The 72089-nt window shown below is 37.1% G+C and overlaps 1 protein-coding gene across 1 annotated transcript; it reads right to left on the bottom strand.

The window, feature by feature from the left end:
* Positions 1-16733: 16733 nt before the first annotated feature.
* LOC145672835 (uncharacterized) lies at positions 16734-53254 on the bottom strand. The gene is made up of 3 exons (XM_081741983.1): positions 53090-53254; positions 27513-27638; positions 16734-17886 (listed from the first exon to the last, which is right to left on the bottom strand). The coding sequence occupies exons 1-3, from the start codon at positions 53178-53180 to the stop codon at positions 17669-17671; spliced, it is 435 nt and encodes a 144-aa protein (XP_081598109.1). The 5' UTR covers positions 53181-53254; the 3' UTR covers positions 16734-17668.
* Between the last annotated feature and the right edge of the window lie 18835 nt (positions 53255-72089).

Below are 72089 nucleotides of genomic sequence, written 5' to 3'. Positions count from 1 at the left end.
GAGTTTGTATATTTAAGATCAGAAATGTATACTTTTAGGGTACAAGACATACAGAATGGCCACAAAGTTCCGTTTCCCCTTAAGGTCGGTTTAAAGGGACAAGTTTTGCCGATAGATGTCACTACAGTCTTCGTATCCTTTTTTTTTTTTTTTTTACCTTTCACGAAAATTCACGATTTCACTTACAAATTCCAAACTACAGACTTTAAATTTTTAGAGAAGGAACTTAATAACCTATCGAAGACAACAATCAGTGCCGATTTTTTATTTAGAATTTTCTTCATTGTTGAAACAGTATATTGTTAAAGATGTGGATATCCAATTTCAACAATTAAGCCATTTCAACAACGAAGAAAATTCTAAATAAAAAATCGGCACGGACTGTTGTTGCCTTCGATAGGTTATTAAGACCCTTCTCTAAAAATTTGAAATCTGTAGTTTGAAATTTGTAAGTGAAATCGTGCATTTTCGTGAAAGATAAAAAATACATGAGAGAGATACGAAGACTGTAGTGATATCTATAGGCAAAACTTGTCCCTTTAAACCTACCTTAATAAATGTAAATGTAAGTTTTCCCGTTACCCCTTTATAAATCCTAATGTAAGGTTTTTCATTGTTTCAGATTGTGTGAACGATGGCTGATACTTCCAGTTATACTATTGAAGAAGATGCTACTGCAGTTTATTGGGAAGATGTGAGAAACCACACAGATAAGACACTGGCAGAAGACTTTCGGACAATGTTTTAACGAGATCCTTCCCAGAAATAAACACTTTTACGATAGGAATAGAAACTATTCGCCTCAGGAAGTGTAAAGGATAAGGAAAGAAGTGGCAGACCGTCCATACAAGCAGAAACATGTTGTTTCGTCACGGCGTTCGTGGAGAGATCGCCGCAGAAGTCTGCGAGTTAGCGATCTGCGAAACTGGATATACCCCAGACTACTATGCAAAAGCACATGAAACAAGATTTAGGTCTGCATCCATATCGACCTATCCCCGTGTAAAAACAATCGGACGCAGACATAGAGCAAAGAATGGAGGCATGTGCAGCACTTCTTCAGACATTTGACACAATACCAAAATGCAGCAAAGTGTACTTTACCAATGAGTATGAATTTATAAGAGAAGATTTCATTATATATAAGAAAAATATATTGAACATATATATTTTTTTGCGCACGTTATTTGGTCTTTTGGTCGAAGAACAATCCACACTCTTATGAAGAATTGGAACATAATCCCTGCATGTGATGATATGGGCAGGTGTGGACAGCGGAGGCGTATTTCAGCCGTTCTTTTTCGAAGATCTTGTAAATCACCAGTGATACCTGGACATGTTGCAAAACTGGTTTGTTCCTCTCTTGAAAGAGCACAAAATCAAGGAGACATGTTGGTTTCAGCATAACGGGGCATCTTTCTACTATGCCCTCGCTGTACGCAAACATCTGTACGGAACTGTTTCCTGGGCGTTGGATTGGTCGTGGTAGTCCGGATTTGTGCGCACAACTTCGCTGGCCACTACGAAGATCAGACCTCACCACCTGTGATAATGTGCTATGGGGGTTGATAAAGGACAAAACCGTTACGATACCACTGTCGAACTGACAGAAGCTGTAAAACAAGTTTCACTCGGGTTACACCTGCAATGCTTCGCAAAATGTCGCACAGAAGCTGGCGGAGTATTATACTTTATAATGAAAATGGCGGTAGGCAAACTGATTCTTTGGACACTTAATGTTTCCTATTTCATTAAAACTTCTCGAAAGCATTGCTGTTCATGTCATTCCGTTCTTTCCGTGTAGTTCTTTACGTACGTTTAGTGGTTTATGTTACTTATTTTCAGAGGTAACGGCAATTTGTGACCACCATGTAGAAGAGAAGAAGGCTAAAAGAATAACTGAAAGCATAATATCTGAAGAGTTTGACGATTATGAGAAAAGCTTATTCAAGAATATAAAATCATATAAAGATCCAAACCTCATAGAAGCTAGAAACATGATGTGTGTAATATAAAGATTAATAAGCTAGCATTGGACTCAAATAATGATAGAAAATATATCTTGCGAGATGGTGAACATACTAGTTTGAGGGTATTACGAAATAGAAAAATAGATTATGTTTAGCAGTTTAAGATGTAATCGTTATGATGTATAGATCATAAAGAGTTATGTGAGTTTATTGTAATCATAAAAGTTAATTAATCACTACAAAACTCCCGATTCGTAAAGAAAAAAACAAAGTGATTCCCTAGCATTAAAGAGTTCTTTTTTATTTGTAAATTTTACAAAGATAAAAACACACTAAGAATTAAAGTTGTCCCAAGTATTCTTTCTAAAACAAATTGTAAAATGTTTACAATTTTGACATTCAGTAGCTTGACTTGGTTCATTATCTTTCCAACATGGGTCCACAAATTGAATAATTTGAGAATAAATTTAGAATTTTTCATGACCTTTACACTTAACATAATAGGCATTACTTGAATCAACTTTATGGGAGCAGCCGCGGCTCAGTATAGAGCATTAACCTCTGGTGAATGGTGTTCTTGGGTCGATCCCACTAAGTGAGCTTTGTGGTGGACAAACATTGTGTGCGTGGGTTTTCTCGGGGTTCTCCTGTTTCTTCCCACTTTCTTCATTCCACCATTTAATTCACTTCTCATTGTGACCGTCTCCTTTAGCATAGCCGGTATATCTGCGGGATATAAAACTTAAATAAATTTTAGAATCTACTTTCTTAATAGGCATAATGATTTGCATTTGTATAAATAAAATAGGTTTTAACTTATATTTGTGGTTTAATGGTTAGTAGCATAAAAGAAGCTATGCGCTTTGAAATGTTGGTATGACCTATGCAGTATGTCATATGTAGTATATATTTATGTAATATTTATATCTAAAATCACTTGGCGCAAAAACATATCTGCAAAACTTATATTTTGCCTTTACTGTCATGAACCTAGTTCTATGACTTTTGTTGTTAAGATTCTCAATTTAGATAGTTAAATGAGTGTAATGTAATTGTTGTGGTATACGTCTTGGAGAATTAGTAGGATTCCCCAACACGCATTCAATTGTCTAAGCTTATTTCTGATTTATATTCTAAGTATAGTTGTATGTTGTGTTTTACTTTTAAAAGTTTTGTGTACTGTTCTACTTACTTGTGCTAACAGAAACTGAATCTTTTAGGCGTACGTAACTTCCATCTTTCTAGCAGCCGTATATTGTTCAGCAATACGGAAATAGAATGGTTTCTTATGTAATTATTTCTGTAGACATTCTAAAGTGTGTTCTTCTACTAATTCTAGAAGTTTTTCACTTCAGTTGAATTTCACTTCTGAATTTCAAAACTGTTTGATCATTCGTGTTTTATTCCTTATAATCGATTGGTGTTGATGTTAATTACGTGTGCGTATATATTTTTTTTTCAGTTTCCTTGGTTTTTCTTTCTTTTTAAGCTTAATGTCCCACAACTATGTTCAGAGGTTAACAGCCTGAAGTAGCTAAAAATAATTTTAAAAATTGCCATTTTTCTTTTCCTTTTTATTCATAAGTGAAAGAAGATAATGAAATGCAACTGACCACAATCATAGATAGTGTTATTCTACAACAGAAAGTATGAACCTGAAGAATGTTTAGTGTTGCCATCTATAGAAATTACAGTGTTGCAAGAATAACATTTCCCCTAAAATCTAAGTTAAGACAGCGACTAGAGGAACGAACTCAACTGCATTTGATTACGTTTCACGTTGTGTTGATATCCTGTGAACTACTGTTTTATATAATAGTTGTAATTAGTTTATAATAAAGAAAATAGTTTTAGCATACAATTACCAAAACGACATGATACGTAATCAAATGCAGTTGAGTTCGTTCCTCTAGTAGCTGCATTAAGTTAGATTTTGAGGGAAATGTTATTCTGCCAACATTGTAATTTCTGTAGATGGCAACATTGAACTTTCTTTAGGTTCATATTTTCTGTTGTAGAATAACATTATCTATGATAGAGGTAAGTTGCATTTGATTATCTCCTTTCACTTATGAAAAACAAACAAAAGTAAAATGGTAAATTATGTATTATTTTTTGTATGTCATGTACTTAAGGAAGATGATGATGGTAACTATCAAGATACGAAGATTAAAATCTTGGGATCAAAACGTTTGAGAAAAGGAAGAATCCCAACCAGAGAACCCATACAAAGATGTTTCTCCTCCACAAAGCCCATTTGGCGAAAGCTCGTTGGATACAGATATCATACGCACCAGATGTTAGTATTTTACCAGCGCGGTCCATTAATTCTTTCATTTTTTAATACTTCAGTTGTAATTTGTCCTTTCTCTTGTATCACGGCGTCAATATTAATTATCCATCAGTTTCTATTTACGGATAATTAACACATTATCATTTCTGCTGTTCCAAATGACAAGTAAATGGAGCAGTAGAAAACTGTTTCTGAAATAACATGTTTGATACTGAAGAGAAGCGATGACGAAAAATCATGATAAAAAGTGTCCACACTATTACAGAACTTCACTATGTTTTCGAAAGCATGAAATTTCCCTGACTAGTAGCAGAAATTCTGACAAGGAAAAGACATGAAACTGTTAACGGGACAAAAAATTACATGAAATGGACAACGAAGTAAGTCCCTGGGGCCCATTGACCCTGTCAGTATAAAGAAAATAGTAGACTCGTAGTGAAATACAATTGCATCAACACTGTTCATTGGAAAGTCATGGTTTATAGTTCATTGCTAGACAGAATAGATAGAGAGGAAATAGTGTATTGGTATACAAGTTCTTCCCTTACATCTACTCCGTCTATTAATACAAAACTTGGTACACACATTTCTTATCCCTTGTACTATTTTTTAGATGCATTTGGATTGTGTACGTTTACCCGGGGCCACTCCAGACGGGTCCAAAGTTGATGGGAGGGATTTCTGGAGGGAATTTTCCCGACATTCTCCCAGTTTTCCCTGTTCAAGTACGTTAGGTGCCCCAATACATAGCATCTCTGGAAAGCTTGTTTCAGGCTGAAGAGAATGAACCATGACTTTCCAATGAACAGTGTTGATGAAATAGTTTTTTTTTTCACTGCGAGTCTACGATTTTCTTTATACTAACAGGGTCAATGGACCCCAGGTACTTACTAAGTTGACCATGGCACCTAATTTTTTTGTGCATGAACATATCTTTGTTATGTTTATCGAATGGACTGGGTTTGATTAGGAAGTCCCGTTGACAGATTCATCTACTTTCCTTGTGAGAATTCCATAACTTTCCTAGAAATTTTAAATTTCCTGACTTTTCCAGGATAAACCCCTCATTCTTTACCAGGTTTTCCAAGTGATTCGGCTAATGCGTTTCTCGTAAGGCTCAAGCAAAGAGGGAAGAATGAGAAAAGCACAATGGTGATTGTGGGCATTTCTTGAGTTCTACCTGAGGGTCTATCTGATGGAACCGGTTTATGGATTGTCATTTGAAGTCCATAAGATTAGCATGGAGCTAAATGGAATTCGGAATGCTCCGTTAGAATAATATCCATTTTAACTCCCCCCACCATGGTCATTTGCTCCACACAAAGTTCCTCATAACAAAGAGAAACCAAACGCTTCTTGTAGCATTTTAGTTTTAACGCTGATTATACTTCTTCACGTTTCTTTTGTTTCGTCGTTCCTTCTGATTTCGAAGGGGGTCCGGACTCCAGTTTGCTACGTACCTGATACAGATAATAGTTGAAACTGGATTAGATATAGTTTAGTTAACTTCCCAATGTCAGGAAAGCATGTAGTTTCCTGACAATAAAGAAAATATTTTATTAAATATATGTCATAATAAAGTTACGTTTATAAATGAGCCTCCTTGATTAACGTCCAACCAAGACTTGCCATGGGATAGAATACATTGAAGCATCTTATTAGACCAAAAGCAGTAAGTGCTTTAATAAAATAACTCTGATTTTTATCTCTTGTGTAATTATTTAGTGAATCCTGAATTAGACAAATTCTAGCCAGATGTAAGGTGTTTAGATTTAAAAATTAGTTCATATTGACTTAGTACCAATATTTTTATTTTCCTCTACAAAAGTGCACCTACTTACAGCTTAGTAACACCATCAATTACCCTTCGCCATGATCCTGCATTCATTTCTTTCTTTATTCCTACCTATTTTTCCTTCTGATGAAGTACTTTAACGAAAGCATTTATAGTGTACTTTATTGTGTTTGACCCTATGTTTTCCTTTTCACTTGTAGGAATTACACACACACACACACACACACACACACAAATATATATATATATATATATATATATATATATATATATATATATATATATATATATATATATATATATAGATATAGATATATAGATATATACAGGGTGTTGAGAAAATAACTACCTGGATCTCAATGATGTCACACAAGACGTTGGTCTTCAATTAAACCGGACCCTTGAACAAATACAAATACCTGATGAAATATGGTTCAAATATGTTAAATAATAGAAAATGTTGTATTACTAATTGGCAATCATATTAGTCATCACTTAGAACACCACAACATGGCACTGCATAGTTACTTTCTGAAAACCCGGTTTATATATATATATATATATATAATTATTATTACGTATTCTGCCTTCTGGCAGGTTCTGATACTAATGAGGGTTATTTTTCCTCTTTTCTTCCATGTTTTTCGATTTTCAGCGTCGCATTTTAACTCCCAATATATTCTTCTATTTTTCAAATCGATCACTTGTGTTCTTCTTCTCCCTATTCCTCGTTTTCCTTCCATATTTCCTGCTATGGTGGTATGAAGAAGACAATTCCTTAGCAAGATGTGTTCGATGTCCTATCCGTTTTAAAACAACTTCGTTTGTTACTCTTTCTGTCCATATTATCTTCTCTATTTTCCTTCAACACCACATTTCGAAGCTCTCTAAATATTTCTTCTCTATCTTCCGTAATGTTCAAGACTCTGAACCATAAAGTCTAATACTCCATATATAACACTTAACCAATTTCTTCTTTAGTCCAATATTAAGGCTGCTAGTTAAGAGTGACCTTTTCTCCTTTATAGATAGATAGATATAGATAGAGAAAGATGGAAATAGAGAGAGACTTAAAACAAAGGAATCTCAAAACAACAATGATAAACGAATCACCTGCCAATAAATAGCGAAAACATTTACATATGGCGTTGGAGACCTGCTTTCGATTCCCAGCGGGAGGTCATGTGGTTAACTTGTTAACCTGTCCGACGTACACCTGTAGGACCACGCAAGGGCGACGATTTTTCTGTAACTTCGAGTGTGAGCATTCAGATGTATGTGTGTGGTTGCAGACAAGGATCTAAGAAGGCTTATACGAAGATTTTAAGACAAATTGAATTCAACTTATGTCAAATATTGTATATTCATAAAAATTCATATAACAATAAAAATACATATTCATAAAAATACATGGGGGCCCACATGATCATTGGGACCTCGGGCTACCCCGGCACCCCAGAATCTGGGTCCTTGGGTCCACGTCTCATATAATCTCGCTGCTGAGAGAGAACCTAAACTCAAAATCGAATCAAAATATTCACATACTCTTAGAAAAGACCACAACTTCGGTAAAAGCTTCATCATGTAAGGGTAGAAAAAATTGTAAGAAAAGGAAGATATTTACATGTCTAATAATTTCATTTTCTACTGTATATACAGTTTCGAAAATCAAGAAGTGCCACCAAGTAGGCATTATATTGGACAAAGACCGCGTGCTTGATTTTAAACGGGGTTTTCCCGTTTCCCTCACACTTTTGTCATTCCAACATTATTCTCCATCTCATCATAGCTTTGGGCATAATTGTGACACAATAAATAAAAAATGTAGCACAATAAATAAAAAATGTGTCATTACATTTTCACCATACATGTATTGCAATTACTTGTGAATTTGAGTTGGTTCTATCACTTTTGCCCACAATAACGAATAACAAATCTTATCTCTTCTAATGTCCAAGTAAAGATCTTAGTAGCTATCTTGTGTACGTCTTGTTCAGGACGTGTGAGACACTGGCGCTCGAATCTATTGCCACAAGGTATTCAAGGTCTTAAATTCATCTTGACTAAGTAGCAACTTCCTACTTGCAAAAGTAGAAAAAATATGTGTTAGGAAACCTCACTTTCTGACATCCGTTCGTACTCACTAATACGCACCGAATTCGTTGAATAAACTACTACATAAGATATATCTTACATTTCAAGTGGTAATATCAACTCTCATTTCATATTTGTATCAGCTCAGCTTTAGTTTCTTCTGTAATAATCACCCATTCTCTTCTGCCTGCTTTATATATTTTAAAGGTCTCGTGGGGAGAATTTGTCTCCTGCAAATGACTGAATTCACAATGAAAGACACTCTTCATTACAAATTATTTTTTAAAATCACGTCTGAATTCCTATTTAAAACAGCGGGAAAATATTATGTAGAAAGAAAGTTCTGTTAACATTTGATTCAACAGAAAAGGAAATCACATGTTGTAAAAAAAGTTTACAAGACATTATTGGATATGTACTTCTTATAATAGTGGATATGTCCTTTTTATAATAATTGAGGTCATAATGAAAGGAAAATTGTTATATTTGAATGAACAGAGGAAGGAAAGTAGATATTGTGAAATATTTTTCAATATTTTTTTTAAATATGCTTTTACTTCTTCATAGATTTCTTCATAGTTTGTTATTACAATACTAACATATCCTCATTTTATTGTCCTAACAAACCAATATATGTTACCAGCAAAATTGTTTAGATTCACGGAGCCCCTGGTGTCTAAACTACATGGAACCCCCGATTACGAAATCCTGGCTACGTGCCTGTCAGAATTCAATTATTTAATAATTCGTTTTTTTTTTATAATATAAAGATATTTTGTTTATTAAAGGAATTTTGTTAGGCAAAAGATAAAGGCTGACATGTTTGAATATTTTCTATTTTCTAAAAGTAGTTCAAACACTGAGTGACTAAGACAAAACAATAGACTCTCCAAACAAAAAAATTAGTCAAATAAGAGAACCGCAACAACAATTATATATATATATATATATATATATATATATATATATATATATATATATATATATATATATATATATAACCTAAGATGAGTATGACTCTACTCCTTTGCCCTCATTTCATCAAATTTGAATATAGTGCTCATTTTGAAAATTTCCGAATTTACAGTTTCCCTTTATCTTCGTAATTTAGATCTCGATAGAAATTTTAAAAGTCCCATTTATAATGTGTATATTTTTTTAGATAAAGCACAACATTTGATTCTACTTTTAGTATGAACTTAAATATTTTTGCAATTTTTGTGTTTTAAATTTCATAGTAAAACAGAAATATAAATGTTAATTCCTATCAGAGGAATGCGAAAGAATGCCAATTAAAATTGTATGCCTAACTTTTTCCAATATGCTATACACGTAATAAAAATAAGAATAATAATTATTAAGTATTCTGCCTGTTATCAAGTCCTGTGACTAATGATTTTCTCTTTAAGGGTTTGAGCCTGAAAATGTTTCTTCCACGTCTCTCGATCTCCAGCTTCCTCTTTTAACTTCAAATATGTTTTATATTTTTCAAATAATCCATCAGTTTTATTCTTCTTCCTATTCCTCGCTTTCCTTCCATCTTTCCTTCTATAGTGGCATGAATAAGAACATTTCTTCGGAAGATGTGTCCAATCCAATTTGGCTTTCTACGCACGTTGCTGCTTAACAGCGGCCTCTTCTCTCCTATCCGTTTTAAAACATCTTCTTTTGTTACTCTCTCTCTGTCCATTTTATCTTCTCCATATTCCTCCAATACCACATTTCGAAGCTCTCTAAATATTTTTTCTCTAACTTTCGTAGTGTCCGAGTCTCTGAGCTATACTGTTCAATGATCTACTTATATAGCACTTGACCAACATCTTTCTTAGTCCAATAAAAAGCTTCCTAGTTAAGAGTGATCTTTTCTTGTTGAATGCTTCTTTGACTATGGACTTCTTTGACCTGATCTCTTTGATGCAGTAAGCGTCTCTCGTCAAAATACTTCCCAGATATTTGAAATAATCGACCTCCTCAACTTCTCTTTTCTCTACTTTGACCGGAAAGGACGCCTTTCCATAGGATATTCTCATGACTTTCGATTTTTCAATGTTGATTTCCATTCCATATAGTTTTCTAGAGTCAACTATTTTGTCAATCATCTCCTGTAGTCCTTCTTCGGTTCTAGCTATAATAACCATATCATCTGCATATCTGTTCTTGGTAATGATCTGCCCTCCAATCTTGAAATCTCCAATTACCATTAATGCTTCCATACATTTATTTATTATATAGGGTTGGTGGATTGGAATGTTCAGTTTTACATCAGATTGCAAACTATCCTCTCTAACAATACAAATTAACATTCATTGTCACGTATACGACGTTACAAACTCCGTAATTGTTCAGTAAGCAGGCTGAATTGTCTTGCCAAGCAGAAGGCAGGTATTGTAGAACAAGGTCGTATGAATTTGCACAGCTGAAAATATAGATCATGGGCTCTACATGAATTGACACCGGCCAAAAAGAATCACCACTAGAAGGTGTGCAGCGTTTTAAGCGTACGGAATAACCAGGAGGATATGCTGGTTCGGACTGGGTGTTGTTATTGCTATGGTTGTCGATGGTGACGGTGATTCATCATGCTTTTCTCCGTCGAGAGGAACCATAAATTCGGATTGTTAAGTTCGGATTCTTATTGGACTCATGAAACACATCATAAACTTATAGATATTAATGAAAGAGGAAACAAGCCATTTTTAAAGCAGCATATCCTCTGTAGATGTAAATTCTACAACAGTCAGGGAGTGAAAAGTTGACTGACTGGACCGGGACTCGAATCCGGGACCTCCGACATACCGTACTGATGCGTTAACAACTAAGCGGACCTGGGTGGCGTAGTGGTTTAACGCATCGGCACCGTTTCTTTAAGTGTGTGCATATACATACTTACTACTTACATGTTACTATTTTTGTTTTACTCTGTTTAATCTGGTGCCAGCCTTCTTCCACATGAGCAAAATTATGCAACCGTTACTCTGGTAACCGTTCAGAGAGTCAGGTCAAGAGAATACGGTGCGCAAAAAAGAGTTTCATGCTGCAACTCAGTGACAGTGTGTTATTGCCACATTGTATTAATCTGTAACACGAAGACACCATATTTGTTGATCATTGCTGGATACTTACGAACAAAATTATGATGCAACAGTCAAAAAGTCACGGTTTTTCACTCTTTGACTGTTGCATCATAATTTTGTTCGTAAGTATCCAGCAATGATCAACAAATATGGTGTCTTCGTGTTACAGATTAATACAATGTGGCAATAACACACTGTCACTGAGTTGCAGCATGAAACTCTTTTTTGCGCACCGTATTCTCTTGACCTGACTCTCTGAACGGTTACCAGAGTAACGGTTACATAATTTTGCTCATGTGGAAGAAGGCTGGCACCAGATTAAACAGAGTAAAACAAAAATAGTAACATGTAAGTAGTAAGTATGAATATGCATATACTTAAAGAAATGGCACACATAGATTCATAAACTATAAATGTATTGAAGAAAATGTAAGTGCATAATAGCACATGTTTTACAATGCAAACAAATTAAGCACAGGTATAAGATTGTTTTTTAAAGATAGCCTTCTGTTGAATGAAAGCACTGCCTTAAATTCTTCAATGATATTTTCAAAATTTATGTTTACGAAAATCAACAGAAAGCAAAATAATGAATCAAAATGAACGAAAAACAAAAAAGAATAAATATTCAAACCTAAATGAATTGTAGGGAAAATGAAGACAAGTGTTAATGCGGATTCAGCTGCACCCACAGCAACCACTGTGGCGGCCGTCTATGTTTTACAGTATCTCGATCACTTCTTGCCTTGAAAGATCTTCCCTGATGACATAGCTGTGAACGTGTAGCTAAGATCTTCTTCACATCGAGATTTCAGACTTCTTTCATAATGGAATTCAATCGCTAGATAAGCGGTGCTAAAAGTGTGCGGCTGTAGCCGGCTTATGTAATTGGTGATAAAAGCATCACTCTTTTCCAGCTATCCCAATGTGCTCATCGTTAACACAGAACTTCAGTACGCTTGTTATGACAGCACAGTTGTAACTGCAGAAGGTACCGATCGTCTTGTACTTTTCCTATATTATATCACCAATAAGCACATGAAAGTTGTATTTACATACATGTGACGTGCAATCTCAAATATCTCGCATTTAGAATCAATCACTACGTCACTTTCATTGCGAGCAAGGCTGTACGAATATCTTAATCGTGTATAGTTTTCTTAGATATGACATTGCATTTCTTAGATATGACACGAAGAAAGGTACACTCATGTCCAACATGACTGTCGCATATCTATAACTGTCGTCTTGTAAGAATATGATTTGATAATGATTTTGCTGGATACTTTGAACACTGATACTATGTGTATAATCGGGAAATGTATATTTGTGGTAAATTTCATAGGAAAAGAATTACAAATACGAGAATTAGAATGAGTAAAACAAAATGTTGCTAAATAGATAAGAAAGTTTTATTTTCGTTTTATTGTTTTTATTTACTGCTTTTTCGAAATGAAATTTGCCACATACAGGTCTTTGCCAATCATACACATACTAACATTACAAGAAATATCAGAGAAATTCGTTATCAAATTATATTCCTACAAGAACATTTTTATACACATGCGACAATCATTTTGGACATGAGTGTATATGAGCGGCTCGAGCGAGGACAACCTTAAGCCCTATATTCAGTGAAATTGAGTTAGAATCGGACCACAGAACAGTATATAGGTAGTTTAACTTCGGAAAAGAACCTGCAGGCAGGAGAGAAGTTTGTCTGATATGTTAATACATTCAATTGCATTAGAATGTTAAGCTTTCTTTTCGTCACAGTTTACTTAAATTTAGAAAATGTGACATACCATTCTTTTCCTCGAGCCACTCATATTTGGCTTGGGTAAGAGTGTAGCATCTTTAAAAGGTATTTTGTCATCTCTATTTTCGCAAAAGGCGGAGGTATTCATGCGACGATATATACATTTAGATATAATTCCAAACGGTGAAGAGAAGATTCTGGTATGCTTGTATGCCGATGTATTAAATGAAGATATAAACACGCTAAAGTTTAGAACATTCTCTCTGAAAACCGTTACATTCTTGCACCGTCAGAAGCCTACCATTACCACAGTTTACGTGTATCCTATCAAGTGCAGACTTGATTAGGAGACACTTTTAATCCTGTTGACTGGATTACAGGATAGAAAGTTAATGTAACTTTTTACTTATCTTTCACTGGGTTTAACATACAAGGCCAGCTTGAATGACATCATTTTGGAAAGACTATATTTTCAAAAGTATTACAGGTACACACATGAAAGGTATTTGAAAAGAACCATAAACTCATCAAGTTTATACAACCTCTTCAAATGTTCCATATGTGCCCCTTTGGTGACACGACACACGTCCAGACGATAATTGAGTTTATTCCATAAATTTTGTATCATAGTCTTGTCAATTGTCAGCACTGCAACACTCATGCGTTCTTTGAGCTCGACTAAGGATTGCGGTAGTGCGGGTATGTAAATAAGGTACTTAACGTAACCCCACAGGAGGAAGTCGCAGGGATTTAAATCAGGAGAGCTTGGAGGCCAGATGCATTTCCCTTTACACAAGCAACCAGTGTCCTTAAATTACAGATGACATCGAAAAATGATTTGCTTACATGGCGGTTCTTTTCCTTACGTTCTTCTGAAAGTGCGTTGCACGGCTATAACAGACGAACATCTGGCATATTCAAGCACACAAAATCTTTTCTTGTTTTCCCTCCATTTTCGACAGGTACTAACCTCGTACTGGCACAGTGCCACACCCAATCGGAAAGATAATGGACTCGTGCTGTCACATAGTACAAACATATGAGTTTGTAGTTCTTTTCATATGTCTTTCATGTGTGTGTGTACACGTAATACTTTTGAAAATATAGCCTTTTCAAAACTAATTAATCATTTATGCAAACCCTGTATTAGTACGGACGTTACGTTGTACATACAAGGCTGGATGTGTTAAAAGCACTTGGCTGTAGGAAGAAACAAAACTATGGATTTTACTCATTCGAGGACTGCCGCAGCACTTGATGCACAAACAGTGCACAGACGTTGGAAGACAATGAACACGATTAAGAACAATTAGTGGTTAAAGGATACAATATTTTAATGTTGTTTCTTAATGTCTATCATAGATTTCTTATTTATTAATCTGTTTAGTGGATTATCGGTATATGAAAATTTTCGTTGTGTCTTTTGGGTTATTCATCTTTTTCATTTGAGTTATTTATATACAACCTGAATTATTTGTTTACAATCATAGTTTTCCTTTTATCGTCTACAGTCATTTTCATAAAACCTCATTCTTCTGTCAGTAGTTCCAGCATTACTATTACCACAAACACAAATTACCTGTAGGTTTTCAAAAATAAATAAATAAATAAATAAATAATAAAAGGCCTATAATGTGTAGATAACGAATAAAATATAGTAGAGCTATATATGCAATGTCTCATTGGAAAAATAAATGTAATGGTGAACAACTTCTGTAAGAGGTGCTGAGGCTGAATTTTATATGATCCAAAGACACCGTTTGTTATTATGTCTACCTAAATGACCACAAACGGCGTCCATACTGACTTATCTTGTCTCCCTTTTCAGGTTTATTTCGAATTTACTCAGCAAAATTTTAACATAGATCTCATTTCTATTGCAATTTGTTCAAGATGAAGTGCTTTTTATCATACAATGACTGGACTATCAATATCAATCAGACCAAAATTTCACTCAGGAAGCCTAAATTCTTCTTGAAAATATTGTGAAGATGAAATAATACTTAGATTTGAACCTACCATGGTAAATTATTAGCTTAAACATGGTGTATGATTAATGGGAAACAATTCTTGGCTGCGGAGCTTTGGGGATAATAGACTACGAACTTAAAAGAAAAGCAGTAGTTCATTGCAAGTGAGATTGTCATTTTGGGGGCTCAGAGTAAACTTAATTCAAAGTTTTATTCAGTTCACATTCTTTGGACATTGCATTTCTTAGACGATCATACTTGGACTCTTTTGCGTTGTAGAATTTCTTAGCCCGACTCAGTGTCGTCAAGCAGTGAGAATTTTCTTGACGACGCCGGTTGGAACAGTAGAAGCACTGTTTTCTGTTCATGAGAACATTCTAGTTCTCACGAATTTTGGAAGGATTCATGGGAACAGACCTCAACTGGACAATCCCTGACATCACATGTCCTGCTTTCCTAGTCAGAAGCGAGTGGCAATAGCTGATCTATCATGGTCAAAACTGGCCCAGCAAATCTTCTTCGGACTCACCTAACAACGACCACGTCAAGCCGTGGGCTCGTAATTCACGCTTGCAGTAGCAGGTCACCTTGTGGCAGACCGCTCTTGGAGTACCATATTGCTTAAGTATTACAGTACGAGTGAAGCAAGTTAGCTTCTATGTGCCATTGAAGTTGCCATTAGCGGCGGAAAATATTTGTTTTGGTTCTGTGCTGCAGCAACCTAATAAAGTTTGAGTTTTTGTAATCGCCCGCAGATTAGCAGTGCAAAAAGACATGATAACACTGAAGTCAAATAGTGGTATCGGACAGTGGCGTCAGTAGATTAAGTAGTGCAGGCTGAGAGTTTGAAAATATAGAAATTCGTCATAAGCATTGAGCTGGAAGCGAGTTCGACGTCGTGAGTGGAACGTATTCGTACATGCAGCCGAGTACCTAAGGCTTGGATATCTTCATGCGGGAAGAGGACAGAAGAGCAGCTACTGGTTTTCCCTTCTCCCAACAGTTACACAGCTATGTGACCACGTAAAATTGCGAGTGCTCACATAGTCGTTGCTACGGTTACCAAAAACTGTACAAATCGAAACGTACGATATTTTGAAATACCAATATTTTGGTGTAAAAGAAAAGAAAAAAAAGAGAGCATGCTAAAGATTAATTAGAAATATATGAGCTCATTTATTAAATAAGAAAGCTTGTTTATTTGTACATATATATTATATTAGCTTATGTTAGTTTTCTTTATATAGTAACGTGTGTCATTCAATGTGTCTTTTGACCAAATTGATAGTTGTAATATAAAAATCCTCAACCACATTTATTATTTTCATTTCCGCTACAAACATTTTGCATGATATTTCATGATAGTTGAGTAATACATTTTTAGATACTGTAGTGTGTGTACAAATATCTCTTTGTGGTGGGTATTTTCTCTTTCCTTTAGATTCCGGCCCCAAGGAATGGGAGATACTCATAGGACGTGCCATCACCATTGTGATTGGCTGGAATACCAATAAAAAAAGATGAAAATAGATAGATAAAGCAGCAGTGCCCACCCCCCCTCATGTCTATGAAGCACCCCCCCCCCTCAATCGCCTATCCGTAGGTGTTCTTCCATGAAACAAAATCTTTTCGATTAATTTTTACACCTTCTCAAACATATTTATATAGATTTTACCCCCCCCCAAATATTTCAATGACGCAGTTTGCGTCATAGCCCCCCCCTTGTGGGCACCCCTGGGTAAAGAGAGAGTGAAAGAGATTATTTAATTAATCATTAAAGCTGAGCCCGTTCCCCATAAGGCACGAAGAACCGCAATGGGCGGTGATACAAGAATCATTTGAAAGACATTATTCTTCAGTCAAATGAAATTGCTCTGTATTCCACTCATTTATGAATAACAATTACATAAATAACAGCCACAATACCATATAAAGGAGTCATAAGAAGCAACACTAATTATCATTAAAAACCTTTAATAACAAATTTTAACTATATTATTATAATGTTACGAAAAGTTTTCACTTTACATTGAAGTAAAAAAAAAAAAATGATAACATTACAGCAGAATTTACAACCTACTGTTTAAAGTTACAAATAAACACAAGGAAGTCCTTTTGTAACTGTTGCATACCCACCAAGTTATCCGTCAATAATTGTACTTCTGAATTCTTATATCAGACTATAACACAGGTACAAATGTTCGCTTTAGTTATAATGGGATCAAATAATTCTTACTTTCCAAGAGAAACTTTGATGCTATTGCATTTATTGAACAAATATATAAAAAGAAATCTTTGGTGAAACAAGAACTATAAGAAAGAACAAATTTTAACCAAAATTGATCAAACAGTTAAAACAATAAATTAGAACACGTTAAGGAAATTGAGTTGTACCCTTATGTCATAAAATTAAAAGTACGATTTTATCCATTATGTGTTCTCCTCATAATGCTGAACTAATAAGAAATCATAATAACAATAAACTTCAATAATAATTAATGATACAACACTACATGACCAACTCCTCTTAATTATATAGTGCGTAGGATGGGAGTTCAGAAAGGAATGACATTTTTCTGCAATTACAGGGTCTGTGACAAATCCACTGACAAGATCATTTACATCTATGATAAGCAGCAGTATACTTTAACTCGTAAAGTAACTTGCTCCTATTAAAGTACATAATAGAACACCTTGAAAGCACTTTTTCTTCTTAAGACGCATATAATCTTGCCATCATTTTGACAATAATACCAACTACTGCGAGCAACAAAATCAAACTCTTTCCAATTATAACAACAGCACTATTACACTCGTAATCGTTGCAGGTTTTACCCTTACAAGCGCAGTAGTACCATTTGTAGTTATCGTTCTGAAGGACTCCACCTTTTCCATCATTCATGTCACACGAGCGATTAACTTGGATTGTCTCTGCGTTCAAAGATAAATTCATTATCAGAATACAATACAAAGAGATAGAGAGAGAGAGGAAAGAAATAATTGGGACAATCCAAATAAAATCAACCAATTATGGTTGTTGACAAAATTTAGTTCTTTATTATTTTTTTAAACCTAAGTTTGTACCGCATTCAGGGAGTTGGAAACGGGTATTCATTTATATTTTAGACTCGCCGGTTTTGTCGTAGCAGTCATTTTGTATAAGCGCCTGAGCGTATTTTCCAATTTTCAGATGTTTCCATTTAACACTGTAACTTTTTAGGTTTTAAAAATAATGAGTTCAAACCAAAGCATATAAAAGCTAATGGAATCTAGAACGTTCTATGTTCATTAGAACATTTATCGTCTATTTTGAACAAATTTGGGATTTTTCACTTGTGTTCTTCCTGAGATATTTCATGGTGAAAACACTTGATTTTCAAAAATTTGCAATGTTTAAAAAGGACCCCGCACTTTTCTTATGGAAAGTGGCTTTCGGCTAATGTTGTTGAAACTTCACTGGTTGATAGTTCTTAACATGTGGATGAAAAGTCTCAATGGGCACAAAGACCTAAATCCACTCCTTCCCCCAAAAAAACCGCCTCCAAGTAGCTGGGGGGGGGGGATTGAACTGATTTCAGCATGTAAAACAATTTGTTGTTTTAATCAACTCAACAAGGACCCCAAACAACCACATGTTAGACTATCAAACTACCCCACTTGACACCGCCCTTTGTCCCCCACATCCCCCACCCCCGCGAATTACCTTACGGATGTTCCATATTACTGTAGTTTATAGTTGCGCGTATGTGTTGAAATACCTACAGTTTTGGTCTCACCGAAGATATAATGGGTTTCACGTATCGCTGATTACGAATCTGAGGTGAGAGTTCTAGAATTCAAGATGGATGATCAATATGGCGGATTAAAAACACGAAACTCCGGAATGTAGCCACAAATAGCTGTTTATTAGGGTATTTTGTGTCGTTGGTTACGAATCTGAGGTCAAAATTCTTGAATTCAAGATTACAGATCCAATATGGTGGATAAAAACGTCGAAGCCACAAATCGTAGTAGACTAGAATGTTTTTAGATCGCTGTTTAAGTACGCAACATTCCTTGATACTTCAGCCACCATGTAGAATTATTCTGCACCCTTGCCCTTTACACAAAACCCACCACAGATATCTTAATGTTGAACGGTGTTAAAAGAATTCATCAATTATCTGTTCATTATTTTCATCATTTCGGTTTGCAGCATCTAATGTGGTACTTAGCAATGAGTCATCGGGATATCTAATATTCTGTAAATGTCGTGCATGGCCTAAATACCACAGGACACTTGCAACGTGCGCACATGTACCTAAAGTACGAGCACCGCTTTGACATGTACAGTAGTAACCTTGAATAACATTTTGATCATAATCCTGGTCATCTTCATCATTGGCTACATATGCTATGAAAACTTAGCTTAGTTGCATTGCGGAACCTTGAGTAAAGACGTATGCGCAGGAATCCTGGTTCAGTTACGTTTTCGTCAAGGTGGAATTGCTCGTCCTTATCTCCTATTAGTTTATCTTGGTCGTAAGAGGATGAGAGATCTACTTGATATGTGCCTACAGTCAAATCTCGTAAGTAGTTTAAGTTATGTACAGAGAAATCAATTAGGCCTTGACCATTTAGCGGTACCCATTGACCGTTCCTTCTAATAAGATTATCTACCTCCGCTCTTGCTTTAACAACGTTCGGCATGATTGACCTATTTCTCATTTCTCTAGCTAATTCAATGGTTGCATCTTGCATGAAAATAACGGGATGGTATTTGTTCAAAATAGCTCCAGCTATGCGATAGAAACTATTCAGTTTCTTTGCATGTTGCAGATTCAACGTCTGTGCTAGAAACTTAAAAACAGATCTTAGATGCCCATTTCTTGCCTCGAGTATTCATCGACTTTTAGTAACTAGCCGAGAAGTATTCGCTTCTTCTGTTGATAGTTGTCTTTCACGTGGTAGTAGGAGTGCGGGCATTATATGATCAATTCCTAAATATTCCAGTAAAGGAATTGCATCGCGGTATCCTCTGTCTACTAACACAATGACCAGGATTATGATCAAAATGTTATTCAAGGTTACTACTGTACATGTCAAAGCGGTGCTCGTACATTAGGTACATGTGCGCACGTTGCAAGTGTCTTGTGGTATTTAGGCCATGCACGACATTTTCAGAATATTAGATATCCCGATGACTCATTGCTAAGTACCACATTAGATGCTGCAAACCGAAATGATGAAAATAATGAACAGATAATTGATGAATTCTTTTAACACCGTTCAACATTAAGATATCTGTGGTGGGTTTTGTGTAAAGGGCAAGGGTGCAGAATAATTCTACATGGTGGCTGAAGTATCAAGGAATGTTGCGTACTTAAACAGCGATCTAAAAACATTCTAGTCTACTACGATTTGTGGCTTCGACGTTTTTATCCACCATATTGGATCTGTAATCTTGAATTCAAGAATTTTGACCTCAGATTCGTAACCAACGACACAAAATACCCTAGTAAACAGCTATTTGTGGCTACATTCCGGAGTTTCGTGTTTTTAATCCGCCATATTGATCATCCATCTTGAATTCTAGAACTCTCACCTCAGATTCGTAATCAGCGATACGTGAAACCCATTATATCGTCGGTGAGACCAAAACTGTAGGTATTTCAACACATACGCGCAACTATAAACTACAGTAATATGGAACATCCGTAAGGTAATTCGCGGGGGTGGGGGATGTGGGGGACAAAGGGCGGTGTCAAGTGGGGTAGTTTGATAGTCTAACATGTGGTTGTTTGGGGTCCTTGTTGAGTTGATTAAAACAACAAATTGTTTTACATGCTGAAATCAGTTCAATCCCCCCCAGCTACTTGGAGGCGGTTTTTTTGGGGGAAGGAGTGGATTTAGGTCTTTGTGCCCATTGAGACTTTTCATCCACATGTTAAGAACTATCAACCAGTGAAGTTTCAACAACATTAGCCGAAAGCCACTTTCCATAAGAAAAGTGCGGGGTCCTTTCCAAAACATCAATTATATGGTTCTCAGATCTGAAGCTTGTTTGGGACGTTCTCTATTTGTCTATGTGGATAAAAAAACGGAAAGTGAATCTCATTTATTCCTTTTCAAAATGTTCATTTCAAAGGGGCCTTTTCTAGGTTTTCGACCTCAATATTCGGAACTTTTTCTCGAACGTTCTAAAGTACGTCTCAATGTGCACAGAACATAAAGCGGTATCCATTCCATTATCTTTCACAGTTGAGTTTGGTTTGAACTCATTGTCTTCAAAACCTAAAAATTACAACGTTAAACGAAAGCCTATGAAAGTGCAAAATACGCCCTGGCGCCGATACAAAATAGACGCTACAAAAACACCTGCGTGGTTAAAAAAATAATTGAATACCCGTTTTCAACCCCCTGAATGTGGTACAAACTTTGGTAAAAATTAAAAAATAAATGAATTTTGTCAGCAACCTTTGACCTTGAAATTGGCCGATTTCATTTGCATTGCTCCAGTCTTGGTCATTAAAATAACACTAGAAAGAGCAATACACAAAAGTCATTATCGCAGATATTATCATGTATGTCAGTAACTGATGGAATACAAGAGATATACGTAATGGACCCTTGTTCGTGACTTTCTATTATCCTATTCTTAATATTTTATTGTAAATTTTAAGTATTTTATGGTGATTCATAAGATTACGGATTTTATATCTACGTCATCTCTACAAGGTGTTTCAAAACAACGCCGAGAACGTTTGGGAGGTGATTCCTGACACCAAGATAACATAAAAACTACAGACCAACCAGGTTGCACAAATGTTTCCTTTCATAGTTATAGGCTAGTTATAGGCTGCCGAAAACATGTAAAAATGAACTTTAAAGATCCATATCTCCAAACCTAATGGGGCCTACCGTAGTTGACTCAAGACGTCACTTAGAAACTAATATGTGTGCTACACAAAAATATATGTTTGAGAATCCTCCTAAGGTTTTCACGCAACAATTTTTGTAGGAGTTTGGCTACGGGTATATAATTTGAAGTGCTCAACAACTACCTCAATAAAAATTGTTGCAGAAGTACCGCAGGATTCTGAAACTTGGATATTTGGATAGGGCACGTACTTGTTTCTAAGCGAAGTCTTGACCCAAGTACGGTAGATCCCATAATTTTGGAGTTGTGGTCCTTTAAATTTTTTCCCCTTATTTTCGCCAGCCTGTAACTCCAATACTTTTTGTCTAATACTGTTAGTCTGTGGAGGTGTCCCTCCTGTATTCATTCTTCCATTGAAGCAAACGCAACAAGTATTTCCCTGTATCGTTAGAAGAGTTGAAAGACGTTCTGCGCTTCCCAACTATTTTGCACTCAGGTACTCACTTGTTTCCTATCTCAGAAACTGTTTCGCTTATTCATGAAATAGAAGATAATGACTGTGGCTAGATGAACCCTGTTTACCCTATTAAGTCTCATTCCCTCAAACAGAAGCATGTTATTGCTGTTATTATACAGGGTGAACATAAAGTCTCTACCTGAAAACAAATATTAATAACAAGAAAGCTAAGAAGCATAGAAGCATGCGGTCTGAAAACATCACTTCTATGATACCTCAAGATTTTGTCATAGCATGTGCTGCCATCTACTACAGCTGTCCGCAGCGTGACAGTCATTTGTTTAAAAATAGCTTCAGCAGAGCAGAAAGCGAAATTTGTTTAGTATCATGAAACAAAATCTCCCGTCATAGTTGAACGAACATTCAGGAGAGAGTATAGACAGTAGCCACCAGATGTTAAGAGCATAAAGGAATGGTATAGTAAGTATATGTTAACAGGAAGTGATTTAGATCGTGATAGAAGCAGTGGAACGAGTATTAGTGAGGAACGTGTGGAAGAGCATAAAGGAATGGTATAGCAAGTATATGTTAACAGGAAGTGATTTAGATCGTGATAGAAGCAGTGGAACGAGTATTAGTGAGGAACGTGTGGAAGAGCATAAAGGAATGGTATAGCAAGTATATGTTAACAGGAAGTGATTTAGATCGTGATAGAAGCGGTGGAACGAGTATTAGTGAGGAACGTGTGGAAGAGCATAAAGGAATGGTATAGCAAGTATATGTTAACAGGAAGTGATTTAGATCGTGATAGAAGCGGTGGAACGAGTATTAGTGAGGAACGTGTGGAAGAGCATAAACGAATGGTATAGCAAGTATATGTCAACAGGAAGTGATTTAGATCGTGATAGAAGCGGTGGAACGAGTATTAGTGAGGAACGTGTGGAAGAGCATAAAGGAATGGTATAGCAAGTATATGTTAACAGGAAGTGATTTAGATCGTGATAGAAGCGGTGGAACGAGTATTAGTGAGGAACGTGTGGAAGAGCATAAACGAATGGTATAGCAAGTATATGTCAACAGGAAGTGATTTAGATCGTGATAGAAGCGGTGGAACGAGTATTAGTGAGGAACGTGTGGAAGAGCATAAAGGAATGGTATAGTAAGTATATGTTAACAGGAAGTGATTTAGATCGTGATAGAAGCAGTGGAACGAGTATTAGTGAGGAACGTGTGGAAGAGCATAAAGGAATGGTATAGCAAGTATATGTTAACAGGAAGTGATTTAGATCGTGATAGAAGCGGTGGAACGAGTATTAGTGAGGAACGTGTGGAAGAGCATAAAGGAATGGTATAGCAAGTATATGTCAACAGGAAGTGATTTAGATCGTGATAGAAGCGGTGGAACGAGTATTAGTGAGGAACGTGTGGAAGAGCATAAAGGAATGGTATAGTAAGTATATGTTAACAGGAAGTGATTTAGATCGTGATAGAAGCAGTGGAACGAGTATTAGTGAGGAACGTGTGGAAGAGCATAAAGGAATGGTATAGCAAGTATATGTTAACAGGAAGTGATTTAGATCGTGATAGAAGCGGTGGAACGAGTATTAGTGAGGAACGTGTGGAAGAGCATAAAGGAATGGTATAGCAAGTATATGTTAAGAGGAAGTGATTTAGATCGTGATAGAAGCGGTGGAACGAGTATTAGTGAGGAACGTGTGGAAGAGCATAGAGGAATGGTATAGCAAGTATATGTTAAGAGGAAGTGATTTAGATCGTGATAGAAGCGGTGGAACGAGTATTAGTGAGGAACGTGTGGAAGAGCATAAAGGAATGGTATAGCAAGTATATGTCAACAGGAAGTGATTTAGATCGTGATAGAAGCGGTGGAACGAGTATTAGTGAGGAACGTGTGGAAGCTGTTCGTGTTGTTTTAACCCAGACATACACCCCTTGACTTCTTCCTGTGGGGTTATTTTAAAGACAGGTTTCATGCAACACCTGTTCGTGACATTGCAACACTCAAAAACAGGATAAGGGTCGCAATGGACACAGTGATTCGTGAAATGTTCAGTTAACACATAGATGGGAATTGAATATCGCATAGATGTTTTGAGAGCAACTAATGGAGCACATGTGCAATTTCTCTAAGTCAGGTAGAAAAAACGTTTTAGTTTTCGTATTATTGGCCGCAAGCCGTGTGCTTCTATCATCCTTAGTTTTCTTTTTATTAATGTCTGTTTTCAGGTAGAGACTTTATGTCCACCGTGTATTATTCAGATATTTCTTCGATAAATTCTTTAAATATTGGATATCAATATTCCAATAATATCAAATAACATTTTTGAATTTTAACACCCTACTTGAGAGTTACTTAATATGTTGAAGCTTTGCATAGACTGCTTTTAAACAATAACAACTCAGGTAGTTCCTCACTCATAGTATTGTATTTGAATGTTCTATCATGCTGTTTGAAATAATACTGGACAAGTAAGCGATAATCAGTAGCTTCATTTCCTTTCTTTCTGGAGAATGGGCTAAACCCTCTACCACTATACATAGTTCCCAGTTTCCTGCTTGTACAGTCAGAAACATTATTAAGTATAGGTTGGAAGTATAAGAAATCAGTTGAGAATGTTCCAAGAGCATTGACAGAAGGAACTTAAAAAGCATGGAGAGAGATGGAATGAAAAGGATAACTGTCATTGTTCCTAGATTTAAAAGTAAATATTTTTATCCGCACCTCCTTCTCTTTCTCGCAAAATTTAGAAAAATATCTTCTCTCTATGACTTACAGTTCTCGAGATATGGCTGCTTAAATATCTAGAAATTCGAACTTTTTTGGCCAATATCTGGGGAACGACGGCCAGTAGACAGTTAATCACTGGCCACCGGTTATTATTTGGTATCAAAATGTTCACCATCCTCTTAGGTATTGATCAACACCAATATGATCACTGTGTGAATTACGGTTCCCGAGTTTTGGCTCCTTAAATCTCCCGAAATCGGAACTATCTTTTGGCCAAATATCATGGGAACGGTAAGTCATAGAGAGATGATATTGATGTTAATCAATCCCTAATAGAATGTTAAAGATCTTCGTACCAATATTAATTGATGCTCACTATTTTGTACCAAAATAGTTACCATCCGGTATTGATCAAAATCAATATCATCTTTCCACAATTTATGGTTCTCGTACTATGGCTCGTTAAATATCTGGAAATTGGCCATTTTTGGCCTATATCGCGGGAACAGTAAGTCAGAGAGATGATATTGGTGTTAATCAATACCTAAGAGTATGGTAAACATTGAGGTACCGATAAAAATTGGTGGCTACTGGCCAACTGATCATTGACAAGCAGTGGCTAGTTGGACAGTGGCTACCGGTTACTATTTCGTACCAAAATATTTACCATCCTCTTAGGTATTGATCAACATCAATATCATCTCCCTAAAGCTTATGGTTTCCAAGCTATGGCTTGTTAAAAATCTAGAAATTGGCCATTTTTGGCCAATATCACAGGAACGGTAAGTCATAGAGAGATGGTATTGATGTTAATCAATACCTAAGAGTACGGTAAACATTGTGGTACCGATTATAATTGGTGGCCACTGGTCAACTGGTCATTGGCCACACAACTGGCCAGTTGGACAGTGTCTACCGTTTACTATTTGGTACCAAAATATTTACCATCCTTTTAGATATTGATCAACACCAATATGATCTATCTATGACTTACGGCTTCCGAGATATGGCTCCTTAAATCTCTGGAACTCGGCCATTTTTTGGACAATATCTCGGGAACGGTAAGAGTGACGCGAAAAATTTAATCACTTTCTCTGGTAGTTTTTGATGCTCTATCGAATTCAGGGTTCAAAATTTTAAAAAAATCACAAATAACAGACAGACAGACAAACAGACACACAGATATAGGAAATTCAGTAACGAACTTTTTAAGTTCGTTGATGATAGCTTCAACCTATACTTGTAATATTGTTTCTGGCTGTACGTTATAAAATGTACTCATACTCATTACTCCCATGGCTCCTCAATAGCGCTTCTGGTGAAAATTACGTTGTATTTAATGAAGAAATAACTATATGTAGGGATATGAGAATCCCCTAAAATATGTAAAATATTTGTTAAAATAACTAAAATTTAAAAAAATGTGCTAACGTCATGAGCTATATATGTATAAACTTGGAAAAATAAAACACTTTTTTCTCACAATGATAGACAAAAATTATAGTACAAAATGTAGATGATTTGATTTAAATGATCTCCTTCTATATCTATCTATCTATCTATATATATATATACAGTGGCGGATTCAGGATATGATCAAGGGAGGGGCTAAACCATAGTTTGCCGCTTTATCCAGTGTAAATCAGGACTTGACTTGATTTTGCGTTTAACGTCTCGTTCAGCAGCGAGGCTATATGAGACGTGGGCCTACTGATTAACGTGGAATCCGAACTACATGAGCTCCAGCCGGGAATCGAACCCGGGTCTCCCCCGCCAAAGGCGCGTACGCTAACCGCTTAGCCACGGAGGAGCTCCCCAGTGTAAAAGAGGATTGAAGCTTATTTTACCCCGTGTATATCTGAGCGTTAAGGGGGGCTATAGCCCCCTTGGATCCGCCCCTGTATATATATATATATACACGCATGCGCTGGGAGTGTGACATTCAGGCGGGGCAATTACCACCCTAAATGGCACCTCCGTGCAACTTGTGTTTCGTACGAATCTAACAAATTGTGTTTAATTGTAAACTACAGCTCACAAATGACGAGAAGAACCCTAGCAGAAGTAGTGTGACGTAGGTATGGGCTCGCCCACTTTTAGCACGGGGGTTTCAAATGACACCACAGAATAGCACACAGATAACTACCCGGAGTAGCAGACGACATCTAAGTATAGACCACACCTCAAAAATCGAAAATGGACTTGACCGTGTCGTTGACCTTTCCCCGCTTCCCCTGTTTTAGGGTTCTTCTCGTCATCTGTGAGCTTTACATTGTTTCTGTGGATCTTCACGAGGTTCTTACATCGCATTTCCTCTATTTTCAGTGAATCAATTCTTGCGTAACCATTCACTTTACCTCAATGAGATTTTAGTTCATATAACCTTATGTATAGGAATACAATATATCTCCATAGAGATCATTCTTTTTATTCTTACGCTTGTATTGAAGGTATCATGACAACAGTAAAGATCATCTACTCTTTGTCGTACTTACTTCTTTTGTTTTTGTCCAATATCCGAGCAATTTCACAATGGTAGTAGCATTTAGATTTATCACTCGTCTCAGGCTCCTTTGCACAATCAGAATTTCCATCACCTGCACACACGTAGCACTGGAAAGCTAGAATTAATTGGAATAGAATAAGTGCAATGTATATTTTGAAGTACGAGTAATTATTGCAACTAGGAAAGACATAAACCACTTCTAGTTTTGTCTGTTTATTGATATCGAGGTGTCCAACCGAAATATCGAAATCTTCAGCATTATTTTATTAATAACATTAATCAGGGAGGCATGGGGCTCAGTAGTAGAGCATTCATTTGTAGTGCAGATGGACATCAGTTTGACTCCAAGCCATGAGAGTTAATGGTAAATAATATTATGTGAGTACACTGAGAAAAAAATGTAGGTGGCGTACGTAAAATTGTATGTTACCTTTGTAAAACCTGTAGTTTTTGGACTTAACGTACAGCAGGCGTATAACTGAAAACGTTTTTTTATATAATACTTTCTGTATAACTGCTCCATCTATACGTACTTTCCGTATGAAACAATACAGGCGGTCAGGATCTCACATACAAATGGACGTATATAACATATAACTGACGAAGGTAACATACATATGTATGTAATGTAAGAAAGACTGTTAGATATCAGACATCCTGCAACGGCATGATGTAACATCTAAGGGCAGTGCTTATGTAGCACATGGATAACGTAGGCTCCGTACTGATTTTGTGTAGTAAGCAAAAGGATACCGTATACTTGTACAATATACCGCTGTCCGGAAAACGGATTTTTCTCAGTGTAGGTTTCTCGAGTTGACTTGAATTTGAATTTAACGTCCCTTTCAGCAACGTGGTTATATGAGACGGGACTTACTGATTAACGTGGAATCCGAACCACATTAATTCCCGCCGGAAATCGAACGCGGATCTCCCACGCCAAAGACGCGTACGCTAACCGCTTAGCCACAAAGGAGCTCAGGTCTTCTCGAGATCCTCCCGTTTGCTAGCACATACCCATTCCACCAGGTCTTTCATAATCATCACTGTCGTTAATCATTCTTCTCCGTTAGCATAATGGACATAATTGTGATATGTTAATTTAAAGATTTTATTTTAATTTGTTAATAGTACTAATCAAGAATTACAGACTGAAGATCATAGTTTTCTTAACTCAGTGGTTCTATTTGATGATTATACAGGTAGATTTTATTTTTTAAAAACTCACAGATTTCAGTTGGGTCTAGAATTTCTAATTGAAGTAGAATTTTTATGCGATTTGTAGCAAATGATAAAGGAGGGATGCGAAATTTATGGAACTATGTTTACTGGTTTAAATTCATCCGGGGCAATACCGGCCTCACCTCAAGAAAAACAGCAAATATTCGCCAGTGTACCTTACAATTGGAATGAGATGCAGTGTGGTGTGGAGATTTGAGTTTTCTTCATTAGATGGCAACCTCGCCAAGGTGAATACGAAACAGAAAACTGAGCCGTTCTATTGGAAATTGTGCTGTACAGTTCTGTGCTACTGCGTATGATCAGGACACAGTGAGAAGAGTAGTGTACTATTTAAAGCAACATGAGATTATCGTTAAAAGTTTTTGGAGAACGGAACTGTTGTTACGCAAAGGGAATTTAGAAACAAATATACCTCACGTTCCGCCTCAGACAGGAACATAATGTGGTTGCTAGTGAATGAATTTGAAGAAACAAGATCGCTTCTGAGTGAGACAGGAAACATAGGACCCTACAAACAGATGTTGTGGAAAATGTCAGTTATCGACTCCTTAGGTCGTCCAAGTAATCTCTCCGTCGTTTCTCGCAAGAAATCGGTCATAGCTATTCAACATGTGATTTATGGGTGTTACCACTAACACTTAATTTATATTCTCACTGATAGTTTGTATTGTGTAATATCACTGCAAAAATCCAAAACCTCATTCTAATTGTAAGGTATACTGGCGAATATTTGCTGTTTTTCTTGAAACGTTGTCGATATTACCCCGGATGAATCATAGCCCTATAAATTTCCAATCCTTTCTTGATCATTTGCCACAAATTGCATGAAAATCGAACTTCAATTAGAAATTGTAGACCTAAATAAATTCAAGAGTCTTAAAAAGATCACCCTGTATCACTGGCGCAAATCCCAGGGGGATGAGGGGGAAACATCCCCCTCCAATCTTCAAACTGGGGGACTGTCCCAACAATAATCCGATTTGAAATGCGTTTAAGAGGGAAAAAATGTGATGATTTGTGTCCTATTGCCAGAAAGGAAAATTAGATAAAAATGATAGTAGGATCCTGCGTTTTAGTGGTAAAAGAGACCGTGCTAATAGTAAATTACGTAATTGTAATAGTTTATGAGATGGGTTAACGTGATATAAAAAGTGTCGTGTTGTTAAGGGGTACATGGTTGAAAGTACGTGAGGCTTTTTAAAATGTGAATGACATTTTGGATGCGAATGACCTTTGGTGGGACAGCAAGAACGTGGTCTCTGGCTTTTTAAATTGTATTCGTATTATTTACAATAATACTCGTTGTTAAAAAATATGACCCTTGTGTATGTACCTGCTATAGACCCTGTATTGTTCAGGACCCTCAAAAATAGTCCTCCTAGAAAAACCTTGGCTTACGAATGACCCCCTTAAGAGTGCCCCTGTGTAGGGATCTTCTATAGCACCTGTATTGTTCAGGATCCTCAAAAATGACCCTCCCAGAAGAACCCTGGCTTGAGAATGAAGAGTCCCTGATGAGTCTCTAAAGATTGTCCCTGTGTAGGGACCTCCTATAGGCACTGTATTCCTCAGGACCCACAAAATGGTCCTTCTAGAAGAACTCTCGCGTTTTATTTAAAAAATCTGCTTTTCTATTCTTTCATGTTATTTATAACGACACTCGTTGTTTAAGTGTTTCGAAAATATTAAAAGCGTGTAATGATTACTCGAACACTCTGTGTGAGCGTACTAAAAATGGGAATCGAACGCTCGACTCCCACGCCAAAGGCGTGCACAGTAAGCGCTTAGCCACGCAGGAGATTGAATATTTATTTTATTGGATCATTTGCTCTTGCAACTCTTATTTTGACGGATCGTATGTATAACATACTCATTGTTTAAATTGTATGAACGTACTAAAATGGGAAACGAACCCGGGACTCCCAGGTCGAAGGCGGTGTTGTAACCGTTTACCCATAGAGGAGATTGGAAGTGACATTTCTTTATTCATTCGTAATATTTATTTTATTGGTTCATTTGCTTTTGCAAATTCAGAACACTATGCGTGATCATACTAAAATGTGTCAACTTGCGACGTGGAGTGGAGGAAGAGAACCCAGGATAGGGAAGGAGCATTTCTTTATTCATTCATTCGAACACTTTATGTGATCATATTAAAGTTTCATTACTTCGTAGGCATAAGCATATTCTGAACACAGGTATGGACTTCCTCGCTGCTTACTTCTAACTAAAAGCTAACAGGAAAACTTAGTGTTCTGAGTGAAATTCTCTGTGTGTGTGACGTCAGTTCTCCCTGTGGATGACTTCCACGGTCCGTTAGAGGAAATATGTATGAAGCTTCCCTCTGATGGCGATGGCATTTTGTTTTTCACCCCCTCTCTCTTCTTTTGCATGGTCTATGTGATTGAGCTGGCTGAGAAAAAAGATATTAGATGCGTGCTAGGAGTGAAGGGGGAGTAAGCGACTGTGTGGTGTACGAGTGAGGAGAAAGTGGTGGTGCGACCAGGCAGACAGTTCCTCTTCATATTCCTTCCTCTCTGTCCTTGTGAACAGTGTCTGATTTTTGACATTGACCTGAGCTCACATTCTTTTCCTCCCTGTTTTGACAACTTTCCTCTTGGTAGAGAGATGAATGAGATTGATTGAAAAATGTTTCTGAGACCCCAGTACTTGTAAATACATTAACAAAATGATGGTATCACACTTTGTAATCAACACAAATTAATGGTTATGCATTTTATCGTAGAAGCTGAATATGAAGTCTATCTGCGAATCGCAATTTCAATTAATGAAAAACAAGCTGTGGTGTTTCTTAACTGATGTAAAATGCTCTTCATTAAAATTTTCATTTGCATTAAAATTTTGAAATTTTGGAATTTGTAATTTTGAATGAGAACGCACTCATTTTTGCAGAGAAAATTCTAAGCGATGCTGGATGAATGACCTCCTATGTCCCAAATAAAATGTTATATAAACCTTGATTTCCTACACTTTTTTCCTTATATTGTGATATTAAGCTGTATTTACAGTGTGTTACCGATTTTTTTTGGCTAATTACGTGATTGAACTCTGTTTTTTTCTTCACTTTAGAAGACACACGTAAGTTGTTCTTTTTTAGTACTTTGTTATTTCGTCGTTTTTTGTACGAAAAGGAGTTAAGAGAGAGTTCACATTCTTTAAAAAATAGTAAAATGATAATGTGGAAAGAACCGCGGGAAAACGTAGGGCACAATGTTGGTATAGTACACTTCACGGCATAGAAATCGTTACACAAATTCTAAGTCCAAATTGATAACAAACTCTTGCCCCGTTTTCTTATGCATCCATAAATACATGTCTCAATCGATTAGTTGTTTCTAGTATTCAATTAAACTCCTCCCCCTCTCCATGTCTAAAGCAGTGTGTGTGAAGTAGTACACTCTTTCCAATCAGCTGAAAAAGAAACAGGAATCAAGTTTACAAGGTTATAGCTTTAAAACAGTCTTTTCCATTCGTTTGGTCTGAAATATTTTTAAGAGTCTAAATTTTAAAAAGTCACAATGTTCCCAGAGCTTCATAAAGATCTTTAGTTTCATTCTTTCCCTTCTTTAAAGATTGCAAGCTAGTAAGATGCTCCCTAAGAAATCTATGGAAATTGCCAATAACGGCAGTAGGTTTTGTGCTTCCTAAAGTCTGTAATGCAAGCACAGAGCTCTAAAATATCTACTTACAGAAATGAGTGTTATTCAATGATTCATTTCATTTCTTTTCAGTAATTGGAAGCAAATGTTCCAGGGGCGTAATTTGGGCAGGACAGAAGGATGTAATTCCACCTCCCTTGAGCTTAATAATTAAATATTTTTTGATGAAATGTATAGTAATACACTAATAAAAAAGTGAAAATCTTATGTCGCCGGAGAATCCCCCCCCCGAATAAAATCTAAAATACACTGCTTTTAGCAAAGAGCCTATAGGAGTTACGATAGCACATTGCTAGAAAGCTTACCTTTCCTTTCAAATTCGAAGGTTTGATCTCAAGCCATATGAGTTCCTGGGCAACATTGAGAGGGAGAGAGAGAGATTCAAGTATGGAGACTGAGAGGGATGATTTATATACACAAATTTAGAATTGGAAAAAATGATCGGACAGCATTCATATTATGACGAAAATTGTGATTTTGTGAAACAGAAGAAGGGATGGTTTCGAACTGCGAGGATCACATTAGGTAGTTTTCGAACTAAGGTGGAGAACTCTTTTTTAGAGCATCAGATGATTACGAAGGCAGAGAAAGATCTTGACAACTGAGGAATTAAGAATCTAAAAAATCTGAAGCTTCCGAGACGGATTTCGAACCACGAACCTTGTAGTTGTCGAACCATGACTTTATCCACTCTGCTACGGAGAATTCTATGTACTCGTTTACATACGTTTCCTTTAGCTACGTTGAAAGCTAACTTAACGGGATATTCCAAATTTGACTTGGTGCATGCGTCGTTCAGATAGGATGAAAATCTCTTGTAACTTAGTTACAATGTATCGTGGCGGACATAAATCATTGATCAGGTAATGCCGGCTGCTTTGAAACAAATGCAGAGTATGAGAATTAAATCAGTCATATCCTTGCTTTCGTGCGGAGAACAAAAAAACTTGTGAATCAAAGATTTAAGAACAACTCAAGTTATTAATATAAACTTTGCCGAAGATTATTCACTTATATCATCCTAAAAGAAATACGAAAGACGTTCTGAAACGAAGAAATACAATTTTGCAAGCGGAGGCAAAGAAACCTAAAGTAACGAGATTAAAGACGAATCATTTATCGCTTAGTGTTCGTGGTTCAGTAATCAAGGCGCTGGATCAGTAATCTGGAGATTCGTGGTTCGAATCCACGTCGGGCATTTTTTTACTTTAGGATTTTTGATGGCGATTGATCGACGATGACACACGTTGTAGGTAGTTGCGTGGGTAGTTGCAGAGGTGTGTCTTGAAGGTACGGAACCCCTTCTCCGAAATCCCTACGTTTAAGTAAGTTGTGCCAAATTTTCGGGCAATTTTAAAACTATTATTATTATTATTATTATTATTATTATTATTATTATTATTATTATTATTATTATTATTATTATTATTATTACTGAAGTGTTGTTAATTTAATGCTTCACCCTGTTCCACCCAGCTCCCGCCTAGTGGGCATTGTGCTGAACAAACCCACTGTGTCGGTTTTCTCCGGGTTCCTCTTCCTCCCACTTTCTTTATTCCAATATTTCTTTCATTCTCATCGACGTCTTCTGTAGCTTAGCCGGCATAACCATTACTTTAAAAACAAATATTCTTACGGCTCTTGTGAGTTTCGCCGTAACGCAAGCCCAATTCATTAGTAAATCCTATAATTGTTTTTATTGCTCATTTATTTACATTAAATTTGTGTAATTTTTAAAATGTTCATTTATTTATAATAAATTTATATAGTATAGAACAAGTTTACTCACCTCAACATAGAGATTACACGCACATACATCCGAGCTGATGAACACTTAACAGTGAACTAATCTTTAATTCCAAAATCTGACACCAGATGTCGTTACTAACAGCAGTATTGGTATACATGATAGTTTTATTAATTAATTAATATTAATATTGTTGTTAAAGTACTGACACTGATAAAAAAACAAACGAATTATTGTTGGGTATTCTAAGAAAGAAAGAGAAAAGTACGAAATATAGTCTTGTTGGTAAACAAATATAAGATTGTTCCGAGTAACTATGTTACGACATGTTAAAATAAAATCTTTAAGTTTTGTGCTCTACTATTACCCGGTTAGATTGAAGGAGACTGTGATGCTTCTTTGTAGTTTCGTTTTTTATGAAATCTCTTGAAAAACTATATGAAGAAGAAAGTGGAAGGAGACGAAGAACTCTGACAAATCACGCATACGATGCTTGACCATCATAATTTATACAAATCCGAAACATGTTTTGTTATGAAAAATGTTAAAATAATTGGTGGAATAGAACTAGGAACCACAAACATATGAAGTGAATGCTGTAACACTACTTACATGCTACACCACTTGTTATTAGATAATTGTGTATCAGAGCCTGTCATAAACATCCGTGCGAACCCTACCGAGGATCGAACTTAGGTTTCCGATAACATTTTTTAATAGGCACTATTGGAATTGAAATAATGGATTTTTCACAAACGGGAAACATTTTGTTGGGACTAAGTTAAGTTGGTTTTTAGTTTAATGTAATATTCAACAGTGAGGTTATATTTTGTTTGTAACGAACAAATTGAATTATATGAGCATTTATTGGCAATCGGGCATAGGTTTCACAAAAGAACGAAAGTTTGTTTGGGGATGTCTTATTGACAATATAAATTAATTCAAGTAGGGTTGGGAATTAGGCATAGATCTCACACATACATACTACCGAAACTTTTTTAGTTGAGACTGATTTTTAAGGTAATATTCAACAGCGATATTTCTTGTAGATTCTCACAAAAATATTGTTCGTGAGGAATGATCCGAACCACATAAACTTCCACCGGGAATTGAACAAAGATATTGCACAGGAGTGAAACTTTTCTTATGCAGGTTTTACCAAAAACTTAAACTGCGGTCTTACACGGTAAAAGATATGTATGCTGATTATAAAGAAACCAAGGGGAAAACTTTGATAATCTAGAATTGCTATTTGTACAATATAGTTAAAAATAACAATGGTTTATGGAAGATTAATATTAGGAATTGTTGCTGAGATAATTTTATGGTATTAAACTAAATTGTATTAGCTATATATATTGTGTACATTAAAAATCGTAATTATAATTTTTATGATATACTATCATGTAAATAATATGTTGTACTAATAACACTTTTTATTTTTTTTAGTTTTGAAAGATGAACTCCCAACCAGAACCCTCCTTCTTTAACCACATCGAGTGGTTTGAAAAAATACACCATTTATTAGATGTAGCAGAGGGAAAGAAAAGAAGAGATGGGGAGACATTACACACGAAAAAGACGCGCTACTTGCAGAAGTAGTAGTAGCACCAACACCACTGGTTGAAGAAAGAAAAGAAATTCCGTCAATGGAACAAGTAGCAGCACTACTAGTTCAAGAAAGAAAAGAAGTCCCGCCAGTGGAAGAACTAAGCAGCACCACTAGTTCAAGAAAGAAGAAAAGTCCTGCCAGTTTAAGAAGTAGCAGCGCCACTAGTTCAAGAAAGAGAAGTTCAACCAGTGGAAGTAGTAGCAAAGGAAATGCTGGGGGTAATAATGAAGTTGATATGTTCTTGAACGATGCGGAAGACGATGCAATACTGAGGGAATGGTAACAAGTTGAAAGACTGAACAAGATAGAAATATTAAGAAAAAAATTAAAAGAAAAAATTCTAAAATATTTGTAAATATATTGTAAAATAAATGTGTGTTGTGTTGGTTTGGTAAGGGAAAATTGTGTTTTCCTTTTTGAATTTTATACCTCTTTTTAAAACCTAACGCAATATCATTATTCACCTTTAATATTTTGAATGAGTTGCAGGCTAATGTTGGATCTGAACCACATGAGCTTTCACCTTGAATTGAACCCTCTTATTTGTCTTGTATTATTAACAGATTCGCTTCCTGCTTGGAAGCTCTGCTTATGTGTTCATTCGTTTTTATTAAAAACTCAAGAGGAATTAGATTCCGAAAATATTAAAAAAGTGTGATCCTATGAAAAAGTTGCTGTTAAAAAATCCCTAGAGAAAGTTGAATTAGAAAACTATGTTTTCTACAAATAAAAAAATTCATACCAAAGGCAGTTGCACTAACCATTTAAGCATAAAGGAGCTCGGTAAATATTTTGAAATGAAATTTGGTCTTAGCGGAATTTCTTTTTGTTTTTTGTTGTACATGAGTTACATGTTTCATGTTTTACAGTATGAAACAAATTATGATAGTCTTAGAGTTTTATGAGATATAATACCGACGCTTTTTTATTATTTTTTACAGCTTTAAAATGAGCTTTTATATGAATGCGTGATGTAAAAGACGGAAATTCGAACCACATATTACTTCAATAAAAATCAAAGCAGCAGTTTCCAATGCTAATACTTTTTTCTCTGGTAGTAAACTGTTCAGAGTTTTAACTATTAATAAGAATTTAACTTAATGCTGAGTGTTTAGTATACCCAGTATTGGTATATATAAAAAAAACTGGTTTCAAATATAATATACTTTAAGGAAGAAAAGAAAGAAATCTTTGAGTTTTATGTTTCACAATAAGTTTAACATATATTAGATCAGTTTATAAAACGGAAAAGACAGGAAAAACCATGTCCATGGTCTTCGTCCACCACAAACTTACTTTACCGAGGATCGAACCAAGGACTTTACGCACCAAAGGTCTACTATTCTTAAATGAAAATACGCACCAAAGGTCTACTATTCTTTTTCGAATAGAAATAAAGTTTTGGACTGTTAACATTTAAAAGAATTAACTGGAGGTAATTGGATCAAACCTGGGATACCACACATCAAAGGTGTACTATACTTGAACGAATAGAAATATAGAAACAAAGTTTTGCTACTGTTACCAATTAAAAAATTACCTTGAAATACGTACAAGAAGGGTATTTGAATTGATAGCATAGATGTAAAAAAGAAAGGAAGAAGGCAATCTATAACTTGTGTGTTAAGTTCCATTTTAACATTTAATTTTAAAAAAAACGCTAACTTGTTTTGAACCTTCGAACTGCAAGCACGAAAGGGCAAAACAATCTTATTTATTTATTTAACATGATGGATATTTAATAACGACGAAAAACAATGGGAAGGTATCGCTCAGAGCTTGTTTTAGTACGTACCATCCCGGCATTTACCTGATAGTACTGAGGAAAACTTCATTTAAGATAACATGTGATGTAAGGATGGAAGGAATTGAATTCGTATACTCCGATAACGTGAGACTAGTACCATACCAGTTAAGCCACTTTGTTGGATTGTCCCATTGAATATATTCGTAATGGAAACGGATGATGCTGACAAATGAATGCCATTCCAAAGAGATGGACAAGAGGTAAATACCGTACCACTCAGCCATTGCACTCCGCAAAAAGTTTGAATTTAGTATTGAATTCAGTAAGCACCATGGCTCTGCAAACATGCCTTATCTTTAAAATACTTTATTCTTTCTCAACAATTTGATAGTTAACACTAATTTTCTTAGTATTGAAAATAAATAAACATTGTAAGTAATGGGAGTAACTTGTTACGAGCTTTTAATATTATCGAAACACTAACAACGAGTGTTATTATAAATAACATGAAAAAATAGAAAAGCTGAGTTTTCTTTAATGAAAACGAGAGAATAAAAAATACAAAATAGGAACTAAACAATATTCCTTTCAGAACTGAACGAATAAAAAATAAGAAATTCATTAAAGCAATACTGACCAATACATAACGCGCTGATAGATTTTTTCAACAATTGTTTGGAATACTGTTAGGATCAACTCCAAATTTTGTGTACCTTTTCATTTTCAATGTTAGTTTTGAACACGTTGCAGGTAAAAGTATGTTGTTGGGTAAGCACTACAAAAGTTATTATTATTGCATACTGTACGTAATATGGCATTTCGGCAAGATAAAAGGATTGAAGAAACTTGAACTCATATCTTTGACTTTTTTACCTATTATGAACTTCACCATTTTTAAGATAACTGAATGAATGAAATGAAGGAACATATGACTGTGTGTGGGGATCGAGCTAAAGACCATCACATTGGAGAAAAAAATTAAATGAAATCTTTAAGTTTTACGTCCCACATTTATGCCGGTTAGGCTAAAGGAGACGGTGATGATGAGAGATGAGTGAAATGGTGGAATGATGAAAGTGGGAGGAAACGGGAGAACCCCAAGAAAACCCACGAGCACGGTGTTTGTCCACCACAAAGTTCACTTGGCGGAGGCTGGGATCGAACCCGGGATCCCAAGCACCAGAGGTGAACGCTCTACCACTGAGTCACCGCATCCCCCATCACATTGGAGATATACAACCTATTACATATACATATACATATAAAGGTATTTTAATAAGAAAATGTTCTTTGAATGAATAGAAAAGAGATTTTATATGTAAAATAAATTGCAATTTTATGAAACAATTATTCGTACATGTAAGGAAGGAAGGATGGGAAAGGTGTCAAACTTGGTAGATTTTTTCTTTGAGGTTTATCATCTAAGAATATTTAGGATTTAAATTTCCGGGCTTTCAGCATTTATGACCCGTCACGTATGAGGGATGACGTCTCTTGACGTGTATACAATTCAGGGAAAATGAAAAGGGAGGTTAGGGGGAGGAAGGAAGGAACCTGTCTGGGACCTATAGGATAAGTACCACACCCGCATTTGCATGCTGTAACAGACGAAAATTTTACTCGGGATCGCTGGCCTGAAAATGCGTTTTACACTTTTTTTAACAGTATCCCTACCGGGAATCAAACTCGTGATCGCGCCATTTAAGAATGTTAGGTATGCTGCAGTCATAGTATCTATTAGGAAATAAGTTCTGAATAAAGGTTAGACAATATTCCGAAATTTATCAAGTGTAAATGAAAATAAATGATTTAAACCTGAAAATGGTTTTAGTAAAGGCATACATATTTGCTGTAAACCTAGGGTTAATATCACCAAATGCATGATAAAGCATATACAGTAAAAACATGATGTTGGACTATGGTATACCAGTAAACATTATTATTATTTCTATATTTGTCAAAATGTGGGATAGTCAAAAGTAGAAAAATAACCGTTAGAAAGACTTAGCTGTGCTCAAAGAAAGAAAATGATTAGTAGAAAGACTTGACTATAAGTTTAGTTGAAAGTAAGAAAATGAACAATAAGTGGGTGTAAGCATCGTCAAAGTAAGAACTAGAAAAAAATAATTAGTTGAATATAATCTTAAGTTTTTCACATGTGTGTGAAAGCGATATTGCTAGTATTCCGATTAAAAATGTGCTGCAGACTTTAGAAAAAAAGTAAATTAATAAAACAAAACGTAAGATTACAATATTACATTTTTAAACCGAGCATAAAGGAAATTAAATCTAATGGTTGCAGGGACAATTGTTACCTGTTAAAACCTGATTTTAAGTGGGCGTTTCAAATAAAAAGAATAAAGGAACCGATCAAATTTGATGAATGTTGTAATTGGGTCACTAAAAACTATATAAATATCGCAGTTAAAAGGAAGAAAATCAGTGTGTTCTAGTCATTAAAGAATATTTCCTCGTTTTCCTGTATATATATATAAATAATTCCGTACTTCTAGTCGCTGAGGAAATTTCTTCTTCGTACTCGTGAACATATATGTAAATAAAAAGAAAAAAGAAAAATTCAACATTAAAAACTACTTTATTTTGAAAAAAAGTTTCTGCTTCTTTGTGTACGCGTTGCTGATTAGAAGTCAAAAATGTGCGTTAAAAATGTGATGATTTGTCATTGTAATGAAATCATATAAACATTCAATGTCTAATAAACACATTCCATTTGTGAGATCATAAAAGAAGAAATTTGTTACCGTATAGTAGCTGTGCAAAAGGATATAAACAGGCTATCAATCACGATTATGTGATTATTCATAAGAATATTTTGAAAACAAATGTGATATTATTACTGAGATAGATATACAGGATGAAGTGTTCCGGCAATTTCAGAAAACACATGGAAAGACATTTAACAAGCTATAACAATTCTTCAATATTTATTGATGTTGCCCTAGAATAAGCCTCAAATCTGCCCGCCTCCCAATGTTGAAGACAACTCTGCTCTCTGATCCTCCACAGTATTGTTTTTCAACTTCACAAATATTTCGAGCATCACTTAACCAAAAAAGAAAACTTTCTTACTTGTCCCCCGATGTTGGAGGCAGATTTACGCCACTGCTCCGTATAATCGAAAACCATAGAGAAGTCTCCCTTTAGAAAGAAATAATGTCGTGTGTTGGCAAGTGCATTTTTCATGACTAATCTATTTAATCAGTCGTGAGGAATTTGGTAAATCTAAGAAACATTTACTGTACTTCTTTTTACACTTTAAGTTGATAAGCAACGTATGCGTATCTCTGAAAACAAAACACCATACTTAGCATTAGGATTTCAAACGTTTATCAGCAAAAATATATAAGTTTTTGTCACTTGAAGCCAATATCGACTATTTTTATTTGATTGCAGAGAATAAGTATTCAGATATGTGTATTTCATTCTCAGTTTTTGTCTAATACGTCATAAATGACGATTTTAATATAAATACAGTGCACAAGAAAACTTAAAAGGGGCCGGATACCCTAGGCAACCTGGAATCGGGGGTTCGTGCTTGAAGCTTAGAATGAATATCGTATGGATCCCCACCCTTTTGTACGAGCATATGTTATTCATGCAACACTTGCTATTGTCTACAAGCATCATTACAGAGACAATACACATAAAACCAAGAAGGCACGAAGCAAGCACGAGGGGAACCGAGGAGGAAGGAACCACCCAGAAATGGCCTATGAAAATGGACCAGAAGAAGACAGAAATATCAGTTCACCACTGATCACTTAACCTACAGCTGCTCGTGACGTCGTCATTGACGAAGGAGTACTACTTTGCCTAAATCACTGGAAGCTGCCATGTGCTAAGGGGATTCCTATCCAGAACCCGAACCACTGGAGGCTGCCATGAGCTAAGAAGTTTTCCAAACAGTATCCTTATCCTGAAGTCGCTGCAAGACGCCCTGGAGGCTGCTATGAGCTTCACCTCACTGGTCATAATGGAGATTTTAAGATATTCATTTTGTACATACAAAGATTATTATTAGTATTTTTATAAAATAAATTAGGTGAAGGGCTAGAATACCGGACTGTTATTGTCTCTACCACATTAACATTACAATATACATATTGCTCTTTACCCAATTAAGCTTACATAGTCTCCAAAGTAGAGCTTTAACTAGTAAACTTTCCGTTTCAATGAATTGAGTTACAGACTGAAACATTTCTCATTAGGAAGTACAATTTGAGTGCACTAAACATGTAAATGTTTAAGTGAAATAGGCACAGGATATAACAGATGAGGGCCGAGAAAATTAACATACGAGTCTATGGCAAGTACATGTTGTTCGGAATTTGATCGAATTCCGGCTCATATGCGGGTTTAAAACATCGTACTAGAAGGTTAATGAAGTAATGTGGTAACGTCTGGTATCTAAAGACAAGAAACGATTGTTTTGTGATGATATTTAATTTAATTTGTTATTTCTCAAAACCGATTCTAATTAGTAAAATCGACGTGCAATTCGGTGAACAGTGCATAGTTGATACAAATGCTCTACTTACAATGGGCACATTTAACTCACAATTCCATCGAAGCAGTAATAAGAAGAATTGATACAGATACCGGGCTGATCAACGAGATATCCAGTGTTATGGAAAGCGAATCGAATAATGTTTCGGAAGCGAGGAACACTCAACTAGTAAATCGTGAAAGCCCGCAGTTGCAACAACTGATAACGATGCCATACATTCACATCAGTGTCTGTAATAAAGGAAACAAGTTTCTTATACGGACGGAAGAAATGGATGTCGAGCGGCTGAATCACGCCTGTACGTCAATTAACAATCTACTCCTTCCGGCACGCAGTATGATTCAGATGTCTTTCTTTTCTGCCTACGAATCAAGTAAGAAAACTTTCTCTCACGTGGCATCTTTTTCTGAATGATGTATGAGCAGAAGGCTTTAAGATCCGACTTGCTCATATTCACTGTCTTGTCACCAATTGTTTAATATTAACTGGATCCAGAGCTCTTTAAAAGTCGGGAATACTCCTTTTGGCTCAACCACCAGTACGTGCATTGGACGTAAGATTTCACCATCCATCGAATTAAATGACATGATCATGTATGAGTGGAGTGTCGCACTCACTGATCCAACAGCTGCTATAATCTTTAGAGATCCTTAATCCTTCAAAATCCTGTATGAATGAAACTCTTTCTCAAAAAAAGGCTTTGATCTGCATTAAATACGTAGCAAGCTAGAACTTCGCCCGCAGTCATGAGATCCCACACTAATTTAACAAATTTATCCGCTTCTGCCTCTAACTGTAAGTCCTTGTGTTTCCATGTTTAGGTAATACTATACGCTTAAAGCTTCGTCTTCCTGGCTATCAAAGGTTAAAAAGTGGAATCGAATTGTAAGCCGCAAGATGTGTTCTCGATCAACTCTGCTTTCTTCTGCATCACCCACGACTTTATTGTTTGATCATGGATAATGGCACACTTTTCCACTATCTCATGAACTTTTTTCAATGGCTATTTTTTGTGAAATCATACAGAACTTCTTAACCAATCGAACCCTTGTCTGTACTGTTGATGGAGCACACCTGCTTTCCAGAACTTGGCCATTGTTATCAGTACTTCAAAAGATAAATGTCTTCATCTTGTATTTATCATCCAGCATTATCTTTGGCTTCTTTGCCGGCGACGGAAGGTAGTCTGATGCACTCCAACTGGAAGTAGAAGCATGTGACTGCTGCCATGTTGGAATGATCAGGTCATCTCTTAGTTGTCATCGTCAGCAGTATCAGAACCGAAATGCATCTCCTTATCGTCCTCAACATCACCAGCAAATCCCAATGTTTTTAATTCCTCAATGACCCTCACGTCTTGTTCTAAAATCTGCACAATTTGCTAGAACATGATGTTCTTATTCCGATTCATTTCCTTCTTATTCGTTCCATGGTTTACTTCCAGGCCGAAACAAAGAGAACAGGACCCATCTAATAAAAACTTAGATAGAAAGAAGAACGTATATAAGGATCACATTGCAATTCAATGAAACAGTGTTCGCCACCCCATACGTCACAGAATTATTCGGTTGTTGTGTTATTTGTCGACCGACACAAATTTTTCGATAGGTGAAAAGGTGCAAGAATATTGCATCAGAAAGACAACACAACTATATTTTTCGTTTTGTTTCAACATGAAAAACAGGTAAATGGCTACCCATTGCGTTGGCAACGCGTTTCTATGACTATTGCGTACGCTTGGCAAACGCTGTATTTAAATATGGATAGCTAATCGTAATGCGCTATAAACGCGAAAGCAATAAAAACGCACAGAATACGTCGCGTATTTGATGCGTTTCGGAACAACAGACCGCCTGCTGTTTCCGAATCAGTAAAAGATGTCTAAAGGAATGACGTGTTGCTAGGTAAGGAGATTTTAGCAAGAAACAGCTGGTTGGAAGATCTTTGTGCAGATTATTGGAAATGTGTTATTATAAAGTATGTGCGTGTATAACAAAAGAAAATACAAGGGAATTATGAAAAATTAGCTAATCACAGAGAAATCTTTTTAACACAATAGGCTTATTTCTCGTGATTAGCATGAATAAGGGTATGGCAGTAAGTCCTGGAAACCCTGACTGGCTCACAGTATAACTCTGGCGAAAGTAAAATTACCGAATAGCCACTTAGGTCGCGTTCCCTGCGGGAGGTGTAACGCATCGGAAACGCAACCTCGAAGGGACGAAAAGAGGCACTAGGGTATGCCACAAAATAAGAGGAATTTTTCTTTCCTTTCCTCCGCCCAATCCAGTAGCGTGTAGGCTGGGGGGGGGGGATTATACGACTTGACTAGTCATTTTAGGATATTGGGTTTTTGGGGTATTTTTTAGACTTTCAGTCAAGGAGCTACTGCATCGTTACTATTTATCCTAGGATCATAGTTCATACCTCATTCTCTTCAGAATAGAACAGGCTTTCAAATGGTACCACTTACATGAACATACCATATACCACGAGAGGGAAGAATGGAGGGGAAATTACCGGGAAATCATTTGTCACACTGTGGGCCCTCTGCAACGGCAATATCTCAAAAAATATTATAAATACTACTCGGTAGACTGAATGTGTGTGCCAAATTTCAAGCTTCTATCTTGAATAGTAAGGGCGGGAGAAATTTTATCAAGAATCTACACAATGCCCCAGATTACCGCAAAAGACCCTGATCTCAGGTAAAAAAAATTCCTGAGACGTCCTATTTACCTTAGGATTATAATCCGCTAATCATTCTCTTCAGAATAGAAATGCCATTCAGACGGTACCATTCACGTATCTCCATCATGTATCTAAGGCGGGAAAATCCCGAAGAAAAGCATTTTTTGCTTAAAATATCCCTTTTTTCAACTTTTTGCCCCTCTGGACCCCTCTGTTTTAACGCAGAGATCTGAAAAACTCTGATAAATACTACTCGGTGGACTGAATGTTTCTGGAAAATTTCAATATTCAAGGTGCAAAAGTAAGCCCGCCAAAAAAATATACCGACAATACCCCATCAGGCCCGTATCCAGGGGTTCTAAAGGGATCGCCCCGTCTAAATTTTTGTTGGCCCTCTAAAATTTTCACGTAGGCTTGCAAATTAACTATAATATGGTTGGATCGGCCCCCCCTAATTTCAGCCGGCCCCCCTACATTTTTGGGCTGATTACCGGCCTGTACCCCATATTCCCCTATACAGGATATTTTGTAAAAATTCCCTGAGACATCCCTAATTACCCTAGGGTCATGGTTCGCACATCATTCTCTTCAGAATTGAACTGCCTTTCAGATGGTACCACTCACGTGTCTCCATCGTGTATCTGAGGCGTAAAAATAGTGAAAAAGGGATTTTTGGTAAAAAAACAAATCTTTGCCCCTCTGGATCCACCTTCTGCTAACGCAAAAATCTCAAAAAATCTGGTAAATACTACTCGGTGGATTGAATGTCTGTGCAAAATTTCAATCTTCTAGGTGCAAAAATAAGTCCGCCAAAAAATAATGAACTCAGGCCTAATAAAATAAAATATATTGTTTGAAGTTATGACGTCATCACTTTCTATGTCTCGACGCAGGAAGATGTGAACCCATACGTAACGTGTTCTACAATGCCTCTGGACTTGAAAAAATAAAACCGGACGAAAAAGCTCAAATAGGATAGTTATAACCAGTGCTGTAGTCCTAAAATTTTCAGAGTGAATACGCTGATTTGTAATCATATTTTTCTTTATCATAAGATACATTGAAGGCCTCTTTTAATGAACTAGTGTAAATCGTATGTATTAATAATATAACGAATATTACTGTATAATAGTCTAAAAGCATTTCATGCTATTTTCTTGCTGACACTCCTTACCTAAATCACAGCATTAATAACATAAATGGATGTAGGTATGGTGGAGGAACCAACTCACTCCGAGAAGGAACAGAAAAAATCGAGGCGAAAAAATCGACCTTACGCTCACGGTCTCCGGCTCCGTCCCCCCTGTAACCGACATCTGGCCCAAGCCTTTCAAGAAGAAAAATGAAAATGAAAAATGAAATGAAATCTTTGAGTTTTACGTCCCACGGTAATGCCGATTAGGCTAAAGGAGACGGTGATGATGAGTAATGAATGAAATGGTGGAATGAAGAAAGTGGGAGGAAACGAAGAAGAAAGGAAGATGCAGTCATCAGTCTGCCCAGATTGCTTAACATTGTTAACAACGAAACCTACTTTTCTAAAACAATTACATTGTTCCTTTCCGATAAGAATTACCAGAACGTCAGAAATAATTTACGCTATTGGCCAAGAACATCTACCTACTTTCCATACATCGAGAATACTCATTAACACACTTGTTATTAAGTGGTAAGTTCATTCAATCACTAATAAAGAACTAAATTTAATGAATTTAGATTATCACAGCTGAGAACATGAATTCAATTTAACATTTATAATTTCTGTCAAAATTTATAGGGTTAATTGGCGCGGATGGCGGCTGTGAATGCAAAATTTACGGATTAACAACCAGAATCAGATGAAATATCATCATGAGAGCAGGGGCGGATCCAGGACCGACTTCTGGGGGGGGGGGCAGTGGGTTGTCATACTGCTACTTTTAAGGGCTCAAAACTTTTATTTATATATATAAAATAAGAAAGTTTCCTCTTCTGGGGGAGCGATCGCTTCCCCGGATCCGCCCCTGCATGAGAGTAACAGAAAAGGTAATAAAAGTCATAAGTGAATGAGTGGCGGATCTCGCCCGGTGCCGAGGGGGTTAGGCCCCCAGTCTTTTGACTGACAAAAATAATTTAAGTTATTATTTATATATTTTTGGGAGCTTATCGTACACGGATGATACATGTATAATATTTTGGGAACTGGCTGGCTCCCCCAGTTTTTACCTTCTAGATCCGACACTGCAGTGAATGTTGATTAATAAGGAAGAAAATCGATGTTAAATTCTGCACTATATGAGTTAAATAGCGAATTGATGCGATATGAGGTGAACAGGCAGTAGAGCATAATATGACAGTGTTTCGAATCCGCTATTTTATTAACAAAGGTAGGATGTGTCTGCAGCTGTAATGGAGGGAAATACATAAATGTAGAACGCAAACTTTTAAGAGGGGAGTTGCATCTGAGATAAACGTAATGAAATAAGGCAAAGTTTTGGGTGATAACCTGTGTTATAGAGAATGAATTTGTAAAACCCACGGAACAAGTTTTGCATTTGATTTTGCAATAGAATTGTAAAGGTAATTTTAAAAAAAATATAGGGATGTCACACAATAAATGAAAATAAAATAGAAGTACGAAATGGAGGGTGTGCTCTGTATCACATAATACACAGTAACAAAGACATCATGGAAGAAAGTGCTTGCCAAAACAGTGTGCAAATGCTTATGTTTTATGCCGTACGAAATGTTTATCCACCATCCTCATTTATGCGTACGCCCACCGGCGCTAACGCGCCTGTTCCCTACGGATACATCTCACTATCGTTCGGCCACCTGTATTGCGGTTTTGTCCTGACTCGGTTAGATAGCATTCATGTTTATAAATGGCCACGTAATACAAGTTGGTTTGTGCCCAATGCACTGTAGTTCTGCTATACGTCTACGAACTGTATTTATACTCAGTCTCGTGAAATCCATCTGCACTTATTAAGGGAGCTCCTTCTTTACGAAACACTTCTAAGGCAGTAAGAATAAATTCATTTTTACGAATGTAAGGTTTCTCCATTGAGCGGTTAGCACGCAAGAAGGAAATATTTATGTCTTTGATAGGACACTGCAGCCGAAAACACCTTTGAAACACGCAAAAAGAAAGGATTATATCATTCACGAATTTTTAGTACCTGTTTCGAAGCTATATCCTCATTAGCAGAGAGAAGGCAAGGAATCATTGTACTAATTTTGCTTAGCAATAAGTACGGATGTAGTAAAGAGCAAAGGAAGCATGAAAATAACAAATATTTGTGATTAACGTTGAATATTGAAGGCCTGAAATGAAACAGGGGTAATTGTAGGTAAAGTATCTTAAAGTAAGAAGACGTAAGTCGTAATACAACGTTGAAAATAAGTCCATTTGGGTCTTATCCGGGCCGCCATCTGCCACAGTTTAGCCCTTTATATTTCACCTTATATTACAACGCACTACTTACTTTTTTAAACACTGCGCCATAATGAAAACCCCTCTCCAAGCACAAATCTTTCGCTACATGGTTGCATAAGAGCAGCAAAATGTAAATAATGAACATGATGTCCGTCTGTCAAGATTTATAATGCAAGATTTCACATAAAATTGATAATTACTTACAGTTAAGTTAGAGTCTCCATTACCGGAAACAATTAATCCATAATATATATTAATGAAAATAAAACAAACATTGTACATCTACCTATTCAGAAAGTACCACAGCAGGTATATAAAATATTAATGAGTCAGTCAAAAAGTTAGTTGCACTGCTTAAGAAAATAAAACAGGAAAGACATTTCACAATAACTAATATAAAATTCCATTCACAATCTACTTTTCAACGTAATTACCTCTGTTATTTAAGGTGGATCACTAGGTGTTCACGGTGCTATGCTAAACGCTGCTTGAATAGTACGGCATTGCCAGATGGTATCGAGTTTACTGATGCCAGATAATGAAGGGAGTAATAATGGATTTCTGCTTAGATACTTAGTCGAGAACTTAGTTTTCGACCCTTACCGCGATTCCACTTCTCGAACTACAACACTAGAATCCAGGAATTTTCTTATCGGGACTACTACAGTAAACGTACAAATTTGGCAACAACGCATTATGGTGTTCTGCGCAAGAATCGTCTCAAAATCTATTTCCTTAAATGTAAATTAATGTTTAAATAAAATATAAAACATAACACGACAAACGGTCAGACAATATATATATATATTGTGCTAAGAGTGTTACCTTAAAATACTTTACACATACAAATAAATATTTGATAAAACAAAGCATTTCTAGTAAGATTACTAGCAAGTGCCATCTTGTGTGCTCATTGTAAAACGAATCAAATATTTTCTTGTTGTTGTTACATTTTTCGGTATCAGCAGACACAACCAAATGAATCATTGTCTTACGTTGTAAAAATGAAATGAAATCTTTAAGTTTTACGTCCCACGGTTATGCCGGTTAGGCTAAAGGAGACGGTGATAATGAGACATGAGTGAAATGGTGGAATGAAGAAAGTGGGAGGAAACGGGAGAACCCCGAGAAAACCCACGAGCACGGTGTTTGTCCACCACAAAGTTCACTTGGCGGGGGCTGGGATCGAACCCGGGACCCCAAGCACCAGAGGTGAACGCTCTACCACTGAGCCACCGCGCCCCCATCTTACGTTGTAGCTGAAACATAACTTTATCTTACAGTACAATATTTATAATATGTAACGTTTCATTGCTCAGTAGTTAAGGGAATAAGCTACAATATGTACTGACTTCCGGATAGTGATCCACCTTAAGCATCTGTCGAGGAGTGATAAAACTTTTCCTATGTCTTCTGAAAAAAAAAAAAAAAATCCCGTCCAGTGCCTGATAACCATTCTTGGGCTGCAGCTTTCCCCTCGTCATTCGAGTGGTATCGTCGCTTTAAAAGTTCGTCTTTCATGGGACCAAATACATGGAAGTCACATGGTGAAAGGTTTGGCCTATAAGGAGGGTGATCCCACACTCCCCACCTAAGATTTGTCAGAAGTTCACACGTTTGTTGTGCTGCATGCGGTCTTGCATTATCGTGCAAAAGCACAATGTCTTTGGACAGTTTACCTGACAGTCGATTTTTAACTGCTTTGCGCAATCGTTTTAGTGTTTCACAATAAGAAGACGCATTAATTATGATGCTCTTTGGCATGAACTATGTATGCACCAAATAATCTCTGTCGAGAAACAGCGTCATCGTCACCTTTCCCGCAAATGGAACAGTTTGACACTTTTTTCGAGTCGGGGGAGTGGAATGTTTCTACGTGAGGGAGCTGCGTTCTGTTTCAGGAGAAAATTAGTGAATCCAAGTCTCATTTCCGGTTACAAATTTGTCCAAAAACTGATTACCTTCCTTTTGGTAACGTTTGCAAAACGCTTCCCTTTATGTTCCGCCATCAATAGATGAGGCCCCCATCTTACACAAACTTTATTAAATTTCAGCAGAACGGCAATAATCTTATGCACCTTATCATGAGATATACCCAGTTCGTTTGCGATTTCGTCTATTGTTATTCATTGTTTGCAAGAATGCATTAATTCACGCAAGCAGCGATTTTCAGGATTTGTCGAAGTTGATAGTCTTCCCTTGCGCTCAGCATCGCCAATATATACGTCCGTTCTCAAACATATTGCATCACTTGGCGATAGTTTGCGTGATTGCATTTTCACCGTGCACTTCATGCAACTGCCGAGAAATTTAAGTGCAGTTACACCTTTTCGCCCTAAAAAAAAAAAAAAAAAAAAAAACGAATCACTGTATGCATTTCCAATTTGGACGCCACTTGCAGCTGTTGAGACGTTTACAACTGATTATCAGAACTCTACTTGCCTTGTGAAAGCCTCTACGTCACACGATACAGCTACGTGTCTGCAGTGTTGCCACACAGTTTCCTCAAATTAGCCTTTGACCGAAAATATTTACAAAGGAGTGCAACTAACTTTCTGACTGACCCACGTACATGAATTTTCCATTATTAATTTTTAAAAAATGCCTACTTAATTGCCGTATATGTTTTTACGTCTGATATTTGAATATTCAGTACTCCAAATGTATCCATTTGTTTCTTGATAACAATATAAGAAGGGCATAAAATTCACAAAAGGGTTCCACATATTGACATAAATTATCGATTAAGTTAAGGTGGTTGGGTTAGGTTAGGTTAGGTCTGATCCCATGCTGTGAAATTTAGCGTCATTAATAGGTAGCGGAGATCCTAGGGTCAACTAAAGAAAGCTTACTCTGTACTTACGATATGTGTCATTTACAAAAACTTGACATCATTTCGGTGGGGACGCTGTAGCTCAGTGGTAGAGAGTTCACCACCGGTACTTGGGGTCCCTGGTTCGATTCCAGCTCGCGTCGTGTGGATTTTGTGGTGGACAAACACCACACTCATGGGTTTTCTCGGGGTTTTCCCGTTTCCTCCCACCTTCACCATTTCACTCATTTATCATTATCACCGTTTCCTTCAGCCTAACCGGCATAGGCGTGGGACGTTAAACTTAAAGATTTTTTTGACATCATTCCAGGGTTTTGGAAGTGGAATCTACTCACACGTGTTCAGCACTCATGCGTGACTGTCAAAAGTTATTCCAAAAGTCGTAAATTCCGTCAACCTCAGACAGCTTATTAAACATATATTAAGTTAAGTTTAAAATACATTAGGTTACCGTGTTTAGCTTCACTTAGCTAAGGTTAGCTTAGCTTAAAGTAGGTAAGGTTAGTTTAGATTAGGTTAGGATTACGTTCCAAAGTGGATCGTCCATTTCTAGCAAAATTTTGAAAATTTACCGGAAAGAAATGGATAATTTGCTCGTTTTTGTGCTTGATAATACGTAAGGAGAAGGGAAGCTGGGTTTATTTTTCTTTGTAAGCGCATTATAGACATAGAGCTATTTGGCAAGCGGAGGGAACTACTTCACGCAAGGCTACCACATGGTTGGATTGTGGGAAAGTAACGAGCATCAAGTTGGTATCCTTACGCAGAGACGAGATATCACACTCTTATTAATTTTAACAAAATGGGTCCAAATTTCCCTAACCCTAAGGTAACCCGTCCCTTCCCTACTACTACTTATCCCTACGTTACTCTACTCTGCCGTACCCTACTATAATCTTTTAAAGCGGACCTTAAAAGCGATTATTTTCAAATTTTCGTAGCTGTTATTACGCTTTTTGTCGTAAACCAGCCAGACGACCAACTTCGGTATAAATGCCTTAGGTTAAGTTAGGGATAAACTTTAACTACCGGGTATCAGAATTTTTCCTAAGAATTCATACTTTTTTGATTACTCTAGCCTAATTTTGGTTAGGTTAGGTTACATTGCGTTGAATTTACCTTCATAGTTTGTATTGCCCCCCTGCAATTAGAATTAACCCTAAGTTAGTTTAAGTTCTACATGGTTTACCATAAGTTAAGGGAATTTAACCCTTACAAAAGATGATTTGGCTTGTGTATAGCCCGCTCCCCCCAGTTCTTTGTCACTAGAACTGGAAGTCACTTCTACTACTACCAATGGCGTATTTACGATTTTCTTTCGGGGAGGGCTTTGCTAACTTTCGGAGGGGGCTTTGCCTGAAAATGTGAAAATTCTGCAAGATATTTAATATACTTTACTATAGTAAGTAAGATTTGGGGGGTTAAGCCCGGAAGCCACCCTAAATACGTCACTGACTACTACTACTGCAACTAGTACTACTATTACTACTGCTGCTGCTACTACTACTACTACTGGTACTAGTACTACTACTTATATCGAGAGCAGAACCCAACCAACCCCTGCGGGGCTTCTAACCCGTTCCTACTACTACTATTGCTACTAACTACCACTATTACTACTACTACTGCTACCGCTACTACTACTACTACTACTACTACTACTACTACTACTACTACTACTACTACTACTACTACTACCGCTACTACTTATACTAAAGCTTCCTTACCACAAGATTTACATCTTAAATCTTTATAACATGGGATTACGATTCATTATGAACTAATATGAATCGTTAGAATCACTATGATTCGTTAAAAATCACTGGGGGGAGCGGGCTATACTCAATCTGATGATTTTTACATCTTAACGGCTACTGAAAATACTAACAGACATTGTTTAGACATCCACTGCCATAACAATATGATTTGCCTTACATTAGCTGAACAAAAATAATAAACAAATAAAATTAAGTGCGGAAATCGAACAATCATTATTCATTAGGAAAGCAAAATTGAAATATTTGTTAATTAGTACAACTGCTAAAGATGAAAATATCAGTTAACTAACACTTTCCCTTTCTCTTTGATGTCTTGTTTGCTTCGGAGTCTCTGCTTTGAACAAAAATAATCATTATTAAAAGAATTATCCATAACTTCATGTTATTACAGTCTCCGGTTACATGTAGAACACAAGATTGTTATTACTACGTAGATACTGAAATGTTTCTACATATATTCAAGAAATCCCTCTTCTTCCTCTAAGAATAAATTACAAGATAATTACTCACCACAAAATGCTCCGGTATCTCTCCTCTGAGTTTTAATAAATATTTATTGTTTGGTGATACACAATAATAATTATTAAAAACTCAATTATTTCTTGCATATCAAGGTCATTAAAGATAATACTGAATTCAATGGTCACATAAAGGAAGTTTCGGAGTTTCAAATCTCCCTTGAGCAAACTAATTATTTAACATTGGGCGCTTAAAGAGTGTAGCCGAAAAGATTCGTCCGATTTAAAAAATGCCTTCACTTTAGATTGAAAACATCGTATTTGTAGACGGTTTTTCCTCTACCTCGCACATCTTAGCCACAAAATTCAGCAACAAAACTAAGGACGTTCAAGGTCATCCACACAATACACAAAGTTGCAAGCACTACAAAGTTAAAACGTAGAAAAATAAAATCCAATAGCAAGCTTACTCCAAAACGACCCATGCAATCATCATCCCTATCATCCCTTTACATAATATACAAAATTTTGTGTGCTAAATGTCATGGTATCAATACCACAACACATAAACGAAATGGTTCAAATTTAAAAAAAACTTTTGTGGCCAGGGTAGTGCACGTTCACTAGCGGGTCAGGACCCACGCGATCATCATCCCTAACATCCCATTACTTACTATACAAACATTTGTGCTGTAAAACGTCGTGGTATCAATACCACAAGACATAAACGAAATGGTTAAAATTTACAAAAAACTTTTGTGGCCAGGGTAGTGCACGTTCACTAGCGGGTCAGGACCCATGCGATCATCATCCCTATCATCCCCTTACTTACTATACAAACATTTGTGCTGTAAAACGTCGTGGTATCAATACCACAAGACATAAACGAAATGGTTCGAATTTACAAAAACTTTTGTGGCCAGGGTCGTGCACGTTCACTACCGGCTCAGGACCCATGCGATCATCATCCCTATCATCTCTTTACTTACTATACAAACATTTGTGCTGTAAAACGTCGTGGTATCAATACCACAAGACATAAACGAAACGGTTCAAATTTACAAAAACTTTTGTGGCCAGGGTCGTGCACGTTCATTAGCGGGTCAGGACCCATGCGATCATCATTCCTATCATCCCTTTACTTACTATACAAAAATTTGTGCTGTGAAATTTCGTGGTATCAATACCACAACCCATAAACGAAACTTTTCAAATTTACAAAAACTTTTGTGGCCAGGGTCGTGCACGTTAACTAGCGGGTTAGAACCCATGCGATCATCATCCCTATCATCCCTTTAGTTACAAAACAAAATTTGTGCTGTAAAATGTCGTGGTATCAATACCACAACACATAAACGAAATGGTTCAAATTTACAAAAACTTTTGTGGCCAGGGTTGTACACGTTCACTAGCGGGTCAGGACCCATGAGATCATAATCCCTATCATCCCCTTACTTACTATACAAACATTTGTGCTGTAAAACGTCGTGGTATCAATACCACAAGACATAAACGAAATGGTTCGAATTTACAAAAACTTTTGTGGCCAGGGTCGTGCACGTTCACTACCGGCTCAGGACCCATGCGATCATCATCCCTATCATCTCTTTACTTACTATACAAACATTTGTGCTGTAAAACGTCGTGGTATCAATACCACAAGACATAAACGAAACGGTTCAAATTTACAAAAACTTTTGTGGCCAGGGTCGTGCACGTTCATTAGCGGGTCAGGACCCATGCGATCATCATTCCTATCATCCCTTTACTTACTATACAAAAATTTGTGCTGTGAAATTTCGTGGTATCAATACCACAACCCATAAACGAAACTTTTCAAATTTACAAAAACTTTTGTGGCCAGGGTCGTGCACGTTAACTAGCGGGTTAGAACCCATGCGATCATCATCCCTATCATCCCTTTAGTTACAAAACAAAATTTGTGCTGTAAAATGTCGTGGTATCAATACCACAACACATAAACGAAATGGTTCAAATTTACAAAAACTTTTGTGGCCAGGGTTGTACACGTTCACTAGCGGGTCAGGACCCATGCGATCATCATCCGTATCATCCCTTTACTTACTATACAAAAATTTGTGCTGTAAAATGTCGTGGTATCAATACCACAACACATAAACGAAATGGTTCAAATTTACAAAAACTTTTGTGGCCAGGGTCGTGCACGTTCACTAGCGGGTCAGGACCCATGCGATCATCATCCCTATCATCCCTTTACTTACTATACAAAAATTTCTGCTGTAAAATTTCGTGGTATCAATACCACAAGACATAAACGAAATGGTTCAAATTTACAAAAACTTTTGTGGCCAGGGCCGTGCACGTTCACTAGCGGGTCAGGACCCCCAATAGCAAGCATACTCCACGCTCAAAAGGACCCATGCAATCATCATCCCTATCATCCTTTTACATAATATACAAAATTTTGTGTGCTAAATGTCATGGTATCAATACCACAACACATAAACGAAACGGTTCAAATTTACAAAAACTTTTGTGGCCAGGGTCGTGCACGTTCATTAGCGGGTCAGGACCCATGCGATCATCATCCCTATCATCCCTTTACTTACTATACAAAAATTTGTGCTGTGAAATTTCGTGGTATCAATACCACAACCCATAAACGAAACTTTTCAAATTTACAAAAACTTTTGTGGCCAGGGTCGTGCACGTTAACTAGCGGGTTAGAACCCATGCGATCATCATCCCTATCATCCCTTTAGTTACAAAACAAAATTTGTGCTGTAAAATGTCGTGGTATCAATACCACAACACATAAACGAAATGGTTCAAATTTACAAAAACTTTTGTGGCCAGGGTTGTACACGTTCACTAGCGGGTCAGGACCCATGCGATCATCATCCGTATCATCCCTTTACTTACTATACAAAAATTTGTGCTGTAAAATGTCGTGGTATCAATACCACAACACATAAACGAAATGGTTCAAATTTACAAAAACTTTTGTGGCCAGGGTCGTGCACGTTCACTAGCGGGTCAGGACCCATGAGATCATAATCCCTATCATCCCTTTACTTACCATACAAAAATTTGTGCTGTAAAATTTCGTGGTATCAATACCACAAGACATAAACGAAATGGTTCAAATTTACAAAAACTTTTGTGGCCAGGGCCGTGCACGTTCACTAGCGGGTCAGGACCCCCAATAGCAAGCATACTCCACGCTCAAAAGGACCCATGCAATCATCATCCCTATCATCCTTTTACATAATATACAAAATTTTGTGTGCTAAATGTCATGGTATCAATACCACAACACATAAACGAAATGGTTCAAATTTACAAAAACTTTTGTGGCCAGGGTCGTGCACGTTCACTAGCGGGTCAGGACCCATGAGATCATCATCCCTATCATCCCTTTACTTACCATACAAAAATTTGTGCTGTAAAATGTCGTGGTATCAATACCACAAGACATAAACGAAATGGTTCAAATTTACAAAAACTTTTGTGGCCAGGGCCGTGCACGTTCACTAGCGGGTTAGGACCCCCAATAGCAAGCATACTCCACGCTTAAAAGGACAGATGCAATCATCATCCCTATCATCCTTTTACATAATATACAAAATTTTGTGTGCTAAATGTCATGGTATCAATACCACAACACATAAACGAAACGGTTCAAATTTACAAAAACTTTTGTGGCCAGGGTCGTGCACGTTAACTAGCGGGTTAGAACCCATGCGATCATCATCCCTATCATCCCTTTAGTTACAAAACAAAATTTGTGCTGTAAAATGTCGTGGTATCAATACCACAACACATAAACGAAATGGTTCAAATTTACAAAAACTTTTGTGGCCAGGGTTGTACACGTTCACTAGCGGGCCAGGACCCATGCGATCATCATCCGTATCATCCCTTTACTTACTATACAAAAATTTGTGCTGTAAAATGTCGTGGTATCAATACCACAATACATAAAATAAATGGTTCAAATTTACAAAAACTTTTGTGGCCAGGGTCATGCACGATCACTAGCGGGTCAGGACCCATGCGATCATCATCCCTATCATCCCGTTACTTACTATACAAAAATTTGTGCTGTAGAATGTCGTGGTATCATTACCACAACAAATAAACGAAATGGTTCTAATTTACAAAAACTTTTGTGGCCAGGGTCGTGCACGTTCACTACCGGCTCAAAACCCATGCGATCATCATCCCTATCATCTCTTTACTTACTATACAAAAATTTGTGCTGTAAAAAATCGTGTTATCAATACCACAACACATAAACGAAATGGTACTAATTTACAAAAACTTTTGTGGCCAGGGTCGTGCACGTTCATTAGCGGATCAGGACCCATGCGATCATCATCCCTTACATCCCATTACTTACTATACAAAAAATTTGTGCTGTAAAATATCGTGGTATCAATACCACGACACATAAACGAAATGGTTAAAATTTACAAAAACTTTTGTGGCCAGGGTCGTGCACGTTAACTAGCGGGTAAGAAACCATGCGATCATCATCCCTATCATCCCTTTAGTTACAAAACAAAATTTGTGCTGTAAAATGTCGTGGTATCAATACCACAACACATAAACGAAATGGTTCAAATTTACAAAAACTTTTGTGGCCAGGGTTGTACACGTTCACTAGCGGGTCAGGACCCATGCGATCATCATCCCTATCATCCCTTTACTTACTATACAAAAATTTGTGCTGTAAAATGTCGTGGTATCAATACCACAGGACATAAACGAAATGGTTCAAATTTACAAAAACTTTTGTGGCCAGGGCCGTGCACGTTCACTAGCGGGTCAGGACCCCCAATAGCAAGCATACTCCACGCTCAAAAGGACCCATGCAATCATCATCTCTATCATCCTTTTACATAATATACAAAATTTTGTGTGCTAAATGTCATGGTATCAATACCACAACACATAAACGAAACGGTTCAAATTTACAAAAACTTTTGTGGCCAGGGTCGTGCACGTTCATTAGCGGGTCAGGACCCATGCGATCATCATCCCTATCATCCCTTTACTTACTATACAAAAATTTGTGCTGTGAAATTTCGTGGTATCAATACCACAACCCATAAACGAAACTTTTCAAATTTACAAAAACTTTTGTGGCCAGGGTCGTGCACGTTAACTAGCGGGTTAGAACCCATGCGATCATCATCCCTATCATCCCTTTAGTTACAAAACAAAATTTGTGCTGTAAAATGTCGTGGTATCAATACCACAACACATAAACGAAATGGTTCAAATTTACAAAAACTTTTGTGGCCAGGGTTGTACACGTTCACTAGCGGGTCAGGACCCATGCGATCATCATCCGTATCATCCCTTTACTTACTATACAAAAATTTGTGCTGTAAAATGTCGTGGTATCAATACCACAACACATAAACGAAATGGTTCAAATTTACAAAAACTTTTGTGGCCAGGGTCGTGCACGTTCACTAGCGGGTGAGGACCCATGCGATCATCATCCCTATCATCCCTTTACTTACCATACAAAAATTTGTGCTGTAAAATGTCGTAGTATCAATACCACAAGACATAAACGAAATGGTTCAAATTTTCAAAAACTTTTGTGGCCAGGGCCGTGCACGTTCACTAGCGGGTCAGGACCCCCAATAGCAAGCATACTCCACGCTCAAAAGGACCCATGCAATCATCATCCCTATCATCCTTTTACATAATATACAAAATTTTGTGTGCTAAATGTCATGGTATCAATACCACAACACATAAACGAAATGGTTCAAATTTACAAAAACTTTTGTGGCCAGGGTCGTGCACGTTCATTAGCGGGTCAGGGCCCATGCGATCATCATCCCTATCATCCCTTTACTTACTATACAAAAATTAGTGCAGTAAAATGTCGTGGTATCATTACCACTACAAATAAACGAAATGGTTCAAATTTACAAAAACTTTTGTGGCCAGGGCCGTGCACGTTCACTAGCGGGTCAGGACCCCCAATAGCAAGCATACTCCACGCTCAAAAGGACCCATGCAATCATCATCCCTATCATCCTTTTACATAATATACAAAATTTTGTGTGCTAAATGTCATGGTATAAATACCACAACACATAAACAAAACGGTTCAAATTTACAAAAACTTTTGTGGCCAGGGTCGTGCACGTTAACTAGCGGTTTAGAACCCATGCGATCATCATCCCTATCATCCCTTTAGTTACAAAACAAAATTTGTGCTGTAAAATGTCGTGGTATCAATACCACAACACATAAACGAAATGGTTCAAATTTACAAAAACTTTTGTGGCCAGGGTTGTACACGTTCACTACCGGCTCAAGACCTATGCGATCATCATCCCTATCATCTCTTTACTTACTATACAAAAATTTGTGCTGTAAAAAATCGTGTTATCAATACCACAACACATAAACGAAATGGTACAAATTTACAAAAACTTTTGTGGCCAGGGTCGTGCACGTTCATTAGCGGATCAGGACCCATGCGATCATCATCCCTTACATCCCATTACTTACTATACAAAAAATTTGTGCTGTAAAATATCGTGGTATCAATACCACGACACATAAACGAAATGGTTAAAATTTACAAAAAACTTTTGTGGAAAGGGTCGTGCACGTTCACTAGCGGGTCAGGACCCATGCGATCATCATCCCTATCATCCCCTTACTTATTATACAAACATTTGTGCTGTAAAACGTCGTGGTATCAATACCACAAGACAAACGAAATGGTTCGAATTTACAAAAACTTTTGTGGCCAGGGTCGTGCACGTTCACTACCGGCTCAGCACCCATGCGATCATCATCCCTATCATCCCTTTACTTAGTATACAAAAATTTCTGCTGTAAAATTTCGTGGTATCAATACCACAAGACATAAACGAAATGGTTCAAATTTACAAAAACTTTTGTGGCCAGGGCCGTGCACGTTCACTAGCGGGTCAGGACCCCCAATAGCAAGCATACTCCACGCTCAAAAGGACCCATGCAATCATCATCCCTATCATCCTTTTACATAATATACAAAATTTTGTGTGCTAAATGTCATGGTATCAATACCACAACACATAAACGAAACGGTTCAAATTTACAAAAACTTTTGTGGCCAGGGTCGTGCACGTTCATTAGCGGGTCAGGACCCATGCGATCATCATCCCTATCATCCCTTTACTTACTATACAAAAATTTGTGCTGTGAAATTTCGTGGTATCAATACCACAACACATAAACGAAACTTTTCAAATTTACAAAAACTTTTGTGGCCAGGGTCGTGCACGTTAACTAGCGGGTTAGAACCCATGCGATCATCATCCCTATCATCCCTTCAGTTACAAAACAAAATTTGTGCTGTAAAATGTCGTGGTATCAATACCACAACACATAAACGAAATGGTTCAAATTTACAAAAACTTTTGTGGCCAGGGTTGTACACGTTCACTAGCGGGTCAGGACCCATGCGATCATCATCCGTATCATCCCTTTACTTACTATACAAAAATTTGTGCTGTAAAATGTCGTGGTATCAATACCACAACACATAAACGAAAAGGTTCAAATTTACAAAAACTTTTGTGGCCAGGGTCGTGCACGTTCACTAGCGGGTCAGGACCCATGCGATCATCATCCCTATCATCCCTTTACTTACTATACAAAAATTTCTGCTGTAAAATTTCGTGGTATCAATACCACAAGACATAAACGAAATGGTTCAAATTTACAAAAACTTTTGTGGCCAGGGCCGTGCACGTTCACTAGCGGGTCAGGACCCCCAATAGCAAGCATACTCCACGCTCAAAAGGACCCATGCAATCATCATCTCTATCATCCTTTTACATAATATACAAAATTTTGTGTGCTAAATGTCATGGTATCAATACCACAACACATAAACGAAACGGTTCAAATTTACAAAAACTTTTGTGGCCAGGGTCGTGCACGTTCATTAGCGGGTCAGGACCCATGCGATCATCATCCTTATCATCCCTTTACTTACTATACAAAAATTTGTGCTGTGAAATTTCGTGGTATCAATACCACAACCCATAAACGAAACTTTTCAAATTTACAAAAACTTTTGTGGCCAGGGTCGTGCACGTTAACTAGCGGGTTAGAACCCATGCGATCATCATCCCTATCATCCCTTTAGTTACAAAACAAAATTTGTGCTGTAAAATGTCGTGGTATCAATACCACAACACATAAACGAAATGGTTCAAATTTACAAAAACTTTTGTGGCCAGGGTTGTACACGTTCACTAGCGGGTCAGGACCCATGCGATCATCATCCGTATCATCCCTTTACTTACTATACAAAAATTTGTGCTGTAAAATGTCGTGGTATCAATACCACAACACATAAACGAAATGGTTCAAATTTACAAAAACTTTTGTGTCCAGGGCCGTGCACGTTCACTAGCGGGTCAGGACCCCCAATAGCAAGCATACTCCACGCTCAAAAGGACCCATGCAATCATCATCCCTATCATCCTTTTACATAATATACAAAATTTTGTGTGCTAAATGTCATGGTATCAATACCACAACACATAAACGAAGTGGTTCAAATTTACAAAAACTTTTGTGGCCAGGGTCGTGCACGTTCATTAGCGGGTCAGGACCCATGCGACCATCATCCCAATCATCCCTTTACTTACTATACAAAAATTTGTGCTCTGAAATTTCGTGCTATCAATACCACAACCCAGAGACGAAATTTTTCAAATTTACAAAAACTTTTGTGGCCAGGGTCGTGCAGGTTCACTAGCTGGTTAGGACCCATGCGATCATTATCCCTATCATCCCTTTACTTACTATACTAAAATTAGTGCTGTAAAATGTCGTGGTATCATTACCACAACAAATAAACGAAATTGTTCAAATTTACAAAAACTTTTGTGGCCAGGGGTGTACACGTTCACTAACGGGTCAGGACCCATGCGATCATCATCCGTATCATTTCTTTACTTCCTATACAAAAATTTGTGCTGTAAAATGTCGTGGTATCAATACCACAAGAGATAAACGAAATGGTTCAAATTTACAAAAACTTTTCTGGCCAGGGTCGTGCACGTTCACTAGCGGGTCAGGACCCATGCGATCATCATCCCTATCATCCCTTTACTTACTATACAAAAATTAGTGTTGTAAACTGTCGTGGTATCATTACCACAACAAACGAACGATATGGTTCAAATTTACAAAAACTTTTGCGGCCGGGGTCGTGCACGTTCACTAGCGGGTCAGGACCCATGCGATCTTCATCCCTATCATCCCCTTACTTACTATACAAACATTTCTGCTGTAAAACGTCGTGGTATCAATACCACAAAACATAAACGAAATGGTTCAAATTTACAAAAACTTTTTTGGCCAGGGTCGTGCACGTTCACTAGCGGGTCAGGACCCCCAATAGCAAGCCTACTCCACGCTCATAAGGACCCATGCAATCATCATCCCTATCATCCTTTTACATAATATACAAAATTTTGTGTCCTAAATGTCATGGTATCAATACCACAACACATAAACGAAATGGTTCAAATTTAAAAAACTTTTGTGGCCAGGGTAGTGCACGTTCACTAGCTGGTCAGGACCCATGTGATTATCATCCCTTACGTCCCATTACTTACTATACAAAAATTTGTGCTGTAAAATGTCGTGGTATCAATACCACAACACATAAACGAAATGGTTCAAAGTTACAAAAACTTTTGTGGCCAGGGTCGTGCACGTTCATTAGCGGGTCAGGGCCCATGCGATCATCATCCATATCATCCGTTTACTTACTATACAAATTTGTGCTGTAAAATGTCGTGGTATCAATACTACAACACATAAACGAAATGGTTCAAATTTAAAAAACTTTTGTGGCCACGGTCGTGCACGCTCACTAGCGGGTCAGGACCCCCAATAGCAAGCATACTCCACGCTTAAAAGGACCCATGCAATCATCATCCCTATCATCCTTTTACATAATATACAAAATTTTGTGTGCTAAATGTCATGGTATCAATACCACAACACATAAACGAAATGGTTCAAAGTTACAAAAACTTTTGTGGCCAGGGTCGTGCACGTTCATTAGCGGGTCAGGGCCCATGCGATCATCATCCATATCATCCGTTTACTTACTATACAAAAATTAGTGCAGTAAAATGTCGTGGTATCATTACCACTACAAATAAACGAAATGGTTCAAATTTACAAAAACTTTTGTGGCCAGGGTTGTACACGTTCACTAACGAGTCAGGACCCATGCGATCATCATCCGTGTCTTCCCTTTACTTACTATACAAAAATTTGTGCTGTAAAATGTCGTGGTATCAATACCACAAGACATAAACGAAATGGTTCAAATTTACAAAAACTTTTGTGGCCAGGGTCGTGCACGTTCACTAGCGGGTCAGGACCCATGCGATCATCATCACTATCATCTTTTTACATACTATACAAAAATTTGTGCTTTAAAATGTCCTGGTATCAATACCAAAAAACATTAACCAACTAGTTCAAATTTACAAAAAAATTTTGTGGCCAGAATCGTGCGCGTTCACTAGCCGGTCAGGATCCATGCGATCATCATCCCTATTATCCCTTTACTTACTATACAAAAATTTGTGCTGTAAAATGTCGTGGTATCAATACCACAAGATATAAACGAAATGGTTCAAATTTACAAACCTTTTTTGGCCAGGGTCGTGCACGTTCACTAGCGGGTCAGGACCCCCAATAGCAAGCATACTCCACGCTCATAAGGACCCATGCAATCATCATCCCTATCATCCTTTTACATAATATAGAAAATTTTGTGTGCTAAATGTCATGGTATCAATACCACAACACATAAACGAAATGGTTCAAATTTACAAAAACTTTTGTGGCCAGGGTAGTGCACGTTCACTAGCTGGTCAGGACCCATGCGATCATCATGCCTTACGTCCCATTACTTACTATACAAAAATTTGTGCTGTAAAATGTCGTGGTATCAATACCACAACACATAAACAAAATGGTTCAAATTTTAAAAAACTTTTGTGGCCAGGGTCGTGCAAGTTCACTAGCGGCTCAGCACCCATGCGATCATCATCCCTTACATACCATTACTTACTATACAAAAATTTGTGCTGTAAAATGTCGCGGTATCAATACTACAACACATAAACGAAATGGTTCAAATTTAAAAAACTTTTGTGGCCACGGTCGTGCACGCTCACTAGCGGGTCAGGACCCCCAATAGCAAGCATACTCCACGCTTAAAAGGACCCATGCAATCATCATCCCTATCATCCTTTTACATAATATACAAAATTTTGTGTGCTAAATGTCATGGTATCAATACCACAACACATAAACGAAATGGTTCAAAGTTACAAAAACTTTTGTGGCCAGGGTCGTGCACGTTCATTAGCGGGTCAGGGCCCATGCGATCATCATCCATATCATCCGTTTACTTACTATACAAAAATTAGTGCAGTAAAATGTCGTGGTATCATTACCACTACAAATAAACGAAATGGTTCAAATTTACAAAAACTTTTGTGGCCAGGGTTGTACACGTTCACTAACGAGTCAGGACCCATGCGATCATCATCCGTGTCTTCCCTTTACTTACTATACAAAAATTTGTGCTGTAAAATGTCGTGGTATCAATACCACAAGACATAAACGAAATGGTTCAAATTTACAAAAACTTTTGTGGCCAGGGTCGTGCACGTTCACTAGCGGGTCAGGACCCATGCGATCATCATCACTATCATCTTTTTACATACTATACAAAAATTTGTGCTTTAAAATGTCCTGGTATCAATACCAAAAAACATTAACCAACTAGTTCAAATTTACAAAAAAATTTTGTGGCCAGAATCGTGCGCGTTCACTAGCCGGTCAGGATCCATGCGATCATCATCCCTGTTATCCCTTTACTTACTATACAAAAATTTGTGCTGTAAAATGTCGTGGTATCAATACCACAAGATATAAACGAAATGGTTCAAATTTACAAACCTTTTTTGGCCAGGGTCGTGCACGTTCAATAGCGGGTCAGGACCCCCAATAGCAAGCATACTCCACGCTCATAAGGACCCATGCAATCATCATCCCTATCATCCTTTTACATAATATAGAAAATTTTGTGTGCTAAATGTCATGGTATCAATACCACAACACATAAACGAAATGGTTCAAATTTACAAAAACTTTTGTGGCCAGGGTAGTGCACGTTCACTAGCTGGTCAGGACCCATGCGATCATCATGCCTTACGTCCCATTACTTACTATACAAAAATTTGTGCTGTAAAATGTCGTGGTATCAATACCACAACACAAACGAAATGGTTCAAATTTTAAAAAACTTTTGTGGCCAGGGTCGTGCAAGTTCACTAGCGGCTCAGCACCCATGCGATCATCATCCCTTACATACCATTACTTACTATACAAAAATTTGTGCTGTAAAATGTCGCGGTATCAATACCACAACACATAAACGAAATGGTTCAAATTTACAAAAAACTTTTGTGGCCAGGGTCGTGCACGTTCACTAGCGGCTCAGCACCCATGCGATCATCATCACTATCATCCCTTTACTTACTATACAAATTTGTGCTGTAAAATGTCGTGGTATCAATACTACAACACATAAACGAAATGGTTCAAATTTACAAAAACTTTTGTGGCCAGGGTCGTGCACGTTCACTAGCGGGTCAGGACCCATGCGATCATCATCCCTATCATCCCTTTACTTACTATACAAAAATTTGTGCTTTAAAATGTCGTGGTATCAATACCACAACACATAAACGAAATGGATCAAATTTACAAAAACTTTTGTGGCCAGTGTCGTGCACGTTCATTAGCGGGTCAGGACCCATGCGATCATCATCATAATCATCCCTTTACTTAATATACAAAAATTTGTGCTGTAAAATATCGTGGTATCAATACCACAACACATAACCGAAATGGTTCAAATTTACAAAAACTTTTGTGGCCAGGGTCGTGCACGTTCACTAGCGGGTCAGGACCCATGTGATCATCATACCTATCATCCCTTTACTTACTATAAAAAAATTTGTGATGTAAAATGTCGTGAAATCAATTCCACAAAACATAAACGAAATGGTTCAAATTTACAAAAACTTTTGTGGCCCTGGCACGACCCTGGCAACAAATGTTTTTAAATTTGAACCATTTCGTTTATGTATTGTGGTATTGATACCACAACTTTTTACAGCACAAATTTTTGTATACTAAATAAAGGGATGATAGGGTCGATGATCGCATGGGTCCTGACCCGCTAGTGAACGTGCACGACCCTGGCAACAAATGTTTTTAAATTTGAACCATTTCGTTTATTATTGTGGTATTGATACCACGACATTTTACAGCACAAATTTTTGTATAGTAAGTAAGGGGATGATATGGATGATGATCGCGTCGGTCCTGTCCCGCTAGTGAACGTGCATGACCCTCGGCACAGAAGTTTTTGGAAATGTGAACTCTTTCGTTTATGTCTTGTGGTATTGATACCACGACATTTTACAGTACAAATTTTTATATAGTAAGTAAAGGGATGATGGGGATTATGATCGCATGGGTCCTGACCCGCTAGTGAACGTGCACGACCCTGGACACAAAAGTTTTTGTAAAATTGAACCATTTCGTTTATGACTTTTGGTATTGATACCACGACATTTTACACCACGAATTTTTGTATAGTAAGTAAAGGGATGATAGTGATGATGTTCGCATTGGTCCTGACCCGCTAGTGAACGGGCACGACCCTGGCCACAAAAGTTTTTTGTAAATTTGAACCATTTCGTTTATGTGTTGTGGTATTGATACCACAACATTTTACAGCACAAATTTTTGTATAGTAAGTAAAGGGATGATAGGGATGATGATCGCGTCGGTCCTGTCCCGCTAGTGAACGTGCATGACCCTCGGCACAGAAGTTTTTGGAAATGTGAACTCTTTCGTTTATGTCTTGTGGTATTGATACCACGACATTTTACAGTACAAATTTTTATATAGTAAGTAAAGGGATGATGGGGATTATGATTGCATGGGTCCTGACCCGCTAGTGAACGTGCACGACCCTGGACACAAAAGTTTTTGTAAATTTGAACCATTTCGTTTATGACTTTTGGTATTGATACCACGACATTTTACACCACGAATTTTTGTATAGTAAGTAAAGGGATGATAGTGATGATGTTCGCATTGGTCCTGACCCGCTAGTGAACGGGCACGACCCTGGCCACAAAAGTTTTTTGTAAATTTGAACCATTTCGTTTATGTGTTGTGGTATTGATACCACAACATTTTACAGCACAAATTTTTGTATAGTAAGTAAGTGGGTGATAGAGATGATGATCGCATGGGTCCTGACCCGCTAGTGAATGTGCATGACCCTCGCCACAGAAGTTTTTGAAAATGTGAACCATTTCTTTTGTCTTGTGGTATTGATACCACAAAATTATACAACACAAATTTTTGTATACTAAATAAAAAGATGATAGGGTTGATGATCGCATGGGTACTGACCCGCTAGTGAACGTGCACGACCCTGGCCACAAAAGTTTTTGTAAATTCGAACCATTTCTTTTATGTGTTGTGGTATTGATACCGTGACATTTAGCACAAAAAATTTTATATATTATGTAAAGGGATGATAGGGATGATGATTGCATGGGTCGTTTTGAGCGTGGAGTAAGCTTGCTATTGGATTTTATTTTCCTACATTTTAAATTTGTAGTTCTTGCAACCCTGTGTATTGTGTGGATGACCTTGAACGTCCTTAGTTTTGTTGCTGAATTTTGTGGCTAAGATGGGCGAGGTTTTTCCTCTTACATTTTTTATAACTCTGATAATAACAAGAGTTAGGCCTACTCTATGTCAGGGGACTTTTGAGACACAATTTATCTAGAACATCCGTGATAACGGAGAAACCAGAAGAGAAGGAAAAGCGAAACCTTGCACGAAGCAACTATAAGGAGGGGGACATCGTTTTACGTATTAAACAACACCAACCAGTGAACAGTGTTGCTACCCCATGATAAAGTTAAATTTTTTCAAATGGAATTACGTCAGATTGTTACATATTTCAAATCAACATGTTTAACCGAAAACTTAAAATACCACATTTATTGTTCAGTGTTGTAAACTAAGTAGGTTATAATATCTCAAACATCCAAAGTTTGGAAGCCTCTATCCAGGGGCGGATCCAGAACGGACTTCTGGGGAGGTTGTAATGCTGCTACTCAGAGCTACTTTTAAGAGCTCCAGACTCTGGGATGGGTTTTATTTATATATAAAATAAGAAAGTTTCCTCTTCTGGGGGGGAGACAATCGCCACTATCGCTCCTGCTTCTATCACATTAAAAGTACAACGGAGATGTGCTAGACAATGCATATCGGAAGTACCTTAGTATTGGAAACCATTGCCATGGTATGACTTGTTTTGAATAAAAAGCAACGAAGTTACAAGAACTTGAATATTTGATTATTTTTTTTTTGAAAAGATTTATTTCGAAAACATGCTTATATAAGTATCATATCTAATTACTTGTGTGGTTTGCAATTGGAAAACAAAACATTTTGCCATTTACAGCACTGCCATATCTTAAACCGTTCCGGAGAAATGATAAACTGATAAAGTCCGCAACACTGCTAAAATGGGTATATCTGGACAATATTTAAAATCATTGTTGTTTTTCTTCTCTTTTATAGCATTGCAGGAATAATTTTTAGTAGGTGTAATTACAACAAGTCCTCGCAATTACATGATTTAAGCAGTGTGCAAACTTCAGCAACGTTTATCATATCTCCAGAAAGGTTTGAGATCTCGAAGTGCTGTAAAAGGCAGAATAATTTACACATCCATTGCAAACCGCACAAGTAACTAGATATGATACTTATGTAAGCATCTTTTCGAAATAAAGCCTTTCGAAAAAAATCAAATTTTCAAGTCCTTTTAACTTCGATGCTATTCATTCAAAACAAGCCATACAATGTCCGTAGTATGTAACGCTAAGGTACTTCCGATGTGCAGTTTCTTGTCCATATCCGTTTTGTTGTATGTGTGATAGAGGCTTCCAAACTTTGGATGTTTGTGATATTATAACATCCTTAGTTTGCAACACTGGATAATAAATATGGTATGCTAAGTTTTCGTTTAACATTTTGATTTGAAATATGTAATAATTTGACGTAGTGCTATTTGAAAAAAATAACTTTATACTGGGATGGCAACACTGTTCACTGGGTAGTGTTGTTTAATCCGTAAGACGATGTCCACCTTCTTATAGTTGCTTAATGCAAAGTTTTGTTTTTCTCACGTTTCTGGTTTCTCCGTTATCATGGATGTTCCAGATAAATTGTCCATCTTATATATATAGGGTGGGCCATTTTAATTAATCCACGGAAATATCTGAAAAATGATAAAACATAGAAGAAATGTTTGAAGTACACGTTATATATTGCTAAGGGGGAAAACCATTTCCGCCAAAAGTACCCCTCCCCACCCCCCGGAAATGGGGGTAACGGGGGGTAACTTTGAAATGTCAAATGGGAACATGGGTCGAGTAATACCTCGTTCGAAAGGTCTTGAAAAACTAAGTAACGCTGTACCAAAATTTGTTTCATATGGAGCACCAGTTTCAAAATGGCCGCCATGATATAGTTCGGAAACTCCAGTAGCCGTAGTATGAAAACCATGGGAGGTAAATGAATGGAACAAAATTGAAATACGTAAATATCATAGGGCATATCGAATGGTGTGGTCCCTGTGATCCCAGTGGCCTCCCTGAAGGGGTCTTGGGGGCTAACTTCAAGATTTCAAATAGTAACATGAGTCGAGTGGTAGGCCTACCTCGTTCGATAAATCTTGCAAAATCTAACATATTGCAGGAGAAAACGATTGAGGTGAAATGGCAGTGTTCTCAAAAGGCCGCCGAAACATAGTATCAGTGTCAGAGAAAAGGTTCAGTACCCGTAGTATGAAAGCGATTGGAGATAAATCAACAGAAGAAAAACTGGAGTAGGCAACTGACGTAAGGCACATCGAGAGGTGTTGTCGGGGTGACTCCACTGAAAGGTATCCGGGGCCAACTTGAAAATTTCAAATAGCAACTTGAAGCGAGTAACATCATGTTACATAGACAAATGAATATCAAACAGCTTCTGTAAGAATATTTTCGACATGAGACACCGTTTTCAAAATGATCGCCAAGACATGGTGAATGTGTCTAAGAAAACGTCTAGTGCCCATAGTATGAATACGGGTAGAGATAAATGAAAATAACGAAAATTAAATAGGAAAACCACGGAGGTGTTCCAAGGCTCGAGAATGATACAACAGAGATAAAAATGTTAGAGTAAAATTGCCATAATGTATAGAGAGATATCCAAGTCCTGCAAAATAATCTTTTCCTGTGCTCTGTATGTGAGTGGGGTGGATAGTAACAGTGAAAGTTCAAATGAGAACTCTACTTTAATTCGCAAATTAAGGCTACCTTACAAATAGGTATGGTATGGTTGAAACATTTGTTTGTAAGGATGACGCTGTAGTGACTATAAAAAGGAGAAATTTTATTTGAATGGTAACGCATATCTGTATGGCTAAGTATGATTTGATGCGAAAACAGAAGGAACGTTATACGAAAGAAGTTGTCGAATAATGCAGTTGCTGGAACTTACAAACGTGTGAATTTGCTAATCTCCGTCGCCACAGAAACTTTTATGCAATGCGTGCTGGTTATTCGGAAAGCATTTCGGGGATATACGTACACACTGTTTCGTCCCTCAAGCTCACAATATGACATGAGTGCTAATAGTTAATCAAAATGTAACTGTGGCCAAGGGCGCCCATGTTGTGGTTTCCAAGGGAGGCAAGAAAAAGCGACATTTCAAATATAGTTTCAAATTTTGCTGTAGCTATTCTAAAAATTCTATTCAGTTTTCGATATTCCGAAGCACAATTTCCTCTAGGGGGGCGAGAGCCCCCTTCCCCCCTAATGGGCGCCCTTGACTGTGGCCATCCGCATTAACTGAGTGCACTAATTCTCTATCCCTGAAGTCTGCCTTCCAAACAGCATTGGGTAGGTCAAGCGTACGCCCGAACCGTTGTCCGGTCGGACATTGAAATTTTGAAGTTAGCTCACAAGATCCCTTCAGGGAAGCCGCTGGGATCGCAGGGGTCACATCATTCGATATGCCTTATGATATTTACGTATTTCAATTTTGTTCCATTCATTTACCTCCCATGGTTTTCATACTACGGCTACTGGAGTTTCCGAACTATATCATGGCGGCCATTTTGAAACTGGTGCTTCATATGAAACAAATTTTGGTACAGCGTTACTTAGTTTTCCAAGACCTTTCGAACGAGGTATTACTTGACCCATGTTCTTATTTGACATTTCAAAGTTACCCCCCGTTACCCCCATTTCCGGGGGGTGGGGAGGGGTACTTTTGGCGGAAATGGTTTTCCCCCTTAGCAATATATAACGTGTACTTCAAACATTTCTTCTATGTTTTATCATTTTTCAGATATTTCCGTGGATTAATTAAAATGGCCCACCCTGTATATCGGCTGTTTCTCATGTTTTCTATTTTTCATGTTTTCGGAAGCCTATCCGAAAGGAAGCATTTGTGCATCCAGGTTGATGGTATACTTTTTGTCGTATCTAGGTATCAGGGATGATGATACACCCACCCACACACACACACACACATATATATATATATATATATATATATATATATATATATATATATATATATATATATATATATATATATATATATATGAGGGGTTGTGCGT

The sequence above is a fragment of the Thermobia domestica genome, chromosome 16, assembly GCF_964235325.1.
Source record: "Thermobia domestica chromosome 16, izTheDome1.hap1.1, whole genome shotgun sequence".
Classification (NCBI taxonomy): domain Eukaryota; kingdom Metazoa; phylum Arthropoda; class Insecta; order Zygentoma; family Lepismatidae; genus Thermobia; species Thermobia domestica.
Note: the sequence above shows the minus strand (reverse complement) of the source record. Positions and strands in the feature narration are given on the sequence as shown.

Bases quoted from the DNA above. Each gene is read 5' to 3' on its own strand.
- LOC145672835 (XM_081741983.1), bottom strand. From the start codon at position 53,180: ATGAAGTTATGGATAATTCTTTTAATAATGATTATTTTTGTTCAAAGC. The intron at 27,639-53,089 runs GTTAGTTAACTG...AATTAATTCTAG, and splicing joins ATCAAAGAGAAAGGGAAAGT to CTTTCCAGTGCTACGTGTGT. The intron at 17,887-27,512 runs GTAAGTACGACA...CTTTGAACGCAG, and splicing joins ATTGGACAAAAACAAAAGAA to AGACAATCCAAGTTAATCGC.